Here is a 72,089-nt window from a genome sequence, read left to right on the forward strand (position 1 = left end):
TGGGCAGGCTCCTCAGATACACCACTGTGGCCGTCTTCACAGTGACAACAGAAGGCTTTTTTTTTGTATTGTCGGTCACTGTTACGTAGTTATTTGAGTTCAGAAATCAGTAGAGTAAAAGGTGGTTCTAAATGAACACAGCAGGTTCCAGGAAGTGTCCGTTACTTCCTTTTGCGCAGACCTTTTCTAAAAGGAAAAGGTCATGTAATTCCATGTCTGTGCTTCTCTCTCTAGTAGCAAGATTAAAATGTCACGGTGTTGTGCGTTTGGATTCAATGGAATTACATGGCTTGTCTCAGCGAGGCACAGGGACAAAGAGGAAATGCATTTTCTGTAACACATGGTTACCAGTGGTATAATGATATCCTAGGGCTGGCTGATTAAAAAAAAAAAAATAATAATAATAATAATAATAAAAACAGTATTTTCCCTAATTATAATGTACTGATGTAGTTAGTTACACTGCTTGCACCCAAAATTGAAACAAAGTTCCTCATGTCCACTGTATAACTTATAACTTATATGAAACACATTTCTTTTAAAATAATTAGAATTTCTTTTTTTTGCACGCACACCAATCAGTGATCGTGATTTCTCATCACACACCATGAGTGAACACGCAGTCGAGCACAGGAGCAGTGGGCAGCACTTATCTGCACCCGGGGAGCAATGGGGGTTTGGGTGCCAAGCCCAAATCCTTTCCTCTTGGTCACGGGCTGTACCAAATTAAATATTTAGGTTATTTCGTAATAACACAGCTCATGTATTTAACCAATGTGGAGAAATGTGATATTTACATAAATGTAAAAAATAAGTAAGAACGTGTGCTTTGACAAACAGCCAGCCTTCAATTTGTATGCATTTACTTTTTCATCAACGGCTTACGCATCATTACCTCCCTATATGCTCACAGCGGAGCTGCAGGGTTCAAACCGAGTATAAAGATGGCTGAAACATCTCCACTTACTCACACTGTACAACAATCAGGGCAAAGTCTCTTGGATACAGGTGCTGCACAAAAAAATAATAAACACAAACCTAAATTGGAAAGAGCATTTCGGAACAAACGAGGTAGTAAATGTATGCGGTGTGTGGAGATGGTTTGGCTCGTCACATTAGGCAGCATCAGCTGAATCCTATATTTCTTCATCTGTATTTTACAAGGGCATGTTAAGATTTAATTTGATTAAGTAGCAGCTTCATTTTTCTGGAGCACCTTTTCTTTTAGTCAGGCTTTAACATCACTCCCAGGCAAGGGAGGCTCCTCATACAGCATCCTCTTAGCGGAGGGCAGGATTCTGGCGGGTAAGTACTGATCTGACGGTGAATTTAGCGCATCCATTTCCGTGGTGAAGTGGTCGGGACTCTCACCATTCGACGTCTCCTTGATGACGCTGTAGGTGAGCGCCACACTGTAAGACGCCGGTTTCTCCATGCGCTGGGGCCCACAGTGACACAATTTCTTAAAAGCAGCACGGAATTTCTGGGACATGGCGTTGTAGATGACCGGGTTTATGGCACTGTTTAAGTAGATGCAGAGGCGGCAGAACAGCAGGAACCAGGTGTCCAGGTAGGCCTTGTCTATGAAGGAGTTGACCACCACTAAGGTCCGGTAGGGCATCCACAGCAAGGCGAAGAGGATCACCACCACAGCCAGCATCTTGGTCACCTAATAAAAGTGAATAATTAAATAGTTACAACAACAATCATATTGCAGAAATCTGGATAGTGAGCTCAACTGGAGAGGCCATTTAGTGTCTTCTGTTGTGAAATTAACATTTTCATTTTTGGGCTAAATATGTAAACATATAGCTAACATATAGCAACATATTCAGCCTACTGTTAGTAGTCATTATTCATATCGGCAGATTCAATCATGCATTTCAGATCCATATTGATATTGTGCTAATAAAAGTGTAAAAGAGCATCCCAAATATAAATAAAAGCATAAATCCAAATATTATAATCAAGATTATGAAGAATTTGTTTGCATTAAAGTAATGCCCATTTATAAGGATGGACCTGGCAACTTGGTTGATCAGTATATATTTTTATTTTAGATTATTATTGTTGTTTTTAAAGCTTATGCAGCATATTTTACAAAGTTCCTCAAAGTTTTTCGAAGAGCTTTGATTGGTGATGTGGCATTGGTCTCTGTAACTAACATCCATCCATATATCCATATGATCCATATATATATGGATAATTTCCTGAATTTCAAAAATCCATGAGCTCACTGTCAAAGTGCATCAAGGCAATCCATATTTATTACAGTCGGTTGAAGCTAAAGCTTCACTCAGGTGTGATTAAACCATTGCAGAGGCTGCACGGCCATAAAACGAGTCAGACACACAATGGTGGAAAACTAAATGGTATACAATAGTGTATTTTTCCTTGTTTCACCCAGCTGCTGTTTTCAGTGACGTTGTTCAGTGATGATGTTTTCAATTCGACATGTATTTAATAATTGTGACAGGCTACCCAGAGAGTGATGAGCAATAGAAGGACTATGAGAATGAAGTTGCTCTATGGAATTCAGCCAACACCATCGATGTTCTTGACCCCCATGGTTTTTGCTATCAAGCCCTTATGGTATTCAAATGATCATTCTACACATGGTTCACACAAATTATTATGTACAATCCTGAATATCAATCTCATCACATCCTGTCTTTTGCTCCTTTTATTGTGGAGCAGTCTCAGATTACACAGTGCATTTGTTATTTGTCATGTTAGCACTCTGATCATGATCACTTATCCTCTGATAAAATAAATCAGAGCAAAAAATAATTCTACCATTTTTCTTTGGCAACATTTTATAAATTGGAAGCCACCAACACCTAGATGAAGACATCCTGTTTAAACACCATTCTCTTACTTTGTTGGGGGGAAACTATATTAATTTACCTGCACCATGAAGTTATTTCTTTGACAAAACAACTTGGGCTTCTTCTGGATGCACCAGTTTTTATTGGGTTTCTAAACGCACAGGCAGAATTGTGGAAGCTGTAGTTTGAGACGGATAAAAACCACCTAGAACTGACAGGTGCTCAAAGGGTCACCATTTGTATCAAAAATAAAACAAACTAATAAATAACTGAGCATCTCTCCACCTAGGGAAGTATTTGAGGGTAAGGATTTGTATCTAAATGTCCCATCTGTGTACACAGCTGCATCACCAACCAACACTTGAGTCACCTTAACTACACTTCATCAGATTAACACTGTTGCTCAAATATTGACATTTTTACTGGAATTTATAATAGGCCTGAGTGTATCTAGATAAAAGAAAACCTTCCTGCATTAAATATTCAGTTTGTTTCTGGCACCAAATTTATTTTTTAAAAAAGACAGGCAGCAGCTTATTGCAATTTCAATTACAAAGACGTGCTGATGCAGTGCAACTTGAAGCCTTCATCAGAGTGACAGAGAGGTCTGCTTTTGAAGGACAACTCATTCAATCAGCAGGAAAGCAGTTACACCTGTGATTGTTACAGAGAGGCATTTAAGAGGCACAAAGTCAAGACAAACCTGACAGTATTAAGTATAAATGAAGCAAAACTTCTATGAAACCATAAATTAGAATTAGGAAAAAGGTCAGTATACCCATTTTTTCAAGTATATATATATATATATATATATACTTGAAAAATATATATATATATATATATATATACTTGAAAAAATGGGTATACTGACCTTTTTCCTAATTCTAATTTATGGTATATATATATATATATACATATATATGAATGAAAAAAGTCAGCTCACTGTCAAAGTGCATCAGGGCAAATGGATCATTTTCTGAATTAAAAAATTCATGAAAATTATTCCTTATGAGGTTTGCGAATATTTTCAACAGATCCTTGTTCAGGGTTATGCCGACTATTACTGTGGAACATTTCAAGTCATTCCAATATACTTTTTTTTTTTTTTTTTTAAGAAAAAAGTCAGCTCACTGTCAAAGTGCATCAGGGCAAATTGATCATTTCCTGAATTTCAAAATTTTATGAAAATTATTCCCTAAGAGGTTTGCGAGTATTTTCAATGGATCCTTGTTCAGGGTGATGCCGACTATTACTGTATTACTCTTTGCCTTTACAGGTGTAACTCTTTCGCTGCCGATTACTGATTGCATGCAGCGCCCTTTAAAAAGAGAGCTCACTGTTCCTCTGATGAATGCCTCTCTCAATCGTGTGGCCTTGTTTGTCAGTTTGTGTTGTGAATCAAATGACCAAAAAATTTATTACGACTTTGTCACCTCAGCCAAGGAGGTTAGGGAAGTATCTTATTGCCCATTAAAGAAATAATTAAACTTTGGTGGTGATAGAGTATAAGCAACCTTGGCTGGGATTTGCACTCTCAGTGATATAGTTCCTGCTGGGCTGCTGACAAAATAGCAGACAGAAAACAGACAAAATGACGTGAATAAAATAAGATTTATTGTGAGATTTATGACACATAAAGCAGGCTGAGCTACATATCTGAATGTAGGTAACAGCAAATGTCTTGATCGGTCTGGGTGTTTTTTGTGCTTAATACTTCATTTCTTTGAGCAATTGAGTAAATCTAAAAAAAGAAAAAAGAGCTGAATAACCTTCCTGTATGAGATCATGCGCATGAAAAATCTAATTTCAAAAGATAACTGCATTCTCAGCCTTTTATATCAGAACGCGTCCAGAAATAATTCTTTGAAAAACTAGACTAGAAAGCTGGAAGGAGAATTTTAGTGTCTCTAATTTGAACATAACCGAACGTAAGTGCACATTTCACAGCAGCATAGTTATCATCAGGACAGATGTCAAAGCAGGTTATTACACTTAAGACAAACTAAAATCTTCTGTGTTGTGTTTGCTTTTTCATAAATATTACATTTATTTTAAAATATCATTGACTCACAGGAGTCACTCGAAACCATTCCATATTGTCATTTACAAATGCGACGTCTCAATGACGCAGTCTTTTCATGAGCTTAAAAGTCGAACGTGGAAATGTCCGTCTTGTCAAAGATGGTTAAGATTGTCTCAGTATATAAAAACTCTGATCTGCTCTAATCAAATCCACATCCACACCTCAACAAAGCCTGGATTTGATTATAATCCTGACGTGAAACTTGTGTTTAATTAAATCTCGTTCAAATTTACACTGTGACATTGTGTGACAGCTGTTCTGATTCGCCTCGCTATAACTGTGTAGGATAGGATCAATTCAAGAATCATCCCCTCATTATTTCTTGTCCTTTGGTTAACTCACTATAACACATGTGGAACACAGACAGTCTAAGCAAAACACCAGAAACATATGTGACAAGGTTTTTTTGTTAGGTGTGTGTGTGTGTGTGTGTATAGTGTTAACCAGAGATAGACCACAGGCCATGTTGCTGCTGAAAAGGCCAACTGGCTATTTGTGTTGGGGTTAACAGATTAGACCATGTAATAGAGTGTGGAGCTCCTTTCAGGGAACCACACTCCCATCGAAACTTCTGCCTCTGCTGTGTTTGTGAACTCAGGAGTACACGTTGTGTTGTTTTAAAATAAGTACGAAGGACGGAACTGTCTTCAGTGGCATAGTGTCTGTGGCTGATACGTCAGGGTATTTTAATTTAAAATGTCATTTTCTCGCCGCCAAAACATCCACATAAAAAAACACGACGGGTCAAACGCTTCCTAAACTCTGTGCTCTTGTAACATCCATCATTTTCAACCAGGTTTGACCTGAAATGGCCCTGCTGTCTTTGTCACTTTGGTGAGTTTGACTGTTATTCAATGTGAGGACATCTATAAATCTATGTGTCTGACTTTGGAAAATATAGTTTGAAAAAAGTGGGAAATGATTTTGCACTTCACTAGTTTTGATAAGAATACAAATGAGAGCTGGCAGCTCTGTGGCGTACAGTATAGGGGCGGTGTTTAGAGTCACCCGCTCTGAAATTTCCCTCTCCTTTTTTAATGAATGCAAGGACACGCTGCATTTTTTTTATTATTTTTTTTTCAAATCATTTCTAAATATGCCCTTATTATATAATAATAACTCTGGAGAATCCAAACACAGCAGTTCAGAAAAGACTGTTAACAGAAACTTAGAGGAGGCGAAGAAGGTGAGACTCTCAGTGAGACTGAAACAAGTTAATGTTAGTAATAAAAAAAATAATTTTAAAAGGGTAGTTATTTTACTACATGTGTTTGTTTGAGGTATCGACACATTGTCACCACCCAGTACGTTTACATGCACCGGGGAGGAGAATTTGGTGCATGCACTGAACCCCAAGTCCGATTCCAGTCCGACTAAGCTTGTACATGCAGGAGTAATTGGACTATGAATCGCATTATCCAGGTTTGTTAGTCCGACTAAGACTAGCTCGATTTTAGTCAAACTAATGTGTTTCCATGACATAAAGAAAACTGAGTTCTTGTGTTAGCCTGACTAAAATCTGACTTTTAACATGTATGCAAACACATTGTGTGACATCGCCAAGTGCACTGCAGTTTCCATGAACCATCCTGGAATCTGAACAATTAATGAGAAGAATTGTTTGGTTTTTTTGCCAGTAAACATAAGTCTTACATAATGGAATCTACCCCTGCTTATGTCTAGGATATCTTCAAAATAAGTTGACCATTTTTTATTTTATCATTTAGCAGCCTTTTGCTAAAGTTTAAAGACTCTTCCACACCAAGTTCTACACAGAAAATCAACACTTTTTGGCCTCACATGGACACAGGAGCTGCTGGTTCAACAAGTTCACAAGATAACGCAACTTACTCATGGAAGCACTGGTGGTACAACTCTGTGGATTTTCTCTATGGACTTTGTTGCAGAGAGAGAGAAAAAAAAGGCTGTTGAACTGTAAGAAAACACAAGACCTATTCTCAAGATATCATAGACTTAAGCAGGCATATATTTCATGGAGTGTTCAAGTCCAAGACGGAGTCACGGAAACAGTGTCATTGGTGTTGTGTTTTGTGTAAATACCTCAAACAAGCACACTTCAAACAATGAGCTAACCCTTTATTTTTATTAAACTCACCCAATTACCTAAGATCATCTGTGAAAAACAGAAAGAACAGAGGAAAAAAGGCATGGATGATTAAATCCCAGAGAAGGCAGTAATGGAACATTATTGATGGCAACAATACGTCACAGAAAACCAAAGAATAAGCTCATCTGCATTATTGCATTTGTGTACCACAGCTCACTTATTTACAATGCATGCATGAATGGTTGTGTGTGTTGGTCCTTGTGTACCCTTGATCCCGGTGGAGGAAAACAGCCTGTTTTCCTGCCTAGTTTCATGCCAACTTTCACTATTGGAAACATACTTTTAATATTTCAACTGTATCTTTTTTTGTTTTCTTATGCATTTTTAAAATGTATTTGTGTGTTTTACGACATCTTGCGTTGGGAGAGGCCACACGACAAGCTCTTACGGGATTGCTCAGTTCATCTTGCACACTGCCTTTGCTTTTCCTCTGTATGTTTCCATGAATTATAGTTTGTTTTCATGTACTACACATTTATATTCCCTTTTATGTGCAATAGTAAAATATGAAATAGTGTGGTCACTTGGGAGCTAAGTGACATCGCACTAGCTGACTTGGAGGAATAAACAAGAGATTTACAACATGACCTGCGGAACAGCTGGAGCCATTAACCCTCTACTCACGCATGCAAACACACAGATATCACACTGATAAGCATGGAGGTGCACAGATAGACCCCAGGTGGAGCTCAAGCACCTGCCTATTTACCCTCTGATAGATAAGGGTCCCTTCAAAAAACTTTATTGATTTTCTTTGGGGGATTTTACTTTAAAAAGTGGCCCTTAGAATCAGTCCTCAATTACAATTGTGTAATGATGCACACAAATTTGCTTAAAAGTATCCAAAAACACCAAGACCACTGTTTTTGCTTTGTTGTTTTGAGTTGTGTACACTTAACATAAGCCAAAAAGTTTCCAACACTTTTTAAATCTTTAGAAATGAGTATTTCTATATATCACTTTGGTTGCCTTTTAATGATGTCCTGTCTCCACTATTGTGAAATGACTGTGGAGGTTTAACAGAACACTCAGTACTTTAATGCATGTTAAAAGTACGATTTTAGTCTTAATGTCACGTTAGTCCGACTAAAATTGAGCTAGTCTTAGTCTGACTAACAAACCTGGATAATGCAATTCATAGTCCGATTACTCCTGTATTCACTTAGTCAGACTGTAGTTGGACTTTTCTCCTCGGTCTTTGACTTGGAAGTAGAAGGAGACGACATATAAATTGGCGTCTTTATTCGGACAACACAGTAACCACAAGAGCCATGCTCCAGCTGATTTGTATCACGATTAACATGTACAGCAGGTACGAAACATACAGAACCACAGCACAATCCAACTCACCGCCCATCTCACTGTTTGCCTGTTGGTTTGTTTGCTTGTTGAGTGATACAGCGCCATCCACAGAGGCAGAGTGCGACGTACGCGGCCGATTTTCGATTGATTTTCTCATCCACATGTATATTCTCATTTGTGTTCTCTGCAAGTTGTCCGATTGCCTGTCTTAGTCTGACTACGGCCTTAGCTCGACTGGCTGACTTCACTGAGCACCAAAACACACAGCAACACTTGACTCTCCTGTGTATTTCACAGGACAACCTGCATAACTTCTGGTTACCGCCGTGTCTATCGTAAAAACTACATCGCAAATGCCAAACCACATTTGTATTCTGCCATGAATGACAGCATTGAAGGTGCCATATGTAAGAATGTGGCCAAAAAACGGTTACTACATTCAAAATTACAAATTCAAAATACCGAGGTCTTTTAGGTTTTCCTTTTCTGGCGTAACTAGCAACCCGTGGTTGCTCGGCAGCTGAGACTCTACTGACTGCAATGATTGGTAGATGGTGGTAGGTGGCGCCACATGCCAAAACATGATTTCAGAACATAAACATGATTTGCAGGCTGCAAAATATTTTTTTAATGCTAATATTTTGGCTGTACTGTTGTTGTTGGTGAGTTCAGTTTGTTATATGAACATAATTCTTGAGTCTCTGTGACATATTAGGAGGATTTTATGGCCAGTTGCTTTAGATTTATTACATAATGCACCTTTGATGTCTGGGACTAACCTCCTATAAAACATCAGTGTGAGAAGTGTACACAGTGTCTATCTTTTGTTTTTTGTTTGTGTTGAGTTTGTTCTCAGCGAACATTAATGAATCATCAAACTTCATATCACTGTCATCTATTTTTTTAAACATCTGCATGAGTTCGTGATTATTGAAAAATATCATTTTTGCCATTTTTCTTCACTTGAGCCCCGTCCCCGTCCCCCCTGAGATGTCTGTGCACACCACTGCTGATGAGGTCGTGGCTCACCTGTCTGCGGGAGGCAGCCGTGGTGCTGCTGGAGGAGCTGCTGCTGTTCACCATCCTCACTCCCTGACTCGTCTCCTTCTTCCACTTCTTGGTGCCCTGCTTGGGGTCGGTTGGCAGCGGGTTCAGGAAAAGTATCCTCGCGATGAGTCCGTACAGGACGGTGGCCAGCATCAGGGGCAGCACGTAGAACACCGCAAAGTCCGTGAAGTAAATGGGCAGATAGTGACTCCTGGACACTTTGTAGGCGCAGCTGAGCAGCACCGCGTTGTCATACACCAACTCTTTGGTGTCCGACAGAAAGAGCCACATGACGCAGTAGACGGAGGTGAGCGCCCACACCAGCAGGATGATCTTCTTCGCTCTGGATAAAGTGCACAGGAACTGCGCCTTGATGGGGTGACAGATGGCGATGTAGCGCTCCACGGTGAAGGCAGTAATGGAGCAGGAGGATGCGTTTATGCCCAGGTACTGCAGATAGGTGATGCCCAGGCAGCCCGCGTAACCGTACACCCACTGACCGTGCAGTGCGTCGGTGATGTTGGGCAGCCCTGCAGCCGTCAGCACCATCAGGTCAGCCACGGCCAGACTTACCAAGTAACAGTTAGTGGGAGTCCGCATGTGTTTGGTGGTCAGGACCACCAGGATGACCATCACATTGCCCACGATGCCCACGCCGCAGATGAGGGACACCAGCAACACACTGACCACTTTATACTCAACAGTATAGTCGATCCACACGCCCAGAGTCTGATTGTCCTGCACCGACGTGTTATTCACCACAGTCATGTTGTTCTCCATGGTGAGGTTTTCCATGGCTGAGAGTCTGTAGCTGTGTGCGCTCAGGTGGGAATCACACCAGGCAATCAACAGTAAATAAATAAATGAATGAATTACAATAGATACAAATAAAGATTCAGAGGCCCCATACTTAGAAAAAAAGTCATATAAATCCTCCAAAAACTTAATTTTATCCAGATGCTTACTGCTTGTTCCTCTCCATGAAATCCAGTGTGTGATGTTTCATTATGAACCTCCAGTTTTCCATTTGAAAAAAATTAAAAAAAAACAGTACAAAAATTGTGCTGCAGTTGTAGGTGAAGTTTGCAGAGGGAGGACGTGTTGTAACCCACCGCGCCCCACTCCAGACGACTGAGAGTGAGCTTCGTGTACAGTGTCTCTCTCTCTCTCTCTCTCTCTCACTCACACACACACACACACACACAGAGAGATCCACGATCTGTCTCCTCCTCATGTGAAGGGACTCACCCGCTGAGGCACCGTGCTGTGGTGTTTAAAATATCTGTATCACCACCTATTCACCTCCACGTTAAGTGCATAAACACTTCACAACTGTCTTATAACACAACAAAAAGCATTAGGTTTCAGCTTCAAATACAGCCTACTAAACTTAAATTATTTAAAATAGTGTTTACTTTTAGTCTTATTCCCATTTTTATAGTTTTTTTTGTTTGAGGGAGAATTATTAATTCCATGATGTAAACTGTTCTGTTTTGTGACTGTACATATGACAAATGTCTTAAACCGTGTCTTATTCATAAATGGAGCATCTAATAATGTGATAACATGTTGACAAATCATTCATGTCGAAATACACCTCGATATTAGAAAATTGACTGTCTGGAATTTGAACCTGTTACCCTCTGGTTACAAGCCTCTTGCTTCATAAGATAAGGTGAAATCAAATATAAGGCAAGATCATTTATCATTTAATAAAACAAAATGTACAGTTCTTCTTGCAGTGGTGCAACAGAAACAGTACACAGTAAATGAAGGCAAAATAGAATAATGCAGACAATGTGAACACCAGTGCACCGGCATGGATTGAAGATATGAGATATTGCACTGATATGAAGTATCTGTGGATTATGATAAAAAAGGGAGATATAACATGTGGTTTCCCTGAGAGTGATGCTGGTTGTACGGTATCTTACAGCAGCAGGTGGGAGGAAATACCTGCGGCATCATTATTCCAGAAACTCTGGGGTGGATCAGTCTGAATGAGCTGCCTCTACTACAGTGCAGTGACATGTCATCGGTGGAGTTGTAGTTGCTGACATGTACGTATTAATGGAGAGAGAGAGAGTGTAAGATGTAGTATCATGGTGGAGTCCAGAGGGTGACACTGCATGGTGTTAGTGTAGAATAACTGAATATGGGCTATAATTGGCACTTATTTATCTCAAATAGAGCAAGTGTATAAGATGTCCAATTATTATTATTTCATTGGTTTTGCTATTTTGCTTTGTTTAACACAATTGTGTTGTGCTAAGAATAGATTATGCATATATATATATATATATATATATATATATATATGCATACATGCATATACACACATATGTATATAAACATATATACGTACATGCATATATACACACATGTATATAAACATATATATACGTACATGCATATATGCACACATGTATATACATACATATACATGCATACACACATATGTATATATGTATACATATATATACATACATGCATATATGCACACATGCATATACATACATACATATACATGCATACACACATATGTATATATGTATACATATATATACATACATGCATATATACACACATATGTATATAAACATATATATACGTACATGCATATGCACACATGTATATACATACATATACATACATACATATACATGCATACACACATATGTATATATGTATACATATATATACGTACATGCATATATACACACATATGTATATAAACATATATATACGTACATGCATATATGCACACATGTATATACATACATATACATGCATACACACATATGTATATATGTATACATATATATACATACATGCATATATGCACACATGCATATACATACATACATATACATGCATACACACATATACATGCATACACACATATGTATATATGTATACATATATATACATACATGCATATATACACACATATGTATATATACATACATGCATACATACACACGTATATACATACATATACATGCATACACACATATGTATATATGTATACATATATATATACATACACATATTATACATATATATACATATACATATTATACATATATATACACATATATACATATACATATATACACATATTATACATATACATATATAGTAACAGCCTCTAAAGCACATGCATCAAATCAAGAAAAGGCAATTCCATAAGATACAGTCAGGTCAGGATTTAATTAAATTTTAAATTTTAATTTTGAGACCTATTGATCCAATATTATCAAAATATAATACTATTACAGTGATGGATGCACATGCAGATGTAATATTAATTATAATAAGTACCCAGCCTTTATTATTAATCTTATTATTTGTGGGTGCAGTATTGATATAACGTTTCATCTCAAGGAATCAGCCTGACTTAGAATCACAGAAAGCACAACAACAGCAGCAGCAGCAGCAGCATCAGCCTGTGTCTAGATTACTTTTTATGGTCATTAGACGAGTACACGGACGAGGTTTCATGCTTCTCACTTTGATTACAGCGCTGCAATGTACAAACAGGTGGATGAGGTCTCAGGAGCAAGTCTCCCCTGAAAACACTGACGCGTACAGGTCAGACTTAGCTGCTTATCAGTGTGTGTGTGTGTGGGGGGGGGGGGGTGTCCTCGCACGTGTCAATTTTCTTAAAAATCCACTGTGCAACAACAAACTGAGGCAAACATGTTTATGTTTTTACTGCTTGTCACTTTCCTCCCCTCTTGTCGACGAAAAGACAAACATTCCGGCTGGAGGTTTCAACCCCAGTATAGATTAATGTGATTGTGATAACAGCATGGGCTTGAATGAAAATGGAAGGCAGTGGGTGAGAATGACTCAGATTTCTCAGCACAGCAGGCGATGCAGCTGTTTATATTACTGTCTATATGACCTTCCCAGGAGGTTTGGCACTGCCTGAAGGATACAAGCCTCAGTTTTGGGGCTGCTTTTTAAGACGGTGGACAGGTTATCACACAGATCTGAGGAGAAATATGAATAACATCAGCAGTAGAGTATCATGGAGGATCCTCTTTGGTTAACCCCTATGATTCCATTAAATTTGTCATATTGGTGTAGACATAACTTACCGCGTGGTATTAATTCATTGCCACCCGTGTATTGATCCTCTCCACGTCTATTACACCACATCAGTGGAGGACTAAATGAAGTGCTTTCTTCTGGCAGGAGGTCATCACTCCTCGGAGCCCAAAGGGGTCAAGAGGTAAAATCAAACAACTCACGTGTGGGTGAGACATTTTGCAATTGCTGTCAGAGAGGCTTTCCGAAGTAATCCTGAGTGAGTATATCGATTTTTCTAATGGGCGTTGTTGTGTCTTAAATGATATCCCCATTTCAAGTTCATGGTTTGGCAATCTGAATCTCTGAACCAAGTGTACTTAAAGGTGAAGTAAGTAGTTTATAGTGCCATCTAGGGGAGAGGCTGAAATTTACAACAAAGAACTGCTCCTCTGCTCACCCCCTCCCTTCCCTGAGCGCTACGGTATATCCTCAGCCGGTCAAATGTCGTCCTCGTTGTCTTTCTCTGTGTCAGCAGATGAGGTTCGTGAGGCGAGGGAGAGGGCGAGCTACCGCGGCCGTAGCAGACGAAGCGGAGAGAGAGGAGGCGGGACTTCCGCTACGAGTAAATCGACGATTGATTTGTTCTCTCGCGTTTGTCCTCACAGGCTCCGGTAGAAACATGGCGTCGTGGCAATGCAGTAGCGGCCCGCGACCATGTCATTTTACATGACTTTTTGAAACACTACGAAAATGAAACAAATAATATTATACAGCGACTAGACAATGCAGGAGCACATAATATGTATACAAAAGTGAATTTTGGGTCATATAAACCCATAAATACTACACAGTGTCCCTTTAAGGCTGGTTTGACATCCTCAGAAAACATCACTTTCACTGGATATCTAGCCTTCCTTCATTCACCCAAGTTCACTCATTTACACGTGTAAATGTATTTCTGATGCTGCTACTGTTGTCGTCATTATTTTCCTGTTTGGGGATGGTGATGATAATGAATATTAGCACATAAGGAAGTTTTGAAATGTTTTATTGAAGTAAAAGTAGCAACATGAGTCTGTAAGATATTACAAAAACAGCTAAAAACCTGTGTTGAATATGTTCTAGTATAGCATTGGTTCTCGAAGTGCGGCCCGGGGGCCAATTGAGGCCCGCAGAAACATTTCTGGCGGCCCGCAATGAATTACAGTTGATAGTTTTAATCCACGAGGTACTAAGCTTATGAAATGTTTATTGGACATTACTGGATACAGACCAATAAGTGTAAACTGTAGAACTGCAATCTGGTCATTAAAATTATTACAAATGGGATTTCGTTCTGTTTTTTTATTTCCTTTTTTTTTCTCCTTAGGCGGCCCTCAGTCCAACATTGGGTTCCTAAATTGGCCCTCAGGTATCAAAACTTTGAGAACCCCTGTAGTATAGGGTTTCTCACTCCTGCTCCTGGGGAGCCACTGTCCTGCATGTTTTAGATCAGGGGTCACCAACGTGGGGCCCGCAGGCACCTGGTAGCCCGTAGGCAGCCAATACGGGGCCCGTGGTCTCACTTCACTTCACCTCACTTGCATGTATCCATATGATCACTCAGTAAAATATCATTGATATCGTTTATAAAAACTGATAATCTTTGGAGTAAGCACAGGAATGGATGTGTATGCAGTTGAATGCATAATATTAATCATTTAAATGGTGCATAACATTTTTAATGTGGTAGCCCTCCATATTTTTTTTTACTCTTCAAGTAGCTCTCGGTCTCAAAAAGGTTGGTGACCCCTGTTTTAGATGTTTCCCTGCTCAAACACACCTGATTCAAATGGTCAGCATTTATTTGAATCAGTTGTGGCTAACGACCACACAATATTCAACTTTATCAACAACAAAACAGACAAAAGTTGACTTTTTTAGTCAATCTGTCAGTTTACAATCTGTGTACTATGTACAACTCAAAATGATATACATCTTCAGTATACTTGATGTAATATTCACACATGTTGATGCTTTTTTTCCTTCAACATAGCGAGTGGATCTTTACTGCCACCTCGTGGTCAACTGCTGCTACTGACACATTAAGCCACAGTTGCTCAGAAGGCCCTAAACATTTGTGTGTCTAGTCCAGTTGCTTCCACTTTTTCCAGCCTTTACTTTGTGTACATGTGAAAATACTGTCATTATACTGGAACCAAAACAAGAAAATGCATTAACCTGCAAACAACATTCACTACACTTATTTAGATTTTAATGATGTTGAATTATTTAAAAACATTTTCTCTCAGGTAACTTTGCCCTGTTCTCGAGATTCAATTATTTCTATGAAACTTGGAGCTGATATTTTACATCCTGGGAGGTTTTTTTTTATTATTATTATTGTTGAATGATCACAAGAAACAAAACTACTAAAGCTGTAAAAGGGAACATTTCTTCATTCTGTCTAGTTTCACCAGACAGATATATAAAAAAATCTCTTAAGCTTTTAATGTATTTACACATTCTCAGCAGCTACTTCTGTGTTAATATACTGCATTATTCATCCTCTGCAGCTTTTAAAAGAGAGGTACCTTTTTGTTCTTGATTGAAAAGTCAGGGTAAACATCTCAGGAGCAAACATGTGTATCAATGGCAGTGGTGCCAGTTGATTACTTACTGCTTGGCACACGACATATTGACCAAATATAAATTACATTTTTGGCCTAAATTCAAGACTTTCATTTCCCTAATGAATGAAAGCTTCCCCATTCTCTGCCATGTTTGTTATAACAAAGAGGATCCAGCAGCTTTAGATTCAGGACACAGTGTCATCACAGTGGCTATAATGAGATAATCAGCACTCCAGATAAAGACAGAGAAGCAGAAGACGAGAGAGACAATTACCGTCAAGAGTTATTGACATTAAAATGCAAAAGCAGCTGTGTGGCGTGTGGGATAAGATCACATTAATCACGATAAAGAGACGACAAATAGAAGATGAGTCGACAAAATGGTTGAATTAATGATCAGGTTTGGCTTCCTGAATCACAAAAGGCTGGGGTTTTTTTGTATCTTTGAGTGAAGCATAAATCTTTGTCTACACACAGATACACATCAGAGTCCGTTTATTGTGGAAGAAGACCACATTGGAAAGCAGGCTGCAAGATCTCACCATAAAACATATGCGATAATAAAAGCATTTAAAACAGAAACAGATAAAACAGAATAGCTTAAGAACACAGGATGCAAATACAGTCATCCATCCATCTTCTACACGCTTTATCCTCCACATGAGTTGTCAGTCCATCACAGGGCCACATAGAGACGAACAACCATCCGCTCTCACACTCATGGTCAATTTATCCAATTTACATTTATGCATGTTTTTGGACTTTGGGAAATACAATCATACAATATGTAATAAAAGTAATAAAAGAGACAAATGCGCTTGTATGGATAAGCCAACAATGACAAACAAAACAAATCCAGGACTATAATGTGCATGAGTTATAGTGACTCAGGCTGATAATTGCCTGCCACTTACAGTACAAGTAATTACATTTAGATGCAATATAAAGAGCTGTTCAGGCTGTGCACAGCAGAGGGAGGAAAAAAACAAAATGCTTTCATATAGCGATATGATCTGCGAGAGAGGAAAGAGGGGGAAAAAAAATACTTGCAGCTGAACGGTCATTTACAATATTCAAAGCACGAGAAAGAAGGTGTCAGCGAGGTCAGGCGCATCAACACCGGTCGTCCTGCGAGCGTGGTGAACAGCACCGGGCACTAAGTAGGCCGTCATTACGTTTCCATTACACCGCAGCGTCTGAGCTGAAGCAAGCCACATCACTTCAATTTGGAGTGTCAATGTGAATTAACTTGAAGGCCCGAGTGCTAAATATTTCATACCCATGTCTGCCACCACCACCACATAAACACACTTTCAAAAAGAGAAGATATAATCAAGGGAAAACCTCAATCTGCTTTTTCTTCTTTATGCTCTGTAACCGTAAAAATATATATATAGTGAAAATAAAGTGGAAATTCTTTGTAAATACAGGCGTTGGTGAAAAATACTCCTGCGTTATTTTTCTGTCAGCACTTTACCGAGTTGAAAATATATGAAATGCTGACTCGGCTAACTTTGCAGCACAGGCTTTTAATGGTAGGTTATTAATGGTAGACAGTGTCAGGTGTACTTAAAAAAGAAGACGCTCTAACAACTCATGTTCAATAAATGGAATCATTATAACATTTAGGTGCAGTTGTGTTGCGGCTTTTACTGCAAATGGATTGCTGACACTAATTAATGTAGATATTGTAGATTGATGAAGCTGGTACAAACTTCTGGAGACGACAAACCAGGGTCAAAGACACATGGAAATGCATGCTTGGAGTTAATGGGTGCAAGTGTAAGGTATACTCACTGGATGACACTGATTTATAAGGCTCTTCTTGGCTTGGTTTCGTCTTATTTATGCTCTCTGCTACAAAGAACCAATATCCATTATGCATAAAGTCCTTTTGAAGCATTTATCACTTGATTGTTCCCAGAGTTTAGACTGAATTGGGGGGAAACAGGCATTCAGGATTGCCGCGCCCTCTGCCTGGAATACTTTAAAAACTGAACTGAAATTATGTGAAGTCATCTCACTCGGAGTGTTTTCTTTCACCTTAAACGTCAGACAACAGGAATCCGTTGAACACTGTGTTTTTGACGACTTCTTGGCCAGGTCTCCTTGATCTCAATGGGACTTCTATCTGGTTAAATAAATAAAAAAATAAATAAAAAGTACAAGGAGCCACTGGGCTTTTTCCAGTCTGTTTCACACTTATACGCCTGGATTTGTTCATACCCATTAATTTTATTAGTGGCCCAGTCAGCTACTGTCAGACACTGAGCAGCTGGAGGTGAGATGAACTGAGCCAGAATCTCTTTCATTAATTCACTTCATAATTCGTACTCGCACACTTCTGCTCGCCCTCGATATCTGCTACCAGCTGAAGGAAAAAAACAGTGCTACAGTACATTAATGTGTTTGGTTGGACACACACACATTTCTCAGCTGCCCCTCCTCTCACAAGCCTCTCAGTGTCCTTGCCGACAGGAAAGATGGTGCACTGTTGCAGACAGGCGGCAACTGATAGTTCGCTGTTGTAACCTGAAAACGGTCATTTTCAGCTGAAATTGACTGACCACAGGCAACATAAACCATTACCGTCCATCGGTCAATAACAAGAGCCTGTGCTTCTGCAAAAAACAATCTGTGGATCCAAAAATGCTGGAGTAAATCTTTGTCTTCCTGTGATTCCCTTTCTTTATGCCCCCCTCTCTCTCACACATCTCCCTCTCCCTTTATTCATCTGTTAAATTGAGTCTTGTTGGGAAATGAGCCAAAACCATTCACACACAGCCACTAAGACTCTGGGAAAAGAGGCAACTATATTTATAGCTGTTGCCTGGTTGTGCTAAAAGAAGGTGGAACAGTCAGCAAATGAATATTCACTTTGGGGAAAGATTAAGAGCTTTAATGGCTGATGATGGCCGTGGGGCCTTATTAAACACCTAGTTTACACTTTCAACAATTTCATGTTGTCATGTATTACTGCTACAGAGACAAACTCTCTGAAGAACCTTCCAAAGATTTAGCCTCCGTGTGCACAGTCACAGATTGGATGAACTATTACATGTCTAGATTAAACATGGATTACTGTGGCTTTGACACAGTGACCAGTAATCTTCTGAGAGCATGGCGGAACAGATGGCGTGTGATACATGCTGTTTTACAAAGCTGTGAACAACACAGCTGGGGTTCTTTTTTTCTCTGATATGATGATGGAATGAACTGACATAGTATAGATGATGGGTTAAATATTTCATTGTGAGGTAAGCTCTCTTGCTTTTGCAGCAAGAAGACCTGGTTTCACGACCCAGGCCGGAACAAGGGCCTTTCTGCGTGAAGTTTGCATGTTTTCCCCGTGTGTGCATGGGTTTTCTCCGGGTTTGATCTAATGCACACTACTCCCGCAGTCTAAAACCATGCAGATTTGGGGATCAGGCAAATTTTTGGTTTGGATGTTTGTCTTGATGTGGCCCTGGACCGGTGACCTGTCCATGTGAGCTGGGATTGACACCAGCGACCCCTGCGACCTTCATGTGGAGGAGAAAGTGATAGAAGATGGATGGAAGTATTTGTAATTTAACTTTATAAATGTTAAAGAGATTTTTAATTATCAGATGGGACGATCAATAATGTCTGGAGTCAGTGATGAGCTAAGTTGAAAGATTTTATTGAAGACAGCTCAGATCCAAGCAGAAATGTGACAATGCCTGACATCTGAACAGTGAGGCATCATCGCAGGTGAGCAGCGCACCAGGTCTGATAGTGTATCCGGTCCAGATACCTTGGTATCTAGTGAGGGAACCTTGAAAGGTGCCTCATTTGTGTCTTATCCTTAAGTTATGGCTGTTTATATTGAGCACCAGGCCTGATTAGTATACTGTGTCATAAACTGGAGGATTAGGTACCATGTGAGGTACCAACAAAAGGACAAAACATCCTTTATGCGAGCATATACTGTGATATATATCAAACGTGTGTGATGCTATTAAAAATGTCAAATGTTTCTGTTTTCTGCAGTACTGATTGTAAACGCCTGCAGCTCTCCTAAATCTCCTAAATACCTTAATAGTCTGAGCTTTAGTTCCTTCAGTAACATTTCAGTGGCACCAGATTATTGTCCAATCCCACGAGAAGGACACGGACTGCACAAAATCTGACACTCACACTCCTTTCAAACCCTGATTTGACTCAATCTGCCTCACACAGAGAGCAGGAACTCCTTTCAGCTGAGGCTCAGGGTGTGTGTGTGTGTGTGTGTGTGGGAGGGACTTACTGAAAGCACAGAGCTGCTCTACAGCATCACTGGTTGTGTGTGTGTGCGGGAATAGAACATAAGCCACATCCAACGCATTTTATCGCATGAGTCTTCCTTTCAAAATACAATCTATCACCGTCATATTCTCTGTAGCAGCCATGAAGAGGAGAAGGCGGCGGTGGATGCTGGTGGAGTAGCGCGGTGAGTGCATTTCTTTTTGGGAAATAAAAAAATAAATTAAATAAATAAATAAATAAATAAATAACAGGCGGGTTGTGCTTGACTGCATCCTCATGCAGAGGAGCATCTCACGTCTCCTGCAGAAAAGTAGGGAGTGCTTCGACACATATTTTGCAAGCACTGCTTGTACTCAAGGCAGACTACACATATTATTTTATATGGAGCTGATTAACTGTGGGTTTGTTCATTTAAATGTTTCAATAATGTGTTGTTATGTTGTATCCACCCTTTGCAGTCTATATAATCAGTGCCCATTTAAAAAAAAAAAAACGGAATTACAATGGATTTGGTGTTAATCCATGCACATGTTTGTGCATGGATTGTTTTTTCCTAATTGGATACAGAGGAATTTGTCTAATCGCTGCCTCTATAAGCTCCTTTCAACGAGGCTCCGTAGATTCCTCTTAAACGATCCAATCAACTTTTAACTTCTGCTGCCGATTTGAGTTTTTACTTTAGTTACAGCGCACGTTTTGCACCATATTGGATAGAAGGCTTCACGCTTTGTTGCACGAAATCAATCTAGTTAAGATGCACACTTTAACTTGGCGCTGTGTCCTCTTATTAGGGATGCTGTGGAGTGCAAACATCGTGGGTGGAAGGCTCCCAGTGAACCGGCGGGGGGCGATAACCGAATGGCTTCTCCCGAGCTGCTTCCCGCAGATAAGGAAGGCAAACACTCTGATCCTCCCGACGTCCTTGACCGAGTTTCCAGCGCACTGCATGGCCGCAAGTCGGCCGGATCAACAGGAGGAGCGCTCCCCGGGGAGGCTGCATGTAACTCGGCCCGCAGCTGCTGCAATGGCCGGTGCTTTTCAGCACCAAGGACGGCGCCGCGCAAGGGCGCTGCGGAGCTTAAACTCGGTCACCTCGGCGACGAGAAAGTCCGAGTTTGCTGCGACCAGGAATTAGAGACAACGTTCACCTGCATTGATGAAAATGTCAACCTGCGACTCGCCAGCCCGGAGACGAGTTGCAGAAGCGCCCACAGACCCGTGCGCAACGGCGAGCCTTGTTCCGAGACGTTGCCGGACTTTTCCTTCATGTCTGAGGACGATCTCTCCTTCGGGGAAGGCTCGGGAAGTTCCACAGACTACGGCTTTATCAGTGCAGTCACGTTCTTGGTGACTGGGATCTCACTGGTGATCATCTCCTACGCAGTGCCTCGGGATGTAGCGGTGGACCGCGACAGTGTGTCAGCGAGGGAGATGGAGAGACTGGAGACGGAGAGCGCCCGGATAGGTGCCCACCTGGACCGGTGCGTCATAGCGGGACTGTGCCTACTCACGCTGGGCGGCGTCGTGCTCTCCACGCTTCTAATGATCTCCATGTGGAAGGGAGAAATGTACAGGAGGAGAGTGATAGCATATACTAAGCGCTCTGCCAAACAGTATGGCTCTATCAGCCTGAAAACCAGGTCCAGTCCCAGCCACTCCTCTGCACACTTGTCCATGCAGGAGGAGGGCATGGAGGAAACTTTGACTTAAAACGCTGCTCTTCCTAGTAAAAACTGCTTTCCATGTATAAATAGTGTGTATAACTGAGTAACTCACACACAAACACTCATTCAAAATATAAGTACAGCATTTTCTTTCTTTCTTGCTCAGTTGCTCTTGTATCCACTGGCAGGCTGAATGGAAAGGAAGGAAAGTGATCAATAGGAACAAAACATGAAGCCAAATTGTCTCTAAAGAATTCAAAATGGCACCACACCATAAAAACACCAGTATGCGCTTTGTGTCACAAACCATTTTGTGTTTTTGTAAGGATGCCATTTCCGAGAACCTTCATTTATTATTAAGGCTATTCATATTTAATGCAAATCTTTCCAACAGCAAAATCATGCACAGACACATTTCAGGAAGCTAGGGGAGCTTGTGTCCCCCTGGGCAGGAAAAGTGGGTGTGTATGGAGGGTGTAAAATAGGAATGGCTGACTGAGGCTATAGCTGTCCCTGTCCTCTGCGATGTGGGAGAATCAGCTCAGTGGTCCTTGAGGTGATATCCTGTGACAGTCCCTCTCTGGTGCAGTGCTGAGGCAAGCCAGTAATCCTGGCGTCGTGCATCTGAGCCAAAGCTCCATGTTGGTTTGATTGTACTGAGAAATGCGTACACTGGACTGTGCTGACATGCACTGTGTGACCTCTTTGCCTCAGCTGCTTTCCCCCTATCCCTCTCCAACCTCTTTTTTCCCCCCTTTTTGCAACGTGTGCATGGACAACTGCAGACAGTCACATAACATAACATACATGTGGTTCTTGTACTATGTGCAGGTGTTAGTGTGGCCATAATACATTTTAGGTTTCTGGGCAAAGGCTGTTTATAAAGATGGACAGCATGTCTTTACTTCCTCACACAGAACGTTCATAATGAAACTAAAATATCCTGCATATTGATGCTGCCATCGTGTGCTGGTGACATCCCTTTGAGCTGCAGTGTAGTTGGAAAGTGGAGCCATGTTGACAACACTAATGCCTTCAATATGTCTTAGCTGTTAATCATAATGGCTCAACCTGTTTTTGTAGCTTCATATACCGTCTCAAATCCAAATTGATCATAGAGGGGGTAGTGATTTACTGAATCCACAAGATGTTCTGGCTTCACTTTAGGGAAATACTGTGTTAATCCATCTTTATATACAGTCAGTAGTTCAGAAATGTCCACACAGAGCATCTGATAATTGGGGTCACACAGACTGTCACATACATAAAGCAGATGTTTAAGTAAGAAGAAGTACTGGACAACCACTGTCAAGTGCATGTGTCTCACGAAAAGGATGACCTATTTTCTCCATGACGCTGACCAGATAGGGATGATGCTTTTGATGCCATTAAACACTGTATCAACATGTAATTTAATTTATTAAAAAAGACTGACTCATTTGCAGGAGTCAGGCTGCATTGGATTTGTAGTAGTTGTTGTTGTTGTTGCATCTCTCCAGATTTAAGTGCTCAAATCAGTTGAGTTGAATGAAATCTAATTAAGCAGTTGGCTGAAGTTGCTATGAAAATGCTAAGTGTTTACTTTGACTAAAATGCAATTAAAATGTTTTGTCCATGATCATGATTTGATTTACCCTCAATTAAAATCAGAGTAAAGGGTGAAGTTGATAAAATATGACAAAAATACCATGGACTTAACCATAACCATACACTCTTAGAAATAAGGGTTCCAAAAGGGTTCTTCTACAGGGGCTGAGGTTCTACCTGGAGCCATTTGCTTCTGAAAAAGGGTTTTTCAAGGGTTCTTGGTAACACTAATGGTTCCAGTAAGAACCATTTTTATCCAGAGAACCCTTTAAAACCCCTTTCCTGAATAAAGGGTTTTAAAAGGGTTCTTGGTGGAACCCTCCGAAAGGGTTCCAGGTGGAATCTTTATAAAAAAAAAGGTTCTACCAGGTTCTCCTATGAGGACAAGCCGAAAAGCCTTATATGGTTCTACTTAGCACTTTTATTTCTGAGTGTACATAAACATAAATGTAAAATCAGACAATTTGTTACATTTCAAGGTTACTGCAAAACCTCTATGTGAGGAGTTAGAGAAAAACTAATCACACACGAGAGTTGCCTTACATTAAAAACTATATGCCAACAAGACTTCTAAAAGGAAATTACCTCCTCAAAATGAGAGGTACTTACTAATTTGATGTTATCACGATAATTTGCTGGCTTAAATAACTGCAGGTCACACAAAACAATGAAGCATAATGGAACAAGGCTTGTCATATGCAAATTTGCTTAAAAGGTTAAGCACTCCTTTGCCTTTGGTTGAGGAAGATTTTAGTTTTTAAAGTAAGTGTAGAGTGAGAGCAAACTTTCTCTATGATGGTTATAAATGCAGTCTGAAGAAGGATAAATAACTCAAAAACAACGTTTTGGGTAGGCTACAGTGTATGGCTCATGAATCATGCATGAACCAATAGAATGTTTTATATTTGTATATATTCATGCATATACTGCCAAAATGCTGCATTCCACAACACATGCACTCCTCATGATTCTTATTCAGCGACAGTCGTCTTGGAGGCTGTGTATGACCCCAGGGCTTTCATTCAAAATGACATGAGTCAGCCTTACATAATGACATGCATAGGCGAATAAGTCTTTGGTGAGCAGCTCCGGGCCACACCGTTGCCGTGCTGTCACTACACGTATTAGAAGTGCCACGCAGTCTGCAGAGACACAGGCCACGGTGTTTCAAGCGAAAAAAGACAGGATCACTAGTGTAAAGCACGCGTTACCGCATCTTTTCAATTTCTGTCTGTGACTAGAGATGACAAGCGTGCCTACATCCCTGAAAAACACCCATTAGATTTTGCAATGGCAATAAAATGCCAAACGAAGAGATTTCCAGGAAAGGTAATAAAAAATTAATGATCCAAATGAGGCGATGTTGTCTCGTTTCTCCTCACAGAAGCTGTAAACCCACAACCGATATTACAGATGTTAAAGCGATGGTTCATTTAGTGAGTGTTCCAGGTGTTGTTGGCTGTGAAAACAGTGTGCAACACTCAAACTATGGACTCTCATTTCTTCCACCTTAAACCTCTGTCTGTCGCACTGACCAATACGTCCATTAAATGTTTTTTTTTATTGCGTTCAACATGGAAAGGAGCAACCAGGAACAGTGGCACCAGTGCCAAACACTTTAAATCGTGACACCGAAACTTCAGTAATGTAATCACCACATTGCGCATGCAGCAGATCAGTGCTTTGCCTTAAGCGTCATATTCAGAGGTGGCACCATCTGTAAGAATGTCATGCTTATTACATAGACGATCCTAAATACCTGGGGGAAAACCATTAACACTGCACACTTCAAACAGACTTGCCTGTAGTATGCAATATACCTCCCTGGGGGGCTTTAGACATATAATACACACCCCGTCCATCTTTACTATCCCTTCTTTATCCTCCCCCTCCTTGCTGTCCTCCATGGTTGGCACCATGCCTCGCAGTCAGCGCCAGATTCCCCTTCATGACGCCAACTAAACATGTTTGCGGGGATTTAATTAGGGATTTGCTTGAAGCGACAGCAATTTGCACACCAAGCTCAAGTGTTTTTCCAGAGGTTTCATGCATAAGCTCTTTATCCTTGAGCAGCGCACAGCTAAATCAGCCCTTATTGATATATGGTTGGCTCCTGCATTAGTCAATCCCTTCAGGTAAGTCAGAGGGGCAGCTCAGCTGCTGCCATCAGCTAATTTCTCAAAGGTGAAATTACACTCCCCCATCTTTTCAGTGCTAGCACACCATGAGTGTGTATGAGTCTGTGTGTATGTGTACACCTTTGCACATGTGTTGTGTACATCACGTTTGATTAAACTGCTGCTGATCTGGGAGTTTCTGTTGTGCTTGAAGATGAATAACCTTTTCAACATCAGGCAGGATGAAAGTCTTAAGAAAACCCAGTAGAGCAAGTGAACAAAGCACATTTATACAAACATATGCAAATATTATAGGCCTAAAGTATATGGAGTGAGGAAAAAAAATGATTGTTATATCATCTGGAAAAGTCACATGTGACTATGCCGTGGGTATTGATTACAGAAAAGTCGGGGAAACAAGATGAAGAAAAACACTTCGGGGACCAGTAGCCCACCCACTCTTTCAACACATCATTGCTTTTAAAACACTGTGTTCTTGTGGTCTCCTCTAGTTGCCAGAAATCCTAAGGTGACAACATTAGATGATGTTACTTTGATATATTATGGGTTTAGTTACATTTGGACACAGCCACAGCTGTTTTATTGCTTCTCAGCTATAACCCAATCAGCACCATAAACACTGTTCTTTTTAGTTTCTGTGCAGTATATGTTGAACTACTTCTTGCTGCCTGTGGCCAGTGGATTATCTTCCTCCACCTTGCCCTGTCCCTTGTGCCCTCTTCTGTTACACCAACTGTCCTCATGTCCTCCTTCACAACATCCATCATCCTTATCTGTGGTCTTTCTCTTTTGCTCCTGCAGCTCCATCTCCATCATCCATTGTCCAATGTATTCACTTAACCATCTCAATCATGCCTCTCTTGCAGTCCTTTTAAGCTGAGCCGTTTCTTCACACCATGTGTGAAAATCAGCATCTTCACCTCTGCCACCTCCACCTCCTCTCTTTTAGACAGTGCCACTGTCTCCAAGCCATACTGTACGTACATCATAGCAAGTCTCACTACCGTCTTACTGTAGACCATTGGTTCTCAAAGTGCGGCCCGTAGGAACATTTCTGGCAGCCCGCAATGAATTACAGTTTGATAGTTTTAATCCAGGAGCTTAGTAGCTCAAGCCAATAAACTTGTTAAATGCTTATTGGACATTACTGGATACAGACCAATAAGTGTTAACTATAGCACTGCAATCTGGTCATCAAAATTATTACAAATGGGATTTATTTCTGTTTATTTTCCTTTGGCGGCCCTCCAATGTTGGGTTCCTAAATTGGCCCTCAGGTATCAAAACTTTGAGAACCCCTGCTGTAGACCTTCCCTTTTCACTTTTGCTGCTATATCCTTCTGTCACACATCACCCCTGACCCATGTCTCCACTCACACCACCCTGCCTGCCCTCTTTTTCATCATACATATTAGATATATTCATATCTTCGGCGAGCTTAGCCTCTGTCTATCAGTGGATAGGGAGGCCAAAATGTTTCCACCCCAATTGTTTGCTTTGGAGGAGAAAACTAAAGCCAAACTCCTCAGGGATGTGACTTCATTCGCGGTTGTTCCCTCCATAGCTTTATTTAGACAGAGTATTTTTAGTCATTGTGGAGTTTTGGGAAATTCATTGTGTTGTAAAAGTTGTCCACAAAGCTCAGGATGCATGTAACCAGGTTGTTTTACACTGAGGCTACAAGAACATCATCCTTCAGCTCCATCCAAGCCCTTTCCTGTAGTTTCATTTAAAGCTTATAAGAAACATGTTTGTTCTGTTTCCTTCAAGTCGGTTTATTATTAGATGCTCTCTCTTCACCAGTACCCTCTTGTTCTTATCCCTTTCTTGTGTCGTACTATTTTGCTATCCTTAATGGCTCAACATATCCCTTCTGCTGTGCACCAAGACTGAAACAAAACCCTATTCTTGCAAGAAGAGACCACAACTACTGCTCAGCCGTGTCAAATCAATTTATGTCTGGTCAGCCATCGTCTGCACGGCTGGTACTAAAACGGTCCTTACGAAGCGCTTGGTCACTCACTTACCGGCCAACCTCGTTGATGCTGCCTCATCAGGCCCATAACCCCAACAGGACAACGTCTGCAGGGCCATTTCCTGTGTTGTCGTTGGCACCTGAAAATCACTTTCTCCGAAGGATCTGTGCTTTGGCAGCCATGGTGGATGAGGGAGGAAATTGAGGTGATCGGTTACAGGAAAACTACTCAACTGCTCCACAAAAAGGCAGCACAGGTTACATTTCTCTGTCTCCTTCAGCCTCTCTGAACCTCTAGTACAGTGAATTTTAAATGTGCTCTTTGCAAACACAGCGGTGTGGTTATACTCTGGCTGCTACAACAATAACAACGGCATCATAATTCCAGTCAGCTAAACGCCTCCTGAGTTTAGCAGATATGGTTATTGTAGACGTATTGCAGAAACAAATGACAGGGTTGCCGTTTAGCTTCTGTTGTAAATCACACAGAGCTGGGCTCCACTGATTTAATTTGCGTCAAACTGCTAATGCAGTTATTCGTCATGTATGACCTCCCGTGTATGCATGTTTATCCCATTATGCGCGTGCATTTATCTCTAATTACAGTAAATAATGCTAGCTTGCTATTTTACTTCAGTGAATGCTGTTAGTGGGCACAGGCTTTAGAAAAAACAACAGTGAGCCAAGAAAACAACAGCTTGTGTATCCACAACTGAACAGAACACAGCAGACAGGCGGCACACTGCACAGTGTAACACATTTCTACCTGAATATAAGGTTTAGAGGTTTCTCAATAACAACCGCCTTACAGGTTACATTAACCCTCAGCGGGCCCAAAGACAAAAACTATGTCAATGTCTCTGTGAGGTTGTACTTTGAGCTAAACGCTCAGTGGATGCACGTGCAGTGCTTTGACGACTGGGTCGCAGACGCTGCATTTCATTCACCTCTGTTGCCCACACAGGGAGCATGTCTGCTGCAAAGCTGCTGCGATGTTTTACACAGGCTTTGCCTTTGAGAAGTGCCATAAATAGCATACAGTGTAATATGCCTCTGTACTCTGACTCTTCAGTGCATCTGCCGTTCCCGCAAATGTTTCACAATAAAAGTCTTGTTAAATTGCTCTTGCTTCAAAATGGATATAGAGTATAAGTGTTGTGTTTGTGACATACTCAACAGACATCAGACAGCAACTTATTTTCACTTTCTATTTTGCTGTGAACCGTGCACAGGTCGAGTCATTTTTTAAGAAAAGTATGTGGGTAGTGTGGCTGCTCTAAATGCTAATAATAATGCTCTCTATTAATGTGGTGTAAATGTTTATAACCATAATGTTTGTGTAGCATTTTATTTTTCTTAGTATTTAAATATGGAAAATTGACCCGATTTATGTCACTCATCTGCTCAGGTCTTCAATACAGTGTGATGTCCATTTTGTCTCATTTAGAGTCAAATAGACAGAGGATGCCCTGTATGGTGACCTGCCCTTGCATTCTTCATGAGATCCACTTCTCTCATTCAAATACTAATCTGGCTTCAAAAAAAACAAAACAGCTTTTAGTCTGAGCCCAAGCTTTCACTGTGTCTTACAGCTACTGAGATTAGCATAGCAACAACCAACAAGAAAAGTTTGGGATTTGAGTTTGAATAAGCCACATTGGCCTAGTTGGAATGTACCTTTACTAGATTATGGGAAAACACCACTGTCAATATCAGCTTTTACATTCAGACCAAAATCAGTTTGTTTGCTCCACCCACGGAGGTTTACCTTGACCAATGAGATAATTTCTTCCCGTTCAATCTGCTTGGGCATGTCAACATATGTCTCTTTTGTGGCTTCCAGTGTGCTTTAGCCCTCAACTTGAAGAGGAGGGTTTGGCTCTGCACAATTAGTTCTGTTTAGACTAAGAGCCAGGCAGCAGAGAGGCGATCGTCTCTGGCCAGAAAACAGCAGACCAAAAGCAGGCACTGCAGAGCCGATTGTCTACGCTGCATTTCATTTGCCTCCAGTGTTGGGTTACCAGCGAACATCAGTCTGCTGAGAGATAATACAGGCTGGTGGAGAGAGCCAGCAGGATGTGGAGAGGGAGGAAGCTGACGTGGTGAATGCACACATGGGAAAATACATCGTACAAGCTTTCATAGATGCATACAGTATATGGTAACAAGGACATACTGTATGCACATGTATCTGCACTCATGTCGCCTTTGTTACACTATAGTTCCACCTGGGCTCAGATTATTTTAACGATCACGGTTAGTAAACTGAGTCACTGCAACAGCAAAGGGATGGAGGCCATGGAAATGTCTGTTATATGAACATCCTGGGGGTGTGTGTTTATAGGTCATATCTTCAGGCTTTACCAAATGCATGTTTCCATGTTGTTGAGTCAAAGTTATGACTCATTTTATATTGCTTTTAATATTTAGTAGCAATACTTGTCTAGAAGTTACAAAAAAGACAGTTTTTCCTTTTGTTTTTGTTTGTCCATATTTCACAAATTCAAACTGATTTTAAAAGATGTTTGTACTTTTTGCTCAGGTGTGTTTACTATAGTTGATGAACATGTTTAAAAAAAAAGTCATGTCATCAGATTGCCTATAGGTTGTGCTTAAAACGAGGATATAAGACTCCATATTGCACATATACCCTCTGTATGCGTTTCAACATGGTCATTGGTCTGTGTTCTAAGGGTGAAACAGAGGCGAAAAAGCTTCACTGTAGGTTGTTATCTAAAGTTTTGGTAGAGTGAGCAGAGATAACATTACATAAAATAGTAATGCACACACAGACATTCATGGATAAAACTAACGAACTATAACTCAGGGAAGGGAGACAGATGTACACACAGGAAGCAAGACACAGACTCGAGTGACAATCTTGACACACTGGGAAGGGCAGGCTTAAGTAGGGAGGAAGATGAGTGGAGAACAGAATTCAGGTGTGGCAAAAGAGACGCAGGTGACCAGGATGAGGCTCATCAGGAGAACAGGGAAGGGAGGGGGGAGTGAGTAGAGACAGCAGGTATAAGTGGGAGAAACACAAGCACATACAGGAAGGAGAAATACAAAATAAAGCAGAGAGACACACACAAAAGGAGACAAACAAGACACCGGCATGACATTTGGTAGGTAAACTGGTTGTCCTTGTGTATGCTGTAACTTTACGTCTGTATAACTCTATCTGGAAGTCAGTCTCCTCCACTGAAGAAACAGAGTAGAAAAAATAGCAGTCGCAATCCCAGCGTACTCGCTGTAGAGTTGCTGCAGAAAAATAACAAAAAGTGTGTCTTCGTCTTGTTATTATAGTCATACGTGTTCAGCACAGTACAGTTGCATCCTCTAACATTCAAGATTTATCTTGAGCATGAATGTGTATGGGTCAATGACAAATAAAGCTTCTAAAAAAGTATTTTTTTTAAGTATTTTCAATACAGATGTAATGCATATTTTTGAGTCCAGAACAATGTTCTTTAACATGTCTCATATTTTGAATAACTATTCTAACAGTTTAAACTCATTTTTAAACAGTATTTTAACTTAAGAACAAAAATGTCAGGTGGCACAACCAAATATTTATAAAAATATATTTACATTCCTAATATTTATTTTTTATTTAAATTAATGATTTTGCAACTATCCCTTAAGGTGTCTACATTAGATAAACATTATTTTTTATCATTGTGTTTTTTTGGTTTTTTAACAATTTAAGATTTTTGCTCTCTGTAGGTCAGATTTTAAGCATCCTTAACATCCAATTTTACATTTAAAGACAGGAAAATAATCACACTAATACACATATATATTCAGTATAATAACTACACACATTACATTTCTAAACAATTTCGTCCCTTTAACTTATCTTCATTGGTTTGAATTGGTTGCACCACCTGATGAATAATATACACATCACCCAAAAATATGCACGTCATGTCATTGACCCGTATATTTTTATTTGTAATTTTTTAAAAAGTCAGCCACCCCATGGTACAGTGCTTTTAATTTACGTTCATCTGCAATGTTATTTCATTCTAAAAGCTGAAGATGGCAGCATTGGACCTCACAATCCAACCTGCAGTCTGACGCCAGAGCACTGCACTTAGTGCCCTGTCAGCATGGAGAGTGAGATGCTGTGAGAATAGGCTGTGTGAAATCCCTGGATTACAGCTCTGAGCTCTGTAAATCACTGTGGTTCTGTAAAAATGTACATGCACCAAAATGTAAAAAAAAATAATATGGTTGAAGCAAGCCTCTGTTGCCTCCCCCCTACAATCTATTGACATGCCTATGAGTAGTTATAAATGCAGGCACACAGCTTCCTAAAGAGGTTTCCTCTTAGAACCCTTGCTTCTTCAGTGTGGTATTGTGCAACATCTGGCTAATACAGTGTATTGATCTTGGCTGAGGTCAAGAAGAAGGTGCGAGTGGAGAAGGAGGGGTGAGAGTGAGTTAGTGCTCAGGTCTTTTTTCTTTTTTTTTGAGGACCTCTTGTTTGTCCCAGTGACCATTTACCGTCAAGTGGTGCTCTAACATTCAAGGAGAGTGAGCGATAGTCCCGGAGGAGATCAACCAGCCAGAAACTGAATAATTCATCCAGGCCTGTGCTTCCTCACAGCACCAGGAGTCTGGGATGATGAGAGCTTAGGAAAACACTCATTTACCTGTTTCTTCGCTGCTACTTTTTCCAATCACCTTCTCTTTCGTTTATCAATTTCACAGTGTCCATCTTTTCTGCCCCGGGAGCAAAAGTGTTATGCAACTGATATACTGATGATTATGCCCTGGATCTGATGTCTTAACACAATAATACCTCCACCCTGCTAACCCCCCTTCCCCCGCCTCAACTCGATGCTCTGCCATGAGCGGGGCTCTTTGCGGGAAACTCTAGCATACAATTGTATCTGCTCACATCTCAAGTTTCCCAGTGACAGAGCACACCAATGCAAGGCAGTGCTTTCTCATCATCCTAACCTTCAAATCTGCTTTTCTCCTCATCTCCCCAACTCCTCTCCCTGTCTCTCATGTTTCCCTTTTCTATCCTTACCCACCTCATGCTCCATCTTGCAATGGTGCAGAAGAAAATCGAAGTCCAAAAAGTGACTGAGAGGAATTGAAACCATGCATGTGCATGTAATTGCGTGACCTAAAAGACGTCCACATAGCCAATAAATCTGTCAAACCTGTCAGGCATGTAATTGCAGGGGTGTCTCTATTCAGCTAACGATTTTGGAATTTTGCTTTGATAAAGGTTTCCTCCTATGCTAATTGATACTGTGTCCCCTCCTTTCCTTTAACAATGCAAAACATGTGGGACTAGTCAGGAGCAGCTGCAAGTCCTCTTGGAAAAAAAAATGTCCCACTGCCAAAGTTTCATGCTTAAGGTCTCAATATTCAAGTTTAATGTTGTTACAGTTCATTGTAGATGCATGAAAAGAGGCCAGCAACAAAACGGAATGTAATTTGGTCTTAGTTTACTAACAGTGTAGTAATGGAGCCAAAATCAGATTTCCCTGATTAGCGAGATGATTGTATTCATCACAAGTGTAGTGCAGTGCAGGTACTTGCACATCAAACATACGCGTATAACATTACTCGCTCAGCGGTACAAATAATCAGCGGCTTGTATTGGTGTTATTGATCCATCGCTGCTGCATCAGTGTGGTGTCGTGCTATCGAAAAACAACACACACCATGTTTCTGAAAAAGAGTGTTGAGTCTCACCCCTCATTATTATGATTATTATTCTGTTATATATTAATATTCTGTTTTCACTCCCCAGATTAGCATATTCCTCATATGAAACAGATGACCCAAGCTAGGCGATTTTAGGAATTAACACATTATTGTATTTCTTTTATTTCATCTGCAATTTCTACAAAAGGTGATGTGCAGGTGCAGCTGCTAAGTAGAAGAGCCAATAGGCATGAACTCTCTCTGAGCTCAATGTCATATCACTTACTTTATGTTCATCATGGTAACATTGTTATTCAATAACACTAAAATCGTGTCTTCTCTCCCCCAGCTTGAAGTGATGTCCTCCTTCTAACTGCACCATCAGATTGGAGTCAGAAACAAGGCCTGATGAGGAACAGCACACTCTAAGTCACGGGGTTGAGTGTGGAGCAACAAAAAAAAAACGAGCTGGACTTGTGTGTGACAGGAATTAACTGTGATGTAATGACTGCGTTTCCAGGCATCATCCATTACTCTCTTCTCTGAGAAATCAACAATATTCAAACTTCAATTCCAAAGTTTGCAAAGTAAGCCCGCTGTCACGCCCTCTGCGGTGATATGAAAACGTTTCCCTTCTTTTGTCACTCTTCTGTTGCAGATAATGTGATGCAAAGTCTTTGGAGTCAACAATGCACCGCCCGGCCAATATGGATTAAAAGTCTAAATTCAGTGGCCCGACATAGTGCCGATACATTACGTCACCCCTTATGTGCTGTGATTCATTTCTTGCAGTGTAATTGAAACAGCCACAGATGATGTCATCTAAACACAGGACTTCCATTCAGAAGTTGTTTTGTTGTTCCTGTACATGAGCGGGCAGACCAGCCCCATCACCATAACTCTAATAAATGGACTGGATGTGGCGAGCTGAGAGCATACTTGGCCACCGCCGAGGAGATTGGCAGGTGTTTGATATTCACTGAAGGCTGCCCCTGCTGTCCCCCACACCAACACCCCCTCTCCCAACCCCCAAAAAGGCACATCTGAGTCTAAATTACAGACTTTGAGACTTGGAACCTGTTAGGAACAACAGATGAGTCATCTCGAGCAGACAGTGACAGAGGTAACTACCTCTAACCCATCGGTTCATGAGATTAATGACCTGTCAGCCTTGTTTATTGACACAAACAAAACGACCCCTTTTTACTTAAGCCAAGGGTCCCTCATTTTTTTTCCAACTCTTTGTAATATCTTTTGCTCTGTCAACCCCCCCACCCCCCATTGTTGTGTCCAAGGTTACAGAGATGCAATGAAAACAGGCGGGGAATCGGAAAAGAGAGGAGGGGTGGTGGTGGTGGTGGTGGTGTGGGGGGGTGGGTCTAAACAAGTCAGAACGTCCTCCTGCCAAGGTTTGTCTTTGGCTGGGAGGGATAAAGGGAGGCGGGGCCGCTGGGTGTGGAGGGTGGTGCGAAGGTGGGAGGTGATGAGGAATGACGTGATCCCCTTTCTCCCGGCCAATAAAACAGAGTGGCCAGTGAGATCCGGATCCGTACGTGCCGTCAAATTCAATAAGGTAGTGCTTTAATGTTTTCTTTTAATCAACCAAATTGCATTACACACTGCCTCCTCCATGAGGCTTCACGATGCACAGAAAGGGGGAACGGGAGAGTTGGAGCTGCAGGGATGACGTAGGCTGAAGCTGGACGCACCAAGGGGGGGCATTTCCCAGGTTCGATAGAACCGTATGTTGCACATATGTCATATTTCTACTGCACTGGACGACGCCACAATTTCTCCTTTCAGTTCCCCTTCTATGAGAAGAAGCAGGGTCCAGTGTGAATTCAGGGTCAGACTGGGGATAGACACGGTGTACAGACAGACTACGTCATCCTAGTAATGAATGCCAGCTCGACAGCAGCCACTTTAAAGGCAGAATCACTCTCCCGCCTGGACGATGGTGTCTCCTATCATGAGCAATGCCCTCAGCAGTGCCTTCCTCCTCTGCTCCACCTCTTCCTCCCCCCGCCTTCCTCCAGCAACTTCCTCCTCATCACCCTCACTGACCTCACTTCTTCCTCATCTCTCCCCCCAACCAAAATGACTCACCCCTAAGAGAAGGTACATCAAGAATGCTCTGCTAAACAGGTACCCCCTTTTACCTTATGCAACCAACAGCCAGAGGCAGAGAAACTGTATATGTGCGTCATGTACCATAGCAATCACCAGCCATCGGATCAGCTTGCTGCCCAAGTCCACTAAAGTTACTGGGATTTTTAATTCTGATTGGGGTTTTACAGTTGGATGTTTCATTCCACCTTGGACCAGGCACTACTGTTGTGGCCTGAAGGATTACAGCCTGCTGCTGCTGCTGTCGGCTGCTCATCCATGGACAGATGAAACTTCACAGAGAGCAGTAATCCACCGAAGAAGGGTGGCTTTGCTACTCAGCTGCCTCAGCCACAACTTTAAAGCCAGCTGACATTTAGCATAATGATCAGTCAGAGTGGCCGAGCGTTTACACACAGGAGAGGTTTCCCGGACACAATTAGACCACAGTCCTCACACGAGCTAAAAATGAATCACAATACACAATACCATAGTGTAGTCCTTCTATCCATCTAATGGTAAACTGTGAGTGGAGTGACTGGAAGAAAAGCCTCAGTCTCAGCTGTGATTTCGCGGTGGTTTATGCACAGAGCTTGAAATCATGACCACAGATACAATATACTGCACTGTGTATAGTCTAGGATACAGGCTGCATTTGGCTTTTAGCAATCCATTCTGGTGTGAGTCATTTACAGTATGCTATTAGACAGAGGGGTTACCCAAGTTTTCATTTGGTTTCTGATGGATGGTGTGATTGCGAGAGTGTAATTCCTCCTCATACTATCGTATCAGCAGTTTTTAAAAAAATATTTTAATTAACTTTCTTTGAATACTCAACTTCTGTCAACTAAAACTTCAGAACAAATGTAGTTGTTTACCAATTTGATCAATACATGTGTTGAAAACGCCCAATTTAAACGAGCTAAAGCCATAGTCCGACTAAGACAGGCAATCGGACAACTTTGGATTTATTGGCCATGTGCGTCTGACTCTGCCTCCCTAGGTGGCGCTGTATCTCTCTATGAGCTACTCGTTATCGGGCTTCAGCAGAGCTGTCGAACTGACCATTTGGATAAGGGGTTTTTGAGCAGGGAAACGCCTAAAACATCTGCCAGTGAGATGGATTGTGTATGTTTTGTACATGTTAAATCTCATCTCTTCATCAGTCCAAAAGTAGGTCTTCTCCGTAGCCTTTGCTCTCGCGATGCCTTCAGGTTGTTCTTTGCTCTACTACAGTTCATATAGTCTCCTTCTAATTCCGGGTCAAAAGCCGGGGAGGAAATGAAGCCTCAAACCGACTTCAGGATTTCAGGTATGTTAATCCGAGTAAGACGAGTTTGATTTTAGTCAGACTAACATGTTTACATGAAATAAAGACAATACAAATTATTGTCCGACTAAAATCTGACTTTTAACATGCATATAAGAGCTGAATTTACTGCCTTCTCGCAATGTTGTCAAACTTGTCCCTTATTCTATAACTGACCATGGTGTGTGAGGGAAGTCAGTGCATGAGCTTTGACAAACTTTAATGGCTAAAGCCTTATTCAGATCAGTTGAGTTTAGTATGTTATGCACAAACATTTAAGGATACCAATCAGTACTGTCGTTTTGTCGGGGTTTCTGGCACAATAGAACGGTGGCATTGCAGTCCATTGATTGGTCAACATTATCACCATTTCCAGGCAGACAACAGGAATGGAAAAACATTTCAAATATATACATGTGACAGAGAAAAGATTCAAAGCAAAGGTAAGATGTCATGCTAACTTGACTCAGGTGTCACCATCAGGCCAATACACCCCATGGAGGCAACGCAAGCCAGATCAGGGTTTAGGGTTCCAAACCATATTGTGGTGAGCTAAACTGCACTGTGTCATTTTATGGAATGTAGCTTAAATTGGAGGAAGCAGTCCATTTTACAATAGTCTGATGTGTTGACCCCTCACACCGAATAAAATGGATTTCAAAGAATGCAGTGGAAATCCCAAACCCATTCTCAGATAACACAGCAAGTGGCGCATGGGTTAAAAATACTGTGTTGGGAACATTTCTGTTTTAATTACCATGAAGGACCAACTTTGCCTGACCCGAGGCCTCTTGTTCTATTAAGTGAGACTTATTGAACTTTTCAGTTTTCTTTTTACTCAGTTTTCTCGTTGGGGTGCCATCTTACATGTTGACTGTCAAACACTAGCATATGGTATTCTTCTTCTTGATAAAGGTTTTTAGCTGAATCTGGAATTTAGAAACGTGAAACATGAGTAGATCTAAATTGCAAGGAAAATTATATACATACATTCTACAATGGGCTTATCAAACACTAAGCCGAGCATCAACTTTCATAATGAGTTGCGATCGATGAAACCAACAGATCTGTGTGTCAGGATGCTTGTCAACAATGAAAAAAAAGCACAGGAATGCAAACAGAAAAACAACAACAACAACAACAACATACTGCATGGTTCATGTTAAACTCGCCCCCAAGGTCCCTGATGGGTGGATGACTTCAGCTGCAAAGTCACTTTGACTCCGTGAATCAGGAATCAGGTAACGGGATCGGGCTTCATTAGGTGACTTCAGCCGAGCTGGCAGACAGCCAGGTGAGCTGGACGCACAAATGGACATTGATTTTTCAATAAGGGCCACGAAGCTGTCAGCCAACCAGGTCATGGTGATATCTTTTCTCATGGGAACGGCCCTCTCCTGATGATGGCCTGACTGGCACCCGACCACAGGCCACCACACCGGCATCCACTTAAACTCCACACATGCCCCTGACCTAGCCCCATGCCCCCACACTGGTGTTAATGGGTATTATTCTGAAGTGCCACTAAAGCTATGCAGCTAAAAACGAGCATCATCATAGATGTGGGACTTGGCTGGTATGTTGATGGAGCAGACTTGTTTGTATGATGTTTTCCTAGGAAACTGGACAGGTGCATGTATATATTTATACTCGTGCAGTTGCGTTCTAATGTTGTCGATCTGTGACCTTCCAGTTTCAAACACTACGCAGCATAACGCCAAAATCAAAACAAGATACCTCATATATTATTGTTATATTTGACTTGTATTCCGATCAGTTTACAAAGTTGACCCCAAGGTCTCAGTGGGGTTGAAAGAGGTTACATTTTTTTTTCTGTCAGGTAATTCATATTTATCGGGTTTGGGCCTCTGTTGGCCTTCTTTGACCCAAGCCTGAAGGGGCCCTTCAACCGTAATGGTTTCCATCCATCAGGGCACCCTCATGGCTAGCAGAGCCTCATGACCAGCAGGGCATCCTGCACTGAGGAAGTTAGAGGAAAGCAAGTAAAGCTCGGTATGACTTACTGTATAAGCCTCCAGAAGTGCAACATGTTGAAAGTAAGACAGCATTGATGCAAGGAGGACAGGAGGAATGAAAGGATAGCAGAAAATGAGTCAGAGTCAACAATAAAGATAACGAAAGAAACTTAATATGAAATGGTCATAACTCTTCTGCTGGATAATTGCCCTTAAAGTTAGAGATACACAATGACATGACACGGTTTCTTGACCAAAAGAAGACAATCTATCAAAATCAAACAAAGAGTGAGATACAGTCCTGATTGATCAGACTAATTGGTATTTAGACACCCACACTGGTATCCTCGGATTGACCCTGACGAACTGTGCTGAAGCTACATGTTGAATCCTGAACATTCAAGAAAAGAAAGGAAAAGATATGCAGAACTATTTGCAAATAACCACTTAAGCTACAAGAGTCTAGACTGTCTGTTCCATTTTCCTCAAGAGCACGTCAGTGTCAATTGCTGGTAGTTGTTATGCATGAATGTCAGGGTCTGATGTAACAATGTTCCTGCTTGTTCGCATCAATTTTCTCAAATTAGTAGATTTCACCAAAAAAAATAAGGAGTTCTAATTACATGCCCAACAATTATAATGAAATAATAAACCAAGAGGTTGTAAATCTCTTTGACAAGCACATCCAGGTGAGCAGGGCGTCATTTAGGAAAATACATCCATGCAGCAACAGTCAGCAACTAATAAAACCTCCAGGTTGAATTGGATATCAAAGCTGTAAAAGAATCACCTGCAAGTTTTTGGAACAAGTTTACCCTCACGCATCAATGAAGTCACAGTTCAGCGCTCACACTGGGTCATATTTTAATTTCTGTCTGAGCTTTATTGGAATTTGATTTGCCAAGATAAAGTTAAACCCATTAATCTTTTTCTCCTTGCGCGTCCCCTCCAATAAACTCACTCAATTGGGCGAAAAACGTCTCTTTGCCTAAAACTCTTCAAAGTGAATGAGAGTGTAGGTATCTGCTGACACAATGTTGTGCTTTGCTCAAGTATTTGCTGTCAGAATCAAACTCTGCAAGAAACTGCGGCAGATGTCTGAAATATGGTCAAGAACCACAGCGGTAATCGTTTTCACAGTTCTTCAACAGAAGCCCAAACCACTGGAGCTGAAGGAGCCGTTTGCCCATACGGCATTCGCAGAAAATAGCCTAGCTACTGTATGGATCATTCTCCCATGATCGATTTAGCATTCTTCCCAGATTTGGATTTTCCAAATATTTTTCAATGATCCCAAACGCCAAGTTAGCTACGTCAAGCCCTAAAATAGTTGTATTGTACTCATTTGCATATAGAAGAGAAAAAAAGCATACCTCTGAGTGTTATTAGCAGGCTGTGGTGTGCTGACTTCATGTCTAGGGGAACTTGCTCTGCTAAGTCATCTTTACTCGGTTGTTTCCCTTTGCTTCTTGGGCACGTAGACCCCTTCCACAAATGTCACCATTAATTACCCATGGCTTCTCCGTGCATCTACATAACCGCCACCACCACTGTCCCTGTGACAAACACATGCACACCCACACTTTCATAATAACTCTTGATTCTCCACCGCTGTCCCGGCGCAGCAGCCGAAAGAGTGTCAGCCACACAAGTCGCAAGTCGACATTGCAGCCAATTCAGAGTGAGCTGGAACACACTGCCACTTTTCACCTCGCCGATGTCTTACTACCCGCATAATTCTCAAACAATTTTTTCCAAAACTGTCTAGATTTCTGCAGCAATTAAAGCATTTCTCTCATTCTCCCTCTTCCTTTCTTCTCCATCCTTTTGGCAAAAAGCACCACCATGTCGGTCAGGTCGCCTCGATGTTGCTGGGCCAAAGCTGACACAACCAATTGGAGGAGGCAACTGTGATCTGACAAATAAAAGGCGCAGAGGATTACAGCTAGGAGGACGTCTGGGGTTCGAGGAGCAGCGCGAATCACACAGGGCGTGCCATTGTTTCTTAACCACCGATCACTTTTGGCAGCTGGTGGGCCTTTTCTTTCCTCAGCCCAAAGAGTTGCTCTGCTCTGGCAAAAGCCTCATAAAAGAGACGTAGGGATATTGTAGTGAAAATAAGAAGCATTTGTGTGGCTTGAGGGCTGTTGGCATTTTGCACTAAACTGAAATGTAAACCGTCCTCTGGGGTGAAAGGGTGATGGGGAGGAGAGGAGAAGGGGGGAGGAGAGGAGAGCGCTGACGTGTGCTCAGAATGCTCTCTGTGAAAATGATGAGTCACTCATGCTCACTGCTAATGCACTTGATAAAGGGAATGTTTAACATTATACGAAGATGACAGATGGTTTGGTTCACATTTCAGCCTGTTTTATTTGGAAAAGAACTGCAGTACTGTTATCTCTGGGAGTCCGGAGTAGCACTTGTTTCTATTGGCCTCGTATTTAAAAATAAGTTGAAAAATCTCACAATTATATGAAATGACCCCAACCCTAAACCAGTGGAGTTGTGCTCCTTTATTTCACCATTTCCATTTTTTTAACGTCTTCATGCTACGGCCCGTTAAAGTAAGTAGCTGCTGGACAATCACACTTACATTACAGTCACATTTACACATGTACAGATTTTGAGGCAAATAAAGGATGTTTGTTACAATGCGCTAAATTCCTGGAATTGTTGTCTGGCGGAGCTCCACTGATTACGTAACACATGCGAGAGTGCTGGCGAGGGCAACGGTATCAGAAAAACGGAAGTCCACAAAGTCCGTGAAACATTCTATTCTTGGCTCCACAGTGCAGCACAGAGTTCTACACAAACTTCCAGCCTCAGAGGATATATCTGTCCAGTGGATACATGTTATATATGACGGCAATGCGCCTGCTAGAGCCTGCAAATGATCACTTTTCCAAATGCTAAATGCTGTTAGCTCCCAGTAGCCTCTGTGGATGATGTCATTTCCTGTCCCTTAAGTTTTGTTTAACTTTTTTTGTTTGTTTGTTTGTTTGTTTGTTTAAGGTGGACCTTAAGAGATACTACAAAACAGAGCTGGGGTGTTTTGGCAGGGTGATTGAACTGCTGTGGTGCTTCATTCTTCTTAAAGCTCACATAGAGTGGTCCTGTTGCACATATATGTTAGTTATGGAGGTCTACTTACATACATTAACTTGTTTTTATGGTCAAAAACCTCCTCGTTGCTGTAAATGAGCCGAAAGAAATCTCATTACTGACGCTATCCTCAGCCGCTGTGTTTCAGACTGAGATCTCACACCCAGAAGACAGAGTGTTTTGTGATTGGCCAGTCAGTGTAGAGCCTTCCCAACTGTCTTGTGATTGGCCAATACCCGGAAGTGGCATAATGTCAGGACCGGAGTCGGGATCGTGGACTCAAATGCACGAGAAACGGAAGTTGGTTTCAAAACAGGGACTTTATTTGCCAAAAGAGCAAACCCAAAAAAAAGGCGACCATAGTTCCAAACAAAACTCTGGGAGGGAGCAGACCGACTCAAAAACCTCCACAAAAATACAGAAAATAAATCTACAGACTTGCTGCATCAAACGAGAAAATAAATCGGCAGTCTTGCTGCGAAAAACTGAAAACAAAGACGACAGCCTTCCTGCAAAAATACCATGAATGTGGGAACAATGAGATTCGTAACTATACTTGGTCCTCTCTGAATACATATAGGTGACGCACTGACAACTGACAAGGGGAGAGTGACACTTTTAAAGGGACAGAGGTAATAATCACCAGGTGCAAGTGGTTACTAATCACGGGGGTGCGGTGAAGACAGAGACAGTATACACAGACAGCGGAAACCCATCACCAAAATAAAACCGGAAGTGACATAACAAAAACACACGACAAACCTTACTAAAAACACCAACTAAACTAACATAACCTCCGCTTCGTGACACATAATCAGCACACTGGCTCTCAGAAGCGCAGCTCCCCCCTCTGGAATGGTGGATGCACTGCTACTCATTATCAAAACATTGTTTTAACAATGTTTAAAAATAGTTTTGTCACGACTTCCCGCCGCAGTCCCTTTTATGACTTTGACCCGGAGTCTGACCCAGAGTCAGAAGACACTGTCGCTCGTGAAACACCTTCACAATGGACGTTATTCTTCTGCGATACTTGGAACTTCCAGTCTAGGTCCGCTTTAAGTTAATTAGGTTAACTTGGAGAAACAGGGTACAATATGACTCCTTTAAGTTATAGAGTATTTGTTTTAACTATACCACTTTGTTTCTGTACAGGTAGCTACTGCAAAAGTTGTCCTGTGATTAAACACAAGGAGCAGTTATGATCGCCATCAGAAATATGACTCTGTATCATTTATACACTTGTTTTGTTATGAATCTACAAGCATTTCACAATTCCTTTAGTAAATCACCAGTCTGGTCTCCCAGAGAAACTTAACCATTTTTGGTTTTCTGCAAACCTTTGGAAATGTTGGATTAGTTTGAACAGTTTTATCTGCTTCTTTTTCGCTATCTCTGCCACGATGAAGGTCTAAAATAAAGCTATCACTGAGATTGCAAAGCTGGTTTTTCCACAAACAGACGGTAGAGGGAGTGGAGACAGTCCCGAAGTTGGTAAATTTGGGGAAAAGACTTCTCAAGCACTTGAGACAATATTCTGTTCCAGTGGTTGTGTAAAACAGTTAGCAAAAGAAGAAGCAGATCAGTTTTAGTCAAGCCCCAAAGCCAGTGTGTTATATTTTTATGGAAAGCATGATGGTGCTGTGAAGAAAGTGCTATGGATTTAGAAATTAAACACATCCAAAGGCATTTTCTTTTGTTTGGATAAGTGTAGGGTGCACCTGTGATTGACCACAGCTGAGGCAGATTAGCTGAGTGACTCAGTGAGAGAAACACAGCTGAGGCTGATTAACCTGCCTTGATATAAGGAGGTTCCTGAGCCCTGCGTCAGTTTGGGTCTGTGTTGTCAGAGGGGGGGAAAAAAAAAAAAGGAGCTCTGTGGGTTTTGTGTTTACCAAAAGCAAATCTGGGTTTTAGGGTTGTTTAGTGGTCAGCCTTTGAGTTTGTTGTTTATTGTAACATTTGAGTCTTTCTATCACTTCATGAATGGTTAGAAATATTTCTTTCCACCACCTTTTAAGACTGGGTTTGTGGTTTCAGAGGTTACCTTGAGTGTTACCTCTACCATTTAGTGTTTGTTGAAATGAAACGGAACAAACGACATCTCCTCAAACTGTCACAAACCTCACAGTCTGTCCTTATCCTTATTTCCCCATTTCTGTCAAAAGCTCCACAACTGATTAAAATGCTATGATGATAATTTGCACATCTATAGCTATAAATACCGAACATGATTTTGGTTCAGAAATGTGAGAATAGAACAATGGCAACATAACATCTTGGCAACTGGGTTGAAATATTAAAGAAGGCCTGACAACCAGAATATTACTCACTGTCTACCTCCGTGTATCTAAAATGTTACTTTGTGCCAACTCCATTGTGGCGTTTTCTGTAAAAGTCTGGTCGTGTCTGATCAAATAAAACTCAGACTTGCATCTGTTTTGTCTGCATTTGGATTTATCTTAAAAGAAAACAAGACATCATGTTTAATCAAGGAATCACTACTTTGTTTCTGAAGCTCATCGGTCATGTTTCATGTTGAATGTCAATGATGCGTATTAAAAGTAAATTAACATGGATGAGGCACTGGCCTCTCTTCGGTGAATGTAACGCACAAATGGACAAACAACGCACTTTATCATTTAAACCAAAAGACGGGACAGAGGGAGACGGCAGTATAAGGGCAATGTGGATGGCCTGTGTCGGACTCCTTTTTAATATTGTTAACTGCATGTCCATTTTCATCTGTTCCCAGGCCGGGAGAGCACTTTGTGTGTGTGTGTGGTGTACAATATGTACAAGAGAAAAGGGTTTGAAAAAAAGAGACAGAGGACAAACACAAATTCATCTAACAGCTCTGGACAATGTCAGACTCATCCACATGAGAGTACTCTGGATGAGATCGCCTCATTATTTATTACTTTACTACTGCCTTCATGACCATACGGAGCTTCCAAACATCATTAACAAACCGAGCACAAATCCTGTTGTATTCACGCAGGCCAGGTGCACTGAGGGCACAGCAGAACAAATATAAAACGTCCTGGCAATCCAGCACTTGGAGGGTCTGACGACGTCCAGGTCGGAAAGTCCTAAACATTCCCACCTCAATTCATTAAAGTTAATCATAAAAGGCTATTTACTTAAGGGTTTTTGGTGTTTGGTTTCCATTTTTATGTCGCATGGGGAAAATTTGTGGTGAAAAATGAAGCACATGTTGCTCTCACTTAATCCTTAAATGTAAATTGTCCAAATGATGTTGTTGAACGGGGTTTTTTTAATAGACCTTTGAGGACACTCGAGCGCCCCAATACACCGGTTTGAAAATGGGTACAAGGTGGCCGACCACTCCAATGGCAGAGCGTGTCCAGGGATTTCTGTGAATGGACGCTGAGAGAGTTCGAGCGTATTGTGAGTAATTAGGGAGAGATGAAATCGAATGCGATTTTTATACAGCGGCACAGCGTGCTGCACAAATGTAACACAGCTCTCATCAAGTCCATGCCACAAAGCCAATATAAAAACCATCTGTTTCAACATTTCCCACTTCCCATAGCAATGTGCTTGAGTGGGTTGTGGCACGGTGACCTTGACAGCGTTCCGTTTTTATCCATCGTCAGTGGCTGCATTCATGCCAGTGCCTCTGTAGCCTCCGAGGCAGAATTATTATGACTGTGAAGGTTTGCTATTGTTCTGTTATGACTGCAAACCACGGCCATGACTGTTTTCACAGTCAGTCTGTCAGAAATGTGGTAATTCCCATTATATGGCTACTAGGTGGGAGGCGGGGGAGGAAGAGGGGGTCCATCTCCTGTGTTGTGGTGTTTTGTCAAATAAGCGAAATTAAGACCATATTTTAAGGGATTTTCTCAAAAATAAGCTAATTAGGCAGCATTAACAGAAAAATCACAAAACTGAGAAATTGTAAAATTATTCTGGAGCTCAATTTTGGCTCCGTCAGGGTGCAAATGCTCTTAGGGAACAGAGGTAAAATGTTATGGTATTCAAATAAGTTACTGACAACTGGGATGATTTGTACAGTTGCATGATTTTCCTGACAGTCTCGGACATATTAGGCCGTGTTTCTGTCAAAAACTGAAATTATGTTGTAAGGGAAATACGTTTGGACATGTGATGGAGCTGTGGTGGCAAAGCTTGCCGATAGTCTGCCAGGGGCCAAATACAACTACAACGTAAGCTATTTCCACAGCAGACATTTTCACTTCCCGATGCAGGAAACACACAGGTGTCTAAGAATAACGACGTTAAGGTCGTTTTCACACCTAATGGTCCACTAGACTCGGTTCAATGGGGGTTGCAACACTCAGTCGGTCCAAAACAAACCTTTTGAATAACGTATTCCCCTCCTCACCTAAGGGGACGCTGCATCAGAAATTCATGGAGGAGAAGACAAACAATGAAAAAGAAAACTTGTACTTGTTGTACTATTGCCCTCTGGTGTACTGAATCACTAGAATCCGTTCATTAAAATGATTCGTTAACCGAATTGTTCAGTGCTTAGCAAGAGCCCAGTGCCCGGCTATGTGACTCACGTCCTCCCTGAGTGCAGTACCTTCGCGCCGCGGGGGTCATTGAGTGAGTGACAGTGGGAACGAGATTTGTGTCCTCAGCCACAGTTCTCCAGTTCTCTGTGTCTCAGTTCGTTCACGAATCATGACTGAGTCAGTGACTGACAGCGCGAACGAATCACAGCAGCACGACAGACACAGTTGTTCTTACTAGTCACTCCCCCCGCTCGGCGCACGTTGGCTGACGTCGTTTGCCAAAGATTCGCGAGTGAGCGACGGCGCCGGCGAACGACTTAACGAGTGAATCACAGAACACGGCAGTTCCACTCCCGGCTGCCCTGATCGCTGCTGAGCTCAACTGAACTAAGAAAGGAACGAATCAGTTCACGAAGAGATCCCAGTCGGTTCTTTTCGAACTAATCATTCATGACCGACACAACACTTTTGCCCTCGCCTGCACTCTCGCGTTTTTTACGGACAAAGCGTAGCTCCGCGAGACAACAATTCCAGGAATGTAACAATGAGGGCGAAAGTCAACATCGCATGTTTTATCTCCTGTACTTAGACTGAGCCGGACCACAAAAACATGAGTGTGTCATCTTTTTTCACACTTTGCCTACTCATAGGACATCCAGAGTCGCAAATATAAGTATTAAAATGATTGGTTCGATTCAACTGACAGTGAGCCACTGTAGCAGAGGGGTCTTCACTACAAATACAGTGTTGTTTAGACTGATTCATATTGAGCTCGATTTTAAATTTTCAGCTGCACTCTCCATGTACAGCTCTGTAATTTCTGCAGAGACAAAGAGAGGCTGATTAGACAACTCATCCCACCTGAGCTCATCAGCTCACCTGGCCCTGCTCCTGCTGATGTCATGCTCTGCCCTCACTCTCTCCTACAGATGATACCTCAAACCACAGCCACCACTCTCTGCATGGTCCCACCCCTCAGTCTTGCTGTGTTTTCTCCAGAGAACACTTGTAATTATAAAAGGATAATCGTAAAAAAACTTAAAATAAAGACAATAGTTACTCTTGGTCTTATGGAATTTTTGTGAGGATTTCCCAGAGCCTAAAAAAGCGACAGCGAAACACTAATGTGAAACACTTGTGCATGGAGCTGCAAAATCTGTGGCCAGTACTGACAAAATCACAGCTCTGAAACAGAAGCAGGGGATTTTTCACCATGATCACTTTTTATGAGTTATGCGTGTCAGAATCCGAACTTTTGCTGAGCTTTCTTTAAGAAACGGAAAAAGAAAACATGGCAAATCCTAAATAAGAGGTTTCTTTATTTTAATTAAAGTCATCAGTGAGGCCAAATAAAAAAAAAAAAAAAAAAGGCCATGTTCCTCTGGGTCAAATAAAGCCCTGGCCTGCTGTTTGAGTTGCTTTACTGATTTTCTCTCTTTTAGAATGATGACTGCAGTAGCATCAACAGCTTGACATTTCTGTCAAGATTTATGCACGGAAAACTATATAAATATGTTTTTGGAGCAATTCCTCTGCTCTCAGCCCGACTGAAGGGAATATAAGTTACTGGAGAGTGGCCCAAAGGTGTGCTCAATATTTTCTCGAGAGTTAGAAAGGCAGACACTCACTCCAGACACCATGTTGCTCTTAGGCAAAGACATTAACACTGAAAACTGCCTGATCACAGACTTGAAACTTTATTCTCTTCAAAGCAGTTCTTAGGCCACGTCCAGGCGGAAACGGCACGAAACTTAACCCCCTGAGACGACTCTGTACGCTGTTGTACATATACCAGTGTAACGTTACACCGAAATACAGAAGACGTAAACATCGGGAATAATAACGGAAACGGAGAAAGAACGAACTGAGCCAGGGGAAAGAAAGGGAAATGATGTCTGTTTCTTTAAGTTTACGGTTCGTGCCGTTTCCGTGTGACTTTACAGACCCCCGGTGACTTTTTAAAATTTTTAAAAAAGCAACTGACGACTTTCTGTCGTAAACCTAAATACTTAACGAGAATGAAGAGTTCTGCTGCACGAGTGAGGTCCAGCTAACTGCATTTACTGCGGGCGGAGAGTCGGACACACACATACAGAGAAGTTTTGTTTTCTCCTCTTTAGTTTCTGATTCAACACTCTTTTTCACCCTTGTGTGAAATCTCTAAAGACAGGACGTGTTCTCGTGATATCTAGCGTCTTCTCAGACTGACTAGTTACTTTTCATTGACATTAGTTGGTAACACTGATGATGAAAATGGGTGGAGGGATGATGTACTGAATGCAGGTGTGTTATTCACCAAGTCACCATCGTTTAAAACATTCGCACCAACATGATGCGGCTTAGTTCACTGCAAAAACAAAAAATGGTGTATTTTCATACTGTCATTTCATAATAATTTACAGATATCATAAATCAAACTTTGTTGGGCTGCAAACGCAATGCGATGAAGGAAATGGAAGGAAACACAAGTTTGGCCTCTGGGTATTGTTCACGATTCTCATTGGTTTTCCAGCACTGTCTTTGATTTTCTTGGGTTTTGTAGCCAAGCAAAAAGTCTGGACCAAAATATTATTTCATAGTAATCTAATACATGGGTAGTGTACAAGTATGATGGCTAATACTGTATGTCGGACTCCCATGCTTTTTGTGCACCACCCACCAAGCAGTGGCCAGAAGCTCATAAAATCCCACCGTCTGTCTGGGTGACCTCACAGCTCAGACCTCTGCTGAGGCCAAGGTCTCCAACCAAAGGTCAATAGGCCATAACTCAGGAACACACGTTTTATTCGTCCTCACAATTTGAGAATACAAACACTATACAGCTGCAGAAATTCAGGGGTGGATGCTTGAGCGTCAGTTGAACATTGTAATAAGTGTGTTCAGATTAGCGTGGGTTGTGGCGTGGTGCCTCCATTGTTCTCCACTGTTATTTCAGAAGCAAAAAAAAAACACATGCAGGATGGTTTCCACTGGCCGAGCCATCAGTAAGAGTCATGTGAGCTCTGGTACGGAGGTCCTCTTTGCAGTCATGTTGCCCCAGACTTCCAGGAGAAGGTAGCCACACTGTGTTCTGCTGCGTCATAGCCCTTTGTCAGGCATAATTACAATGTCAGTGTGTTTAAAAAGCAGTCTTACGGGAATGTGAGGGCCCCATTACTGCATCGAGACCATGCGCTAGGGGCTGCGGGGCCATAAAACACTCGTCTGTGACAGCAATAAAAGAGGCAGCAGAGCGCAAAAAAAAACAAAAAATGGCACTCTGACAACATAGTATTTAGTGCAAGAATAATCTCTCCCCTTTTTGCTTTTATTGCATGTAAGCTTGATTGATTCATTGCCTTGAGGTAGGAACATGGAAATGTAGTTGTGACCATAGCAACGCACTTTCCAAGTACTAACCGTACACATGTAGTGCCAAATGTGTGACTTAGGTTTGGAAACATGGTGACTCTGCAGAATCAGGCATAAACATTAAATGTGTTGATTTATCAGTTTGTATTCGGGTCTCTCTTTTTTTGGGTGGGAATTAAATAAGTTTTGTAGAAATTGAGCAATTAGAAGCTTGATGTGTCTCTGGGGATTGTCTGATAATAAACTTGGCTGTTGAGCAGTTTATCGTCACATGTGGACACCTGTGTGAATAAATCGCAAAGCATTGCAGTTATATATATATAAGGATCAGACAGTTCTTAACTGGCACCCTGCCATTTGTCTTTTAATTATGCTTGTCATCATTTCACAATGTTTAATAACCAGCATTATTAATACAATAGCTGCAATGTATACCCACCACCACCCTACATTTACAAGTCCCCAGCAGTTCCCCTTTGGTGACCGTTATACAGCAATAACAAGATGGTAGTAAGGAGGGACTTTTCCTTCGAGCTGCATCCTTTTTATTGTGTTTTTTCAAAGTCAAAACATTATCTATCGTTATGCTGTATTGTGTATTATTCCTCTCCAGGGAAATGCATGGATTCTCACAGATAAATCACACATGAGTCTGTTTGCTATGACAAAAACAGCTCTGTAGTATTAGTTCTCCTCTCACACGACACACAAAGGGTGTTATAATGCATTATGACACATTACAGTGCATTTATAACACACACACTGTAATGCATTATGACACACTGTTGTGCAAAGTGCTTTCATAATGTATTATAGCGTGTCACGATGCCTTAAAGAAATCACAACATGCAGCGGAATCTGGCATTTTTGGTCACAACAATGACAAAAAAAACATCCCGCTAAATCCTGGAAGGACTGAACTATATATGATCAAAGCATGCAACGGAGTCTTCCTGACTGAACTTAGGACAGCGCTTCATTCAAGGGGAAGCCATGGCGGCAATATGTTTTGCACAGACGCTACAGAGGAAAGGCCATGATGGCGATTAAACTCTTTCTCAGAGCTTCGACTCCCAAGCAGAGGATATCATTTTGTGAAGTGTCAGACCAGCACACAGTCATAACAAATATAAGATGTCCATCCAAGTGTAATTCATAAAATAACACGTCTGATAAACATGGAAACCTAATACAGTAACACAAAGAAATCCAATGATCAGTAAAAGAAAAGCATTACAAAGATTAAACGTTGAAAAAAATAACATCGGGGAGGTCAAAGAAAACACTATTATATTCTTAATAGAGATTCAAATATTCAAAAAGTAAAGGACAGAGTTTAATAACATTGTCTATTGATGTAGGCTATGGCCCACTGAAGAGATTATTAGATTTACTGATATGGATCACCACTTGAGTCTACTGACAGTGTGGGAAACTTAGTGATCTTTGCAAAAGTTTGCACTCTCTGGAGGATTAAAAGTCAACATTAGTGCTTCTTAAAAAAAAAAAAGAAGACTCCGCAGAGACAGGGCAGCGCTAATGTGAATATTTACCGTCATCGATAGTCTCTGTTGGAAAAAAGCTGTTTAACACCAAGGTTTTTGACAAAAGGGCAATTAAAAGGCGATGGTGGACTAAGGACAGGAAGTCAGGCTTACCAAATATAATGAATTACATTTTGTTTTTGTTAATACGCAAGAAAAAAGTTCATTCCATCCAAAATTGAATATTTTAAATAGTTCTGTAAAGGTTGTAATGTCGACTTTGTTTGCTTTTAAGGGCAGATGTATTTGTATGTCACCAACAAAACAGTAAAAAGAAACATTATACTTATTAAAAATGGACTCCAAAGGCAAAAGAGGAGAGGGCCTAACACGGAGCCTTGTGGGACCTCACAAGGCTCCATGTGGTGCTGCTGCAGAAGATGAACGGTTAAGATCGACAGAAGAAGTCCTCCTCTAAATATGTCTGAAACAATTACATTGTTTAATTGGTTATTCGTAAATTTTACGAATAGTACCTACAATGCCAACACCAAGTTTGAGGCATCTGAATGTCAGATGTTGCTGTCAGGCCTAAAAGCACCATGTTTCCAGAGTCAACAGTTAAAAGATGATCATTTAAAACTCTTCAAAGTGCTGTTTCAGTGTTATGACATGATTTTAAAGCTGAAACTATTCTAAGACGGTGTTAAAATCCTGGCGAGGCTGTAAATGCACATAGACTATTTTCTCTAAACCTTTGAAAAGGAATGGGCCAAAAGTAAGTGAAAACAGAATGGTCAAGATTGTGCTTTTTTTTATGAGGGGCTTAAAAGTAATTGGGACACAGTCAGTGGTTGTGTGACTGTGGTTCATTCAGTTCAAAATATAATGTTTAAGAAACAATGTTTCCAACAAACAAGTTGGAAGAAACAATATCAAGGGGCAATGTGAAGGTCGTTAAGTTTAGAAAGAGAAACCGTCTCAAACTGCTCAAAAACAGCCCATCACACAGGACAATTCTAAATATTAGGGCATTTTTGTTTATATAAAAAATAATCCAATTTAATTACAGTAAAAACCACGTTACATTTGAAATCCTCTAATCCTGGATCACTGCTGTAAAACGGCAAAAGTACATTGTTCACCACCCCGACCACAACAGCCGAGCTTTCCCCTGTACTATTTCTGTGTCAAACCACTGCATGTTTCTAGTCATGTAATCCTGTTGTGGTGGGAGGATGTATTTCTCACTTGTGCAGTTTAAGACGCTGTAAGTCCTTCTGCCAAACTATAGGGCACCACACGCACAAGGATTTAAACGATGACGGCGTGTTTGATGCTGTTGTCGTTAGAAATGGATGACGAAAGCCTCCTTTTAATTCATGAAATCGACATTGCTGCAATACTGAACTTGATAGGCCACTCAGGAAAAAAAGGTATGTTTTGCTTCGCTATAATTTCAAGGAGGGACCCTCATCACGTTGAATGGAAATGAAAAACAATGTCTGCTTTCTTGTCATTTCCAATCAGAGCCAAGACTGTGCACAGATATGTGTCTGTGTGGTTTCAAAGTAATCATCCGCGTCTGTAGCAATAACACAATAATAATAGTAACAGTCAATAACAATGAAGCTCATGCAGGATTTCAAATTGACAACTTAAATATATGATTTATATTGTCCAACCTGACAGAAAATTGCATTTAAATAAAATAATGATAGTGCAGAAGTCATTACTTAGTGAAATATAATATTCTGAGAACACTATATAATTCAATCTTCTGTTCAGTGTTAAAATCATAAAAGTCAGCGGGTTAGTCAAGATGGCTGTCGATATCCATGTTCACCTCCAGTGAGAATAAACACGCTGTCAATGTAAGCGTATTGAACAGATTTTATTTCAGACGAACGCACACGGCAGACACCACATGGAATGCTCCAAATATCCAAGTTAGTGATCCTTGGTCTGTGTTACTTTGATGTTGCGATCGAGTCTGAACCAGTAAAAAACACGGAAAAGAAATCTGTTTTTCGGGCCTGTTACGGAATCAGTTGAACTCGCCCCCTCCATCAAAGAGAAGTTTTGGGCTGGATGCCTGTCTTCAGAGTCTTGACTGGATGCCAAGGGAGCAGACCACAGCAGAGAAAAATGGTCAATACTGACTGTTAATGCCACGATTGGATGGTTTGTGGTCTGACCATTGAGAAGAGTGAACAAAATAACATTTTACTGGGGTTCATAAATCGCCAAAAAGTGTTGAAGGCAGAGCGTTTAAGTCGAAACTACAGGAATGGCAAAATATATAAAAGTGCAAAGACTCGGAAAGGTCTGCAGCTCATGTTGGAGAATGAGACAGTAACTCTGGTGTTGTTGTACAGGCAATTTATAAAGCCAGTAAAGATCAATGAGTGGTTAAGGATAATCACTTGGAGAGGATACAGTGAATACATGATTGTCAGTATTTTTTTTTTTTTTTTTTAACACAAAGTCACTGCCAGGAACTGCCTTTATAATTTGCCTTTTAATTATATTGTCTCATTGAAAGGTGTTTAAGTTCTCAAATCGTTAAAAATGTGACCGTTTGACAGTAGACAGATAATTAACTTTTGACAGTAAAGTCCATGTTGGTTTTATTCACATTTAATCCTCACTCCTACTCTTTTATTTTTTTAATTATTGTATTAGTGTTGTGTTCATTGTTCTTCCAGCTCCTCAGAGAAGAGACATTTAAAAAAAGGGATATAACATGGCTTAAAAAAACCTTGTTTGCTCCAACAAGGATGCAGAAAACATGGCATTTTCCTAACTGGTGGTCTGTTGATGGCAGAGTCCATTAAAAACAAATGGCTATGTCTTCATAATGCCATAAAAATAAACAAATCCGCCGATGTTTGGTCTGAAACTGTGGTCTGGCATAGTGTCTCCCAAACTTTTTATATGGGGACCCACTATAGTACACTATGAACTGTAAGTGTCCTGAGGGTAAAAAATCATCTTTCTCTGTAATATGTACCAGCCCAAACTTATTTCATTTTCTAAATCCTGGCCATCATTTTTCATCATTTTCGCTGCCCCCAAACCATTTGTCTATCTCATGTTGTGAGGGAGGAACATCGTCATTTTTGGGTAAAAGATAACTGTTCCATCGCCACTTTACCCCCCGCTTCAGGTGCAAGTGAACATGCAGCATGTGGAATGCAGACCCTTAAGGTGGTTGGAAAGCTGATCCTCTGCGAAGTGTGGCGAAACTCCATAACAGAAGCCCACCTGTGACCAATATATGACCCAGCATGAGTCATCCTGCCAAGACCCCACAGATATGATGGCCCCCCCCCCATTGGCCATTGTCCTATATAGCTGCATCACTTGGGCCCCTGCGAGACAAGGTTTGCATCAACCCTCTCTGATCATCTTCAGATGTTCTTCCTCTCCCTCGGCGTTGGACAGGAGAGGGCAGAGCAAGGATGGAGAAAAAAAATCGGGAGAGTCCGTTATCTCCCAAAGGCTCCGGGTGTTTCATCTTACACAGAACTAATGCCACTGATTTGATTTGTCTACATTGGAGATACATTGCTACACTGCGTTATTCACTTGGCAGCCTTGACTTCTTCTGAAGGAGTGTGTATGTCTGCAGGAATATGATTGAATGCTTGTTCTTTGATCATGCCACGATAATACACAATCAGGAAGACGGATGTAATGATAAAATCGATTAGGATTTGATCCATGACACCATCTGACTGCCGAACATAGCCATTATTCTGAATATATTGCCGTTCAGTGCGCCAGAAACTACACACACACACGCAGGGAGAGGAGGAGGAGTGATGAGGACCGTCTGGCTGACCCTCACCTCCAAAGAAAACCCTCAGCAGGTGCCAGGATCTCCCAAGGCACAGAAATCACATGGAAGGCAAAGGAGCTGTTGAAAATAAACAAGCTTAGCTTGTTGGCTTTTTATATCACTCTCAGGTTTGTGGGATTTCATTAGAGTTTGGAAGTACATGCAACCACAGGTAAAAAAAAAAAAAAAAAAAAATCAGCTACATGCAAAAAAGATGTGGTATTGCATTTGAAGCGATAACCACTGGGCCTCTCCATGAGTGGATTCTGTCCAGACCCACAGCGCTCACACAGAAAGGACACAAGAATGGGGAAGACCCATGCATTTTCAGAGAGACTCCATAGTGTCAACAGGCCTTTTATCAAAACAGACTCTGGCCCCGGTCAGACCTGGTATTAAAGTCTGTGTGCGGTCAGGTCTGAATGTTCCCAATGTGTCCTGAATGTCTTTTTCCGATCTGATCACAAAACCACATTCAGAGGTCCTCGGGATGAATTAGAGATCACCTGCTGCAGTGTCTTTTCATTCTAATGATTGCAGTAACGACAAAAAGAACTTTGATTCTCTTTTTTGTCACGTGCAGACTCACAGGGACATTTGTGCACAAATACATCGCCAACAGACACATTTCAGAGTGTTCATAAACAACATTTTGCTGCTGACTGCAGACATAACAGTGGTGTGTATTTGTGGTCACAGAAGACATATCTAGAACTGAACAGTCTTACTTGGTGTGTCCAACTTTGATCAGATCACTCAGGATGATGCTGCTACCAGGTCTGAATTGAGCTTTTTTTGACAAGTTGAAGTCGGTGTACATCTTGCACCAAATGTGTGATATCATCTCAAAAGTCTTAGAATGTATAGTAGCCAGGATTGCTCGTAAAGCTGTTGATTTTTGAGTCAGGATCATGGCTCTCTGTTCTGAGCTCCTCTCACTAAATGAACACTGACAGACAGACTTGTTCCATAGATGCTACATGACCAGTGGTGGTCACTCCATCTCTGGAAACCTCTGATATTTACATATATCTGCATTTACTGTCAGAATTTGAGGTTTCTTTGCAGCATAAGTAGTTGCTGGAAGAGCCACCTTACCATCAAAGGGACATGAGCCAGGCTGCTGAGAAGAGCAGCCAACAGAAAATGTCCCCTCTCTCTCTCGCTCTGAACAGTACTGTGATTGGCCACATTCTCCTGTCACATCTGGCCAGATTTCTCCAATTCTGGAAATAGAACGGAGAGAGGAGGGTGAAGTCTAGTTCACTCTCAGATCACTTGATTTACAAGATGCTGAAAGCTTATTATGGAATAATTGCTCAGTAACCCTAAAATATGTAGTTTACCCCAACTTGAGTTCTGCTGCTTGTGTGTTGCAGCCACTTACTGTTGTCTCGCGCAATAAATGTCAATAAATTGATGAAATAAAACCAATCTGGAATAATAACAGAGTAATTTTCACATTTTGTTTAATGTCTGTTCCTATACAGTCTTAGAAATAAGGGTTCCAAAAGGGTCCTTCTACAAGGACTGAGGTTCTACCTGGAACCATTTGCATCTGAAAAACCCTTTCCTGAAGAAAGGGTTTTTCAAGGGTTCTTGGTAACACTAATGGTTCCAGTAAGAACCATTTTGATCCAGAGAACCCTTTAAAACCCCGTTCCTGAATAAAGGGTTTTAAAAGGGTTCTTGGTGGAACCTTTATAAAAAAAAATGTTCTACCTGGAGCATAAAAGAGTTACCTCAGAGACAAGCCGAAGAACCTTATATGGTTCTACTTGGCACTTTTATTTCTAAGAGTATTGTGGAGACTCCCGTTCCGTTTGATTTCTTTGTTTGTTCATTTAACTGATCAGTGTGACAAATTATGGCAGCATAATAACGCCACTCAAGAAAAAAAAAACGGTCTCACGTTATAATTCACTGTATAATGTGAAAAGTTTATTGTAAAAATGTGATATATGATAAATACCTGTCTGAGAGGAGGCTCAGGAGATAATGTATACATTGAGTAGCAAGACTCATTTGAAGGATTTGATTAAAGGTGCCATATGTAAGAATGTGGCCAAAAACAGTTACTACATTCAAATTCAAAATACCGAGGTCTTTTAGGTTTCGTTTTCTGACGTAACTGGCAACCCGTGGTTGCTCGGCAGCTGAGACTCTACTAACTGCAGTGATTGGTAGACGGCGGTAGGTGGCGCCACATGCCAAAACATGGTTTCAAAACATAAACATGATTTGCAGTCTGCAAAATATATTTTTGTATGCATATATTTCGGCTGTACTGTTGTTGGTGAGTTCAGTTTGTTATATGAAAATTATTCCTGAGTCTCTGTGACATATTAGGAGGATTTTACGGCCAGTTGCTTTAGATTTATTACATAATGCACCTTTAAGTTCTGCCTCATGCTTTGTCTCAGACATGGTAAGAAACCCATCTACAGTTAATGAGCACACTGATTGGAACACTGGTATTTTTTTGTGGTGTTTGTTGACCTCCGCCAAGGAGGTATGTGTTCTTGCCGGAGTTTGTTTGCCTGTCTAACCCTAACCCTCGAAAAGTCAGAACGGATTTCTATGACATTTTCAGGAAATGTCTGACCAAGGCGCGCCGGCAAGGTATAATTTGTCGTTATTGAACTGCCTTGGCGGAGGTCTGCGCTCTCCGAGTGCTTTTCTAGTTTCTACATGCGTTTGTGCCCACATGTTATGTGTCCATTCTTTGTAGGTCACGATGAAAGTTATTACCAATAAGTTTGAAGACATTAAGAAGGATTTTAAAATGCATGCGACGTCATCTCTCCATTCTTTCACAATCTCACCTGCATCCAAAACGGGTGTGTTGTGACATAAAGTACAGTGAGACATTTGTTCAAGTGTAGTGAGTATTTTTTTTTTTTTTTTTACTGTCAACTTATCACGTAATCACATGATATTTGATTATATTTTTTGCTGTAGTGGCTTCCATAACACCTAGAAGACTTAAAAGTGTCTTATTGCTAGATTAAAAAAAAACATATTTTTGATCACATAATTGCAACCAAAATGATAATGGACTTTTACCAGGGGAAAGTGCAATACCTTTCATTGGTGGTAAGGAAAACTGCACGTTTCATGTGAATCCCCAGTGTATTATTTTTTTTATTTTATTTTATTTTTTTAAAGTGCCATATGCTTCAAAGACAAAATGCACGAATAGCTTATCATTGCCAGGGGTCTGTGTCTCATCCTGCCAAGCTATTTTGGGAGCCTAATTGTGAGAATATTAAGTCAAAGTCAGTTTGGAATTTAATAACAAATATCATGTTACCAGCAAAACCCAGAGAATTTTAAAATTACACATTTGTTTCATCCAGTCAGCCAAACGCTGTCACGGCTCAGAGGTGATATTGATGGAAAGTGTGTTTATTGGAAGTAATGAAAATGAGGCTGTCATCTCTTTTATGAATGGATTTGTAGCAAGTTATTTTTGGTTAGACGTAGAATACGTCTTTACGCCGATGACTGGTTCAACCATCTATTTAAAAAAGAAATCGATTTTTCATGATGATATAGTTATTCAATGCAAAAATACTATAATTTGTCCCGTTCTTTATTATTTTCGATGGAAAATAATAAATTTCACTCATCCTAAATGATAAATAAAGGAACCACAAAATAGTATTTGGACTTTGGACTATTGACATTACAAGTTGTCCAAAACACACAGAAACAGATATTTTGTCCAAAAGCAATCTGCAGATTTAATAAGAAAACGCAACAAGAAGGTATGGCTCACTCATGCTGCAATTTACATCATTTATATGCAAAAATATAGATTTACTTTTAACTTTTGTCTGGTGTTTTTCTGTCTTGTACCACTGAATGGCAGTTTTAATGTTGTTGTATGAACACACATTGACAATAATTGCAATTATGATTCTGATTATTACATGGGAATGAAAATCCAGAAAAGCAATGTCCTTGCTTTGCTCATAACCCTTACTACTTTCATTGAGTTTGAGGTTTTGTGGCAATAATCACTAATTATAATCAATAATTTACAATAATCTAAAATTGAATATCATACTGCCTCCACTCATGCATACAATTACGCATTATTTGATTTCAGCTTGTCCTTACAGCAAGTTGAGTCCGCTGCAAAACTGCAACATGTGTTTAATGCACCATTGTTATCATGGTGGCTGTGTATACCTGCTGTCACACTGCTCACCAGAGCCCTGCTGCTGCTGCTGCTGCTCATATATCATTTCATAAAACCCACATCCAACTTGTTAGGACAGATGAAGTCAGAGCCGACACGACAAATATCAACACTGTACATGATCTAACATGTTGAAGTTCAATGCATTATCTCACTTAATAAAAAGACATATATTAAAGCGGACCTAGACTGGAAGTTCCAATTAACACTGTTTTTTTGGTGTGTACTATTTTTAAACATTGTTAAAACAATGTTTTGATAATGAGTAGCAGTGCATCCACCATTCCAGAGGGGGGAGCTGCACTTATGAGAGCTGGTGTGCTAATTATGTCACTTCCGGGTATTGGCCAATCACAAGACAGTGGGAAGGCTCTACGCTGGCTGACCAATCGCACAGTCTGTCTTCTGGGTGTGAGATTTCAGTCTGAAACACCATGGCTGAGGAGAGCTTCAGTGAGGAGAGATTTCTATCGGCTCATGTACAGCAACTAGGAGGTTTTTGACCATAAAAACAAGTTAATGTATGTAAGTAGACCTCCATAACTAACATTTATGTGCAACAGGACCACTCAATGTGAGCTTTAAAACTCTAATAAAAAATTAATGTTGTGTCCCCTTTAATGGCCTGGATGAAAAAGATGATGAAAAAGAATCCAAAGTTTTTTTTAGCATATTGTAGATGTAGAGAATATTATTGATCTGAATCATGCAACTGTAATTTTAATAATTTTGACTGCTTGCCCAAGTCCTCAATAAAAAAATGTTGAGATGACAACAGCTGGAAATGTCTCAAATCTGACACTGAATAAAATAACACATTAAAACTTTATTTTTGCCTTTTTTTCGAAATGTTCAGCCAAAGTCAATGGTCACAAGTTCACAACATCCAAGACTGAAAACACTGATGAAATAAATTGTACAACTAACATCCAATAGCAGCCAAACAGTTTTTTTTTGTTTGTTTGTTTTTTTCCAAAGGAGGTTACAATGTGTTTTAACATTCAGATGAACTGGAAATGATTGTTACTGACTTGTGTTCTGCATTAAAACCATTCATGGCCAAACACTCCATCTATTCAGTGGAATCGTGTGATTGTACTCGCATGTCCTTCTGGATGGTATACATTACATAGAGTACTTTATTTTTTTTGTACACAATAATCCCGCATTCTTGTTTCTTTCCCCTATGGAATACAGTGAGAACGAAAGCAAAACGTAGAGGATGGAATAACATTTGCATACTTTACACAAACGATTCCCTGTTTATGTTTGTGAGGAGACTTCTAGCGGAAGATAGATCGGTGAGGTTGGGTGTCTTCTGTGGTCTCTAAATGTGATGAATTCAAAATATTCACATATTTTCCCAGACACCTTATATCTTTTTGTACTCGGGTCCAGTCAGCGGGCCATGTGTATTGGGCTTCACGCTTCCCAAGCTCCTCGCTTGGCTTTGACAGACCACGACTTCCTACCACAGGACCCCTGCTGATCATTGAGGCCCATAGGCCAGACCACTCATCTACCCAACAAGAGCCAACGGCTCTGTTTAGTAACACCAAGTCTTTTCGCTGTTGAGCCAAACGCTCTCCAGGGGTAAAATTTGACATGGTGACCTGGAGGTACATTCTCACATATTTTTACACAACTGGAACAAGTCAAATCACTCCCGCATTTCTCTTCGCCCACATCGATTTGAGGTGGTTTAGGCAACAACGAGCTTGCTCACTGTTATGGACTATTCAGGTTGAAATGTTGGTAAGCATCGTATCCCTCGAGAATCTCTGCTCCCTGGATTGCAGCTTATAAGGTGTTTTTGAAATGTCAATCTGTCAGAACAGAAACTTAAGTGTAGACTGTAATATATAAACTACCACTGGTTAGCTCGCTGTGAGGATGTCTATGATTTGTGGTTCAGATTAAAGGGAGGTTGACATTTTTGTTTTTGATTTAAGGAAACATCTTTACATGCAAAACTAAGATGAAGTTTTTAAGTCTTTAAAGGTCCCATAGTATGCAAATTCAACTTTTGAATCACTTAAATCCTTATATTTGGGTTTCTGGAGGTCCTATCAGTCGACAAAGTGTGAAAAAAGATGACTCGCTCACGTTTTTGTGGTCCTCCTCAGTCTAGGTACAGGAGGTAAAACACACAATGTTGACTTCTGCACTCATTGGGACGTCACAATGCGCTAAATTCCTGCAATTGTTGTCTCGCGGAGCTCAGCTTTGTCACTAAAATACGTGAGGGCAACAGCATCCAAAAACCTGAAGTCCGCGAAGTTCTTGGCTCCACAGTGCAGCACAGAGTTCTACACGAACTTCCAGCTTCAGAGGATTTATCTGTCCACTAGATAGATATTATACATGACGGCAATGTACCTGCTAGAGCCTGCAAATGATCACTTTTCTAAATGCTAACTGCTGCCCCCAGTAGCCTCTGTGGCTGATGTCATTTCCTGTCCCTTAAGGTTCGTTTTACTTTTCTTCTTTCTTTTTTTTAAGAGATACGTCTAAACCAAGCGTTCTGAACAGGGCTGTTTTGGCAGGGTGATTGAACTGCTGTGGTGCTTCATCCTTATGGTATTTTGAACAAAGCATGTCACAATCATGTTCATTAGGACACCAGGGAACTAGTTTAACTTGGAGAAATAGGGTATAATATGACTCCTTATAGTCTTGCTCATATATTGTATATTTAAAAATCTGGAAAGTGAAGCCTATGCAGAAGTGTCTGAATCTTGTATTCTCTTGAGTTGCGATCAGTGGAGAAACTCTAGAGCAGGCATGTCCAAAAACCAGCCCGCGGGCCAATCACAGCCCTCTGTAAGATTTTGTACGGCCCAAAGCTTTGATTTTTTAATGTGTTTCCATTTAAAAATGATAATTGACAATAAAATTATTATAAAAAGTGCATTTCAATGTAACTTTTACTGTAAAAAAAAAAAAAAGGACCATTGGCCACAGTAAATCTTCACATTATCAAATCTGGCCTTCATTAAAAAAAAAGTTTGGACCCCCCCGCTTTAGAGGTTGCAAAATGAGGTCAGTTTGTTTGTAAATCTGTGAGAAAATGACCATATTTCTCACTTGATTTATAGCGCCAGTCAACATTTTCATGTGGAGTTTATGTAGGGAACGCTTTCTCGACCAAAGCATCTGGATCCAAGGGTATATGAGGTTAAGAGTGGACTATGATTTTTCTGACAATCAGCACATATGCAAAAAATGAAGAAACAAAAGAATAGAATTGTGTTCATATGGTCAAGAGTGAAGAGCATTTTTTTTGGGGGGGGTTCTCATAAAGAAAAAATGCTTTAGTGGAGATCGTGTCAAAGGGTCAGCGAAAAAAGAAAAATCATGTTGGATCCACAGACATCACTTCCTGGACTGAGCCATCAAGTTTATTGAATGGCCATGGCAGCCATTGAATTGATTTCTCAGGACCTTTCTCTGGCTTGTCTTAGACATGTTAATGCAGCCCAAACATGCCAATACTGACATGTGATAGCTTCAAACATATAGTTCCAGGAAACCAGAATTCCCTACAGTATATTCTACTGGGATTTCTGTTTAAGATTAAATATTTGTTCAACACAATTCCAAGTATATTAAAAAAAAACACTGGCAAATTTGAGGAAAAGCATATATTAACTTAATTAATATACACTCTGAACTCAATCTAACAGTTGTTTTTTTTAAAAATCAGATTTTGTTTCAGGGCCCTGACAATATTAACCACAAATTGTGTGTATTTCTATTAGTAAAACATTTGGGGATAAAGTACAGCTTTAGAAATAGACCAAATGTCAGTGTAGTTTGAATTATATCACAACCACAAAACACTGTTTTGAAAATGTGCAGCATAAAAATCATATTCTGTAAGTAACTATGTAAAGGATTTATCTTCACACCTCCTTACAGTCCCAAATCATTACAGATATCCAGATTATCAGTGATGTGTTATGACTGAGAATGGACTGCGGTGTGGCCCAGGCCCGCTATGACTTGACATTATTGCTTCCTCCTTTTTCCTCCACGGTTGGAAGTGGAGATGGTCTATGGTTCACCATGCTCATATATTTTTGACCAAAAGGAACATACTTTACTTTTTTACCACAGCCTTTATTAAATCAGACTTCTTTTCTCTTGGTGCATGGTCGTGTGTTGCTCTTGTAATTTGTCATGATGCCTATATTTTCCCGTGCAAAACACTTTAAATAGCTGCGCTGTTGAAATGTGCTCCACAAATAAATGCACATTGCCTTGCCTACACTTGTTGACGGAGCCTGACTAAATATGTAAGTGCCATATGTAAGAATGTGGCCAAAAACAGTTACTACATTCAAATTCAAAATACCGAGGTCTTTTAGGTTTCGTTTTCTGACGTAACTGGCAACCCGTGGTTGCTCGGCAGCTGAGACTCTACCGACTGCAATGATTGGTAGACTGCGGTAGGTGGCGCCACATGGCAAAACATGATTTCAAAACATAAGCATGATTTGCAGTGTGCAAAATATTTTTTTTAATGCAAATATTTTGGCTGTACTGTTGTTGTTGGTGAGTTCAGTATGTTATATGAACATTATTCCTGAGTCTCTGTGACGTATTAGGAGGATTTTATGGCCAGTTGCTTTAGATTTATTACATAATGCACCTTTAATTTGTCATTTGAGTTTACTTGTGCTTCATGTCTATTACACTAAGTGTTTTTTTGAAAAAATTCAAATTAAATTACTCTTTAATAGGTGTAAAAATGGTGTCAGTTTCCAAACCGTGTGTGGAAATAAGATTGTTATTTAAACCTGCTTATGTATGATTTCACCGTGTTAAACACTGACAGAGACGGGGATGTTAAAGCTCACATAGAGTGGTCCCATCGCACATATATACGAGTTATGGAGGTCTACTTACAAACATTATCTTGTTTTTATGGTCAAAAAACTCCTAGTTGCTGTAAATAAGCCGAGAGAAATCTTTCCTCACTGAAGCTCTCGTCAGTTGCACTGTTTCAGACTGAAATCTCACACCCAGAAGACAGACTGTGTTGTGATTGGCCAGGTACCTGGAAGTGATGTAATCAGCGAACCAGCTCTCAGAAGCGCAGCTCCCCCCTCTGGAACCGTGGATGCACTGCTACTCATTATCAACACATTGTTTTAACAATGTTTAAAAATAGCTTTGTCACGACTCCCCACCGCAGTCCCTTTTATGACTTTGACCCGGAGTCAGACCCAGAGTCAGAAGACACTGTCGCTCGTGAAACACCTCCACAACGGACGTTATTCTTCTTCTGCGGTTCAATGTACGCAACCGGCCGTGCCCGGACTAGTGCCCGAACCAGGGGGATCCGCTGTTCAGGAGAATTGCCGTTTATGTAACCAGACAGGGTTTTTTCAGAGATTACAATACAACACAGCGTTCTCAGCAGTGGCTGAACTGTTTGTTTCGAACCGTCAGGGCTTCATAAACAAGGTAATGGCGCAGATACCAAAAAAACTATTGCTTAATTGGTACTTTCGTTCTATGGGAGATTTAAGTTTGCCTCTTCCAACATACTGGCCCTAAAATGGACAGACTTTTGTTTGTATTTTCATCCAGATTGTATTGCAAAAAAAAAGTATTTCCAGTTGTTAAATGCAAAGTATGGAGTTCATCCAGCCACAATTTAGTCTCGGCTACAAAACTGTTAAAAAGATTTATTAATTTAAAGAAACATTTCATTTCTGACTCTTGAAATTAATGAAATATGCCAGAGTAATAACGCTTGAATAATCGATAATAAAACAGTGCAGCTTCCCCGCTCTTATAATTACAATCAGTAAAAGTATCTGTTACTCAAACATTATTGCTGCGGCTGCAACCACCACGACTGTGTATACTTTTTTTTTTTTTTTTTGCTTCAACTAAAAATAACAGCACCAGCAGCTGGGGATTCACAGCCCGCTGGCTTGTTGTCATGCTAACCCTCTCCGCTTCGGCATCCATATAAAGCTCTGGCTTCCCACTTGACTGGCTGATGATGAGTGACAGCATCTCTGATTCCCAGACTCCAGAGCCGACCAACAAGTGGAGAGGGAGAGGGTGAGCTGAGATGCCAGTGAGCTGGATCAGGATGACTTGGTCCAGGCTGGACAGAACAGCCACGAACTTCTCTCCTCCAGCCCTCCTGATGACGGACCATTTGCTTTTCTTATTTCACATGTTAACGGACAAGGAACATGTGATCCAACCCTTAAAAAACAGCCCTGGTAATATTTAACACTTAATGCTGTTATTGTGGCTGAAGGAGTGAGTGATGGCGGCAATGACATCTGTAATAGCAGTGAGAAAAAGGAGTGAGATGGAATGTCTCACCAAGTGCCAACCCTTGATCTGTCAGTTTGAATCACGCCGTCGTCTCGGGGAGATCGTCTGTAGGATTGAGCCTGTACGTATTATTCATCTGCAGGGACGAGCCAAAGCCAAAAAAAGAGAGACCGTCACGGGTCCCTCTGCACTTCACATGTATCTGTATGCGATCAGATGATCTGCCTGAGAAAAACGTCAACCCTGCTCGCGCTCGTTTCCACCGAACGCTCGAGCAATTTGCAAGAAGTCAATCCAACTTTTCAACTGTAAATACACCGCGCTCCAAGTGTACGCTACCATGTGTTAAAGTTGCCTCTCCTGCTTTAAGTATACCCACCACGCTTTCAGGTAGACTTACAGACTCTACTCCATTAAGGTCTTGATCACACTCCAACAATGTATCAAAAGAAAATAAGAACCATAAGAGTGTTGACGCACGAGGGCAAAGCAGTAATGCTCTCAGTCGAGGAACTTAATAGTTTTGGTTTTTTAATCCCACTCGCTGAGACCTCTCGGAAGAAAAAATAGTCCAATTTGGGCTGCGAGGAAACCGGACCGGTCTCGATCTTGGACTGACGCATAGCCTCCACAACAAAACAAATTTGCATCAATGATTATTTTCCAAGGAGACATTTCTTGCAGAAAGTTTCCAGAGATATAAACAGTGTAATTATTGACAAACATTCGCCATGAAGGTAACCCTACCCTTGAGGATGAGAATGCATCATCCAGCATGTGATATGTATTATTTGTCCAGATCTCTGTAAGTGTTGCATTGCTGTACAACAGCGGGCTTACCGTGTGGCGGCAGTGGCAGTTGGGATTATTGAGCTCTACTGAAGTGTCTCCATTGCCAAAGAGAGGCTAAACTTCACTGGACCTTGCAGAATTTGATAGCTTTAAGAAGAACCTGATCACCTCCTTTTGTTCGCTGTGGGGTTGTCAATGCACCTCTGGATGTGCTGATACAAACATAGCTTATGAAACCAGCCTGGGTATCATTTGAAGTAATTCTACCTAAAGCCTGTGTGATAATATTTCTTGAATATTTATGATTGTTTTCCAGTGATAGATCCAGTTTCAATACAGAAACCCGCCGGTGCAGCGATGTAGAAATACTCCCATCCATCCAAGAGCAAACGTCTAATCAGCAAAATGCATTAAGAGTATGAACAATAAAAGGACAACTTCTGCTTTATATTCACACACACACACACACACACACACACACAGGCAGCATTTTAATGTAGTCAATGTAGGTGTGGTAGGAGGTAATATTTTAAAATGGAAAGGTCGTGCACGCGCTGAATCATCATAAAGTAAACATGATCACTGTAAAAAACTGTGGTTGTAACCGACGAGTTTAGTAAACAATGCACACAACGGCTCGTAAAAAAAATAAGTGTATTACATGGAAAACTGCAAAACTTCCCTCTGAAACTGCAGTGTGGTAAACGAATAGATTAACCATTAAATGGACACTCAAGTCAAGTGTATCACCTCTAATTGCACTTCCCTATTTCCCTACTTGCACTTACAGTACTACACTAGTTAATGCACTCTGTTGTTTTCCACCACTGATGTTAAACCCCAGAGACTCACTGTTAAGATGTAGAGTAAAGAAGGGCAGTGGATTTGGGTGATAAATCTGTGCAGGCTCATAACAGTGATCAATGCCTCACATTGTTATTGCATTTTCTTGTGACACATTGTTATTATAAAGAAATAGTCCTTTAAGTAACCACATAACCTATGGAAGCCTGTGAAACACTATGACATATTCGCTGTCTGCCTCCCCAGAGTCTATAATTATTCCTTCTGTGCTGTTTTTTTTCGTGCTCAACTGATGAATAATTAAGGATGAACAAAGTGGAAAGCTGCCAATATTGATTATGATGCTTCATGCTCTTTTGCAAAGTGCAACACATCCACAATGTCAAGCTCGTTACAAACAACTGCAACAAGACAGACAGTGGAAATCCTCATTGCAGTTGCCCGTACGGCGTGTTTTCATGTAAAAGATCCCAATTTGACCAAAAAGGAGTATGTGGTGAAATTGAACTCTATGGTTTGGCTCCATCGCAAAACCAAAGAAAAGAACTGCAAACTTTAGCCAATACTAATACTGAGGGAAGGTCACAAGGGGGCAACCGCAATTTAACTGATCAACTGAGGCATATAATGTAGGAAATGTAGTCATTTATATGTTTTCAGTTTACACCTATACTGTTGGATGGAAGCCTATCACTCAAACCCAGATTCAAGTGTCATTAGTGGTTTTATGAATACACCAATGTTTGTGTTCCTGAAATACATAATTAAGAGTGCTGTCTGCAGTTCAGATGAGGAAATATTACACACTCAATTGTGTGTGTGTGTGTGTGTGTGTGTGTGTGTGTGTGTGTGTGCCTTTTGGATTATTTTTGCTGAAATTGTTTGTCCCAATAGGGATTCCAACTATTCATTTTGTCAATGATCCATCTTATAAACAGTGTACTTACTTACTTTATTTTTGTTTTTCTATTAGTCTGCTGGATATTCTGTTTCTGCACTCTCACCACAATTTGCATTTATTACAACAACAACAAAAAAAGGCCCTACCTGGAAGTATCGGCGGAAACTGGCTCTGAGATTTACATGGGTAATAACTGTATGAATAAGAGATTCTGTTTGGTTTACAAAAAAAAAACGACGTAAATGTCTGAGAAATGTTGCAGCAGTTGCCAGCGAACTGGAGAAACACTTTGTCGTTGTGCCGCGGCCCATGTTGTACAAAGTCCAAATGCTGTGGAATGAGGAGTCTGCTGCTGTCTGGAAGATAGAGACTGAGTGGAACCCATCACCATTACCTTGGCTGTTTGTGGTCGTCCGCCTGCCATATCCCGCTCCCCACAAGCAGATGGTAGCATCGCGAGCCTGCCAAGTTTACACTGACGAGAATGTGTGTGAATGTATGAGTGTGTGCGTGTGACATAAGTATCCATTGGTGAGTATGTGTGCGTGTGTGTGTGTACGTGACCACACATAAAATTGTACGTGGCAATAACACGGTGGAGTTCATTCCCCTTCATCGAAGAAAAAAAAAAAAAAAGGCAACTTGAAAATTCCCCCTTATCATCGACAACAGAAGGTGCACTGTGTGTGTCTTTTGTGTCTATTACAGATCATGTCACTGGGAGAGACGGTGATGGGTCCTGACTGGCTATATGTGAGGAAGGATGTAATACAGTAACTTTACTATGCTGCAAAAATGAGACGGCAAGTGAACAGAGGGTAAGTGAATACAGTCAAAGCGAGTCAGCCTACCACATTGCATGTCAGTGCGTCCTGCAGATGGAGCCTTAAATCTCTCCCTGATGCCGTAATTTCCACGTATCAAACAACACCGGGCTGAATCGGGCCTTTTTCACCAGGGCTCCTTGTGCCTTCTTTGTGTTTTCCAGTTATCATAGTTGGGGAAATGAAAAGTGACCACCCGAGAGACAGTGGAGTAGACAAATGGCTACCATTAAGGCTGAAGAATCGGCCAACTGATAAGCCATGCATAGCCCCAGCTCTTACAATCACACATGGATACAATTAATAAAGCAGCCGTGTCTTCTAAGAAGGTGCTCGTCTTCACAACTAAGCTGCAGCAGCAAGAATGTTTTGTGGGGAAACATAGGTCTGTTTTTTTTTTTGTTTTTTTTGTTTTTTTAAATAACTACATTTATTAACTACAGTGACACAAGCAGGTGGTTGGGGTGGGAGGTGAGAGAATGCACAAAGTGTGTTGTAATGCCAAAGACCTAGGTTTGCATCCAGAGTCCTCTTTGGTTAGAAACCCATTGTCAATGTTAGATAAATAGTGGATAGTGATCTGTCTGAAGTCACAATTTTCTTTTTCTATGAAACAAATCCACCATCTTGAGTGCTTATTAATAACCAGTAAAAAAAAAAAAAGGGTTGTCAGATCCTCAGTGAAGAGCAGTGTAGGCATTTTATTTTCTTTGAAAGAAGTGACTTTGACGTCAATTTATAATCAATTTTATTTATTCATTTATTTTCTTCAACCCCAACATCCTCTGTTGTTTTGGGATTTGACATGTGTCTCAGAGCGGCCGTTTGATGATCACATGAAACACTTATCTCTGAAAATGAGTAAAAAATATTACACTGATATTTATCAGTGTATTGAGATTAACACAAAATGAATTCGAACATAATCTGGTTGCATTTGAGTGCCCTACACAATATTAGCTGCTGCAGTTTAGTAGTACAGAATAACTCAAGGGTTGAATAACAATACAATATCATAATTAGGAAAAAGAAAACATGGTCTCAGAAAAACAAAAAAAAACGCTATGGAATTATGATGCCGAGTAAGGACAGCATAAAGTGTTGAATAGTTTCACTTTTGGGGGAAAGAACATCACATTCTTGATTTTGCAGTGCTACATGGATCATAAATCTGTGATGATTGATGCCTCACTGTCATTTATATACACTAAAAATGAAGCTACTACAACTAGCAGCTGGTTAGCTGAGTTCAGCCGTTTCCCCGCTTTCCAATTTTCATGCAAAAATCAGCGGAGTTTAGATATAAACATTGGAAAAGGGGGTGGGGGGGGAAACAGCTGGTCTAGCTCTGTCTTAAGCGTAACATGTTAATCCTCGAGTTAAATACTTCAGTGAATGTACCAACTACATTTCATCACTGTTATGTGGGTCATAACTCAAAAAAAGAAAGCATTCACACAGTATCAACGCTGTAATGCGCAGGAATGTGTGTCCTATTGTTCCCAGGTGGAATGTTTGTCATAATGCCATGGAACGTCTCTGTAAGTACTGTAGTAAAATAGTGTTTAACATTCCGGGATGGTATTAGACACAGGTGAGATGTCTCATAATACCTATGGAATAAAATAGCTTTAACTTGTTTGCATTCATAAACCAGTGTAAATTCTTGTCTGTGCAAGCCTCCAATCACTCCACATACACGCAGCCTCTGCTGCAGCCCTCTCAGGGTATAAAATATCCCTCTGTGGTTGCTATTAACATTCACCCAGGAAGTTCAATCAGTAGCCAATTCTGTTTTTTTTCCCCCTCCTTTTTTGTAATTAGGCCCCAAGCCATGTGGGGTGAGCCCGTGCATTCTGGCTGAGAAGACACTCTGAGAGGGGATTTGCGGTTTGGGAAGCCTGAGCTGGAAAGAACAACTGTCTGTTGGAGCCAGCAACTTGCCCGTCTCTGATTTGACACATGCACTACGCTGTGACAGAGTCTGCAGACAGGATGCAGCCTCGACATGCGCACGGGTCGAGGCCTCTGCCAGAGAGCCGAGAGCTGCAACCAGAAAGCCCCCCCCCCACACACACCCCCCACACCCCCCGGAGGCCAGAGGACATCCTCTGAAAGAATATCGCAGCAGTCTGGAGCCTCCCAGTACAAGCACCCTGAAGCCTGAAGCCAATCGTTTTAATTCCACCAGCACAAGCTCTTCATATTGCTGAAAATACCACACGGTCTCAAACAATCGCATGCATACATGAACTCGAGCTGACACAAAGGCATGCCTGCACATTGTCTGCACATTTATAATTATGCTTTCATAACCACAAATTCTACCCCAACTCCCATCCACCCCATCCTCGTCTCTATCTCCCACACACACACACACACACACACACACAGAGACAGACTACAGTATACTCAGGTATGCTCTCTTGCTTTGCAAGGAAATGATTTCCTGGCACAGATGCCCTTAGAGAAAACAAATTAGTCCATGCTGGTGCAACTGTGCTGGGGAAAATGAAACAAAATCACCAAGGACACTGTACAATGACCATAGAGAGAAAAGCATCACTTTGTCAGGTGACCCCACTGCCTCATATGCAGCGTTTGCCTTTTTATTACACAACATATGGATTGTAGCCGACTCCCAGCCTTACATCCATGGCAAAAAAAATAAAAAATCTTTGAATGCATTGCTTGTCAAGCATTATTTTTCCACAAAATGTATCCCATTGTGAAAACCAAGTTAATTTGACATGACAAGCCAGGCAAATCAATGCAAGTACATCCAAATAATGAACGTGCATTTATTGTGGTGTACATGTGTTAATATTCAAAGCTAATTGAAAGTGATCAAACGCTTGGAAGTGGTCATAGCTGCTGGATATGCAGTGAATTTGTTAACTTGAGTTCTGGATAGCCAACTGCGTGGCGAATGGAGCACTTATCTTCTCACAACTCTCCCCTACATGTCAGGTGTTATTTGACTGATCCATTCCCACTGATCCAACTCTCTGATTTTCCTGCATCTCCTTTCCCAGAAAAAAGGGAGTGGGTTAGGCAGTCCCAGCTCATAGCCAAAACACTATTTCATCACCAGGCCCGTTTGTGTGACTGGACAGGGCAGGATTAGGACTGCATGCCTCATCCATCTTTAGCACTCCCAACATCTCCCACTAAAACAGACAGAGATGGATTAGCCAGCTGGAGCCCTGCTCTTCTTTTCCATTCACTCCCTCACCT

The 72,089-nt window shown here is 40.9% G+C and overlaps 2 protein-coding genes across 2 annotated transcripts; one reads left to right on the forward strand and one right to left on the reverse strand.

Annotated features, from left to right (window-relative positions):
- Window positions 1-1,228: 1,228 nt before the first annotated feature.
- Window positions 1,229-10,183, reverse strand: trhra (thyrotropin-releasing hormone receptor a; the record flags this gene model as incomplete). The annotated part of the gene is made up of 2 exons (XM_083895663.1): window positions 1,229-1,669; window positions 9,371-10,183. 2 exons carry the CDS (start codon window positions 10,181-10,183, stop codon window positions 1,229-1,231), a joined length of 1,254 nt encoding a protein of 417 aa, XP_083751789.1.
- A 10,979-nt stretch (window positions 10,184-21,162) lies between these two features.
- On the forward strand, window positions 21,163-22,014 carry tmem74 (transmembrane protein 74; the record flags this gene model as incomplete). The annotated part of the gene is made up of 1 exon (XM_083896258.1): window positions 21,163-22,014. The coding sequence occupies one exon, from the start codon at window positions 21,163-21,165 to the stop codon at window positions 22,012-22,014; it is 852 nt and encodes a 283-aa protein (XP_083752384.1).
- Between the last annotated feature and the right edge of the window lie 50,075 nt (window positions 22,015-72,089).

This window comes from Microchirus variegatus, assembly GCF_963457635.1.
Source record: "Microchirus variegatus genome assembly, chromosome: 1".
Lineage (NCBI taxonomy): Eukaryota > Metazoa > Chordata > Actinopteri > Pleuronectiformes > Soleidae > Microchirus > Microchirus variegatus.